General features: G+C 40.3%; 1 protein-coding gene across 4 annotated transcripts; it reads right to left on the reverse strand.

Annotated features, from left to right (window-relative positions):
- Positions 1–42,627: 42,627 nt before the first annotated feature.
- LOC128654440 (uncharacterized) lies at positions 42,628–47,878 on the reverse strand. Of its 4 annotated transcripts, XM_053708349.1 has the most exons (3): positions 47,040–47,878; positions 44,380–44,540; positions 42,628–43,591 (listed from the first exon to the last, which is right to left on the reverse strand). In XM_053708349.1, exons 1-3 carry the CDS (start codon positions 47,869–47,871, stop codon positions 43,574–43,576), a joined length of 1,011 nt encoding a protein of 336 aa, XP_053564324.1. In that variant the 5' UTR covers positions 47,872–47,878; the 3' UTR covers positions 42,628–43,573. The 4 variants fall into 4 exon arrangements, 3 of the variants coding, with proteins under 3 accessions (XP_053564324.1, XP_053564323.1, XP_053564321.1); XR_008401461.1 differs by having other exon boundaries at positions 44,380–47,878; XM_053708348.1 differs by lacking the exon at positions 44,380–44,540.
- Positions 47,879–72,089: the final 24,211 nt, after the last annotated feature.

The following is a 72,089-nucleotide window of genomic DNA, read 5'->3' on the forward strand; positions in this document are numbered from 1 at the left end:
AGAGAGAGAGAGATCAAGAGGGGAGAGAGAGATCAAGAGGGGAGATAAAGGGAGCACAAGAGAGGGAGCAAAAGAGAGGGGGAGAGACAGCAAAAGAGAGGGGGAGGGAGAGCAAAAGAAAGGGGACAGAGAGATCAAAAGAGAGGGGGGAAGAGAAAGAGAGGGGGAGGGGTAGAAAGAGAGAGGGAGAGAGAAAGAGAGAGAGAGAGAGAGAGAGAGAGAGGTGGGAGGAGGAGAGAGAGAGAGAGGGGAGAGAGAGGGGGGGGAGAGAGAGAGGGGAGGGAGAGAGGGGGAGGGAGAGAGAGAGGGGGAGGGAGAGAGGGGAGGGGGAGAGAGAGAGGGGGAGGGAGAGAGGGGAGGGGGAGGGAGAGAGGGGAGGGGGAGGGAGGGAGAGAGAGGGGGAGGGAGAGAGAGAGGGGAGGGGGAGTGAGGGAGAGAGGGGGAGGGAGAGAGAGGGGAGGGGGAGTGAGAGAGAGGGGAGGGGGAGGGAGAGACAGAGGGGGGAGATAGATAGAGAGAGAGAGAGAGAGAGAGAGAGAGAGAGGGAGAGAGAGAGAGAGAGAGAGAGAGAGGGGAGAGAGAAAGGAGAGAGAGGGGGGAGAGAGAGAGAGAGGGGGGGAGAGAGAGAGGGGAGAAAGAGAGAGAGGGGGAGAGAGAGAGAGGGGGAGAGAGAGAGAGGGGAGAGAGCGCAAAAGAGGGGGGGAGAGAGAGAGCGCAAAAGAGGGGGGAGAGAGAGTGCGCAAAAGAGGGTGGGATAGAGAGAGCGCAAAAGAGGGGGGGAGAGAGAGAGCGCAAAAGAGAGGGGGAGAGAGAGCACAAAAGAGAGGGGGGAGAGAGAGTGCAAAAGAGGGGGGGAGAGAGAGTGCAAAAGAGGGAGAAGAGAGAGCGCAAAAGAGAGGGGGGAGAGAGATCTCAAAAGAGAGGGGGAGAGAGAGCGCAAAAGAGAGGGGGGAGAGAGAGCAAAAGAGAGGGGCAGGGAGAGAGCGCAAGGGTTGGGACTGCTGTACCCTGCAAAAAATGGCCCGTGTGAACGGGCTTTAGGACTAGTATAATATAAAAGACAATGAGAATTGGCAAAAAAAAATTAAATGTGAGAAAAAATAATAACTATATATTCTAACTGGAATACCACCCTAAAAGTTATTGTTAAAAAATGAAAAAATAGATATATGAAAAAAACGGATAAAATTAAAAATATGCTAGCAATGTGTATACAATTAACACCAAATGTTCATGCTTGAGACAAATGTCCAATAGGATCCGGTCTGATTTGTGGAATTGCTATGCAATATGGTTTAGTAGTTATACATATAATGAATCTGGCCAGACCATCGGCAAAACATACATGGATACAATGTCCAAATCAGGGCATTTAAAAGACGCCTTTGATGTATCAAAGATTTGAACTGTAACTTTGTTTCTGTGTCAGAAGGAAAGTCAGTTGTCGAACATCAGTGATATATGTAAAATTAACCTCCGTGCTGTCAGCAAACTGAACCACCTCTTGATATTGTATATGCACTGCTCACCTTAAGACCGAGACATATGACTTTTACTCACACCTTATCAGAGCAGCTGTGGTTCATTCTGAACCTCCACTGTAGCCGATTATGTTCACACTGCGGTCAGTGTCTCGCTGGAATTCACGCTCCTTCTTGCGTCTGCTAAAACCAACAGGATCCTGGCAAGGAAAGAAGAGAACGAGCTTGTGAACACCCGCTCTTAGCGTGGGACACGCGCAGGTAAAAATATTAGGTACCTAGATTCTGATTGTTCTTTGCAGAACAAGCAACTTCTTACTTTCTACGCGTTTCACCTGTGTTATTAGGGCTTTCTCTTTGAGAATGATTAAGTATGATTAAGGGTTTTGTATCCGAAAAGTCACTGTTTTATTCCAGTATGTGGAAATAAAGACTTTTTATATTGCAAGGTGCTACCTCTTTGTGGATTTGTGCTTACCTCATTTAAGGTAGAATTTAGTAAGTGGACATCTATAAGGGGAAAGTTTGAGAAGAAAAACATACACTCATATTCAATACCACATATTTAATACTATAGACTGCTTTATATGTTGTGTCTTTTTACCTGTTCATATGTATATTTTTTTTGTTTGTGCGTTTAAAGCAATCAGCGCCTTCCATTTATTGTATTGATATATATATATATATATATATATATATATATATATATACCTGAAGAACAAAGCACTCACTGGTCTTGTCAAGTGTCCAAACTTTATTTATTCTTTAGTGATGTTTCGGGGTTTTCAACCCTTTCATCAGACCAACAATAATAAATCTCACAGCAAACAATTTAAAGAGTAGGACGCCCTACCCACTGACAAAAAAAACACCAAAGGGTTACCATGGTAACACCAAAACAAAAACAAAACATTGTCTGTATTATAATAATCCCTGATTACTGAACAAGAGAATACAACATATATATAAGTGATCAAAGGGATATAAACAAATGTTATACCCTAACAATGCAATACCCGTGGTGATAAAGATAAGAAACATAACAAGGAACTTGGTGTAAATAGTAAAAACCAATCTATGCTACTGTCCAAACTGGAAGTAAATGAGTATGTGATATATCAAATCCAAATGACACCTAAATATTGTAACATAAGGAAGGAGATAACTTTGTGTCTAAAATGTAGCGAAATGTACTTACTGCGGTAAACGCAGGATAATTGGATACCAAGTTACAGGCACATTATGATGCCGGGACTAAGTAGGATGTGTACGCCTCCTTACATCATCATGACGTATGTTGACCTCCCCCTTAATAGGGGATCGCATGCTGACGAATGCATTTGCAAACTATTACTAGGTTCAAAGCACAGTAGATACAATATCAAAGTTTTACACGCAGGGGGTGTATAAAGTCTAGTGAAATGATTGCGCAATGCCACCCGCTGCACATCCATGACCAATCGGCCTCTAGCAGGGAGTGTCAATCATCCCGACCGCTGCTTCTTAACTTCAGTCTCTGGCAAGCCTGAAACATTGGCCATAGAAAGCAGCTTCCGCTTCTTTTTAAATCTACCCCTAAGTGCTTAGTTATAGCTCATCAGGGTGTGAGTACCATCCACTGGAATTAATTATTTTACCTAAATATACTTCACTATTGTGTTTTTTTCCTTATGAGGTTTCCCATAAATGTATTGAAAACTGAGATATTTGAAATATCAGTCCTCTACTGACCTCAGGAACTCATCAAGCCTGTGACTTTATCTATCTATCTATCTATCTATCTATCATCTATCTACAGTATCTATTGATTGATTGATAGATAGATATAGATAAATAGATAGATATCCTATTTCTGCTAATATGTTTATTCACTTATTGGTTTTTGTTATGATGGAGTGCTAAACCTCTACTCAGGTAGTTGAGTTCTTTACTTACTTTTATACTATGGTTTTACATTGAAATATAAGGTTAAAATACTGCACACATGTAAACATACACACATACATATACACCTTCGAGACCTTTCCAGTCCAGCTCCTTGTCATATGCTATAGTCCTTAAATCACTGTTAAAACATTTTTTCCAATAATAAATATTTATTTTATGTTTATTGGATATAAGTGAAATATTTTATTTTAATATATTTTACATGTGGTTTATTATGCATATTGTCAGGCATTAATACATTGGGCTCCATTTATTAAACAGAAGTTAAGAAGTAGCGGTCTTATGACCTTAAAGGTGGCGGATTGAATTCATCCCGATCTGATCGGGATGATTGACAACCTCTAGTAGCGGCCGATTTGCCAGGGCGGCATTGCACAAGCTTTTCTGGTGTACGTACACTGTCTGCATTTAGCGATGTCCAGCGAACATGATTCTGGACATGATTCGCTATAGGGAATTGTGTCTGTTTGACACTCATTAAATCTAGCCCTTTGTGTCAGGTCTCCAAAAGTATAACAACATTTTTCATCGAAATTTTGTGTTGAACTCGAATGCAACATTTAACTCACCACTTTCAATATGACTGCTTAAAGCGCTCCCTGTCATATTCATTAACAGCTGTGTTAAGATTCTCTGGTTAACATTTTTTACCATTCACTTGCAACACAAGGGGGCCTATCTATCAAGCTCCGTATGGCTCGCTAGAAACACCAAAAAAGAAAGACCGCTGCTCCATAACCCTGTCCGTCTGCTCTGATGAGGCGGACAGGAATCGCCAGAATTCAACTTGATTGGGTACGATCGGGTTGATTGACACCCCCTTGCTGGTGGCCCATTGGCCGTGAGTCTGCAGGGGGGCGGCGTTGCACCAGCAGCTCTTGTGAGCTGCTGGTGCAATGCTGAATACGGAGAGCATATTGCTTTCCGCATTCAGCGATGTCTGTCGGACCTGATCCGCACTATTGGATCAGATCCGACAGACATATGATAAATAGGCCTCAAGGTTACGCACTATTTTTTTGCACTGGGTTTGCACAAAGTAGTCCGTGCCCTTTGCTATATATTGCGCTCAACTTTGCAATATGCTATATTTATATTGCACACAAATCTGTTTTTTTAAATTGTGTACACTATTTTCCTCTCTCCCTGGAGGAGGCTGGAGATCAAACATCCTGCATAATTCAGAAGCCTAATTCTGCTATATCTTACATAGTGAGTGATTGACTAGCGCAAGAGATACATTTATATCTGTACCTGATTGACCATAGAGATAAGAAACATACTCAAGTGGTTTAGTGAAGGACAATACAGTGGGCGGACAGGTTCCTTTGCTACCGGCAGCCAGCTACAATTTGTATTTTACAGCTAATGATTTGTAACAAAAAAACGACAAAGATATTGTCTCCTTTATACGCTTAACAGCTTGAACCAATTGGTGTTATTGAGGGTTTTTTTGGGTGACACATCTATACCTAAGCTCACACCAATCAGTTACAAGGGCCACACGCAACACTGTTGTACCTTATCCCTTACTATTTAAAGGTTACATAGGCCCCTTGTGTAACTAAGTGAGCCTTGTGAATTATAGATCACTCACACATCTCTGCAATATTGGACATTCATCCTTAAGGTCCGATCTGGGAATACACTATCATTTTGGATAAAGCTATAAATCTTACCTCATCATGGATTGAGGTTTATCAATGTAAGCACAATGCCATTTGTATATAATAAATGTCATTTTATGTTATACAGTATCACGCTATGTGTGTATTTTTCCCTCCATGTATAACCCCGGGTACCCTTGCCAATCAGTCTTCATATACCTGAGAGGATAAAGATTCTCACCATCATATGAAAGAACATGAGAGAGTCCAGGGTTGCCATTGAATATTAAAGGCTCCTTATAATTGATGGAACAAGAAGTGGACTAAGAATTCCTAAGGACAACACTCTGGGGACTAAAGACATTATCGGCCTCCATTACATATGCAGCGTCGCCCGCAAAATCCTCCGCCACCAGATTTTACATGATTTTGGTATTACATATACGGCATAGCATACAAGTTACGCAAGTATATTTCGCCCGTCGCTCGCAATTATTACTCCCATAGGCTAACATGGGACCGCGTTGTAAATCGGTATCCAATATCCAGTGCAAGGCCTTACGTGGCGAAAATGGAGAAATCTTACTCCATTTTTACCTCGTCATAAAAGGCAGCCGCAGCAGGCCTTGCGCTGAGTATGGGAGCACCGTAACTCCCGAAAATGCCTGCAAAAATAAACTAACACCTAACGCATGCGCAAGGTCTATCTACCTGTCAAACGCAATCCCCCACCGCAATAACTAATAAAGTCTATTAACCCCTAAACCGCCATAGCCCACAATGCAATAAACCTAATCAAGTATTAACCCCTAAGCCGCCATAGCCCACAACGCAATAAACCTAACCCCTAACCTAACCCCCCCTAAATAAACTAAAATTATCTAATTTACAAAATACTAAAGTTACCATTAAATATAAAAAAAATTACACCACTTCTAAAATACAAATAAACTAAGTATAAATTAAAGTGTAAAGTAACGGTTTGGGAAGTGTAGTAGTTACTGAAAGTAAAAACTAGACTGGAGGCGCTGGGTAGTCGCTGAGAGAATTAAGGGAGGAGCTGCTGGAGTAAACCTAAAAGGTGTGTAAGAATTACCCTCTAATATCTACACACAGAATAATGAAATATTTGGAAGAGTGAATAAACTGCACAGCGCCTAAATAATCAGGTGGATAAAAATAATAGTAATAATAAACTGGCACTCCTACAGAGAATTATTGTGCACGATGTATATACTTATAGTTCTATGCAAAACGGTTCCCACCATACATAATCCTTATGTTATATAATAAAAAAACGGATATAAACTGTAGCAACCATTTGAATGCAAGTGGAGGTATACTCCGTATATTACTGTAACTTGGTTAGTGTTAAATACAAAGTAATTGCCGTTCCGTGCTGAAATTATATGAAGAGGCACTCAAGTTGCACTTATGATAATGTATACAATTGTGACAGAAGAGAAGTCCGAGGCAATAGTTGGCAGTACTTAGCACCAAGTAGCATGTAGCATATAGAGCAAGAAATGGTATATTGAACTAAATACTGAGTCTAATCTATGGGTTCAATGTACTGGCACAAAAGGTTTAAAGTGAATAGTACATATGTAGGCAAAACAGTATTACAATATATCACACGATATTCAAAAAAATATAGAAGTTGAAATACTAGATAGTTGAAATATATGTCTGTATTGAAAATGATCAGTTCAAGAAAATTCCTGTGTATATAAATGTAAGCAGCAAGGAGACTCAACGATTCATAGCCTAATTCTGTCTCATAATCTACTTACTTCCAAACCCTCAATCATAAGAGGTAAGGTGTGAGTGATGTGAAGCAGTTAAGGCTGGAAGCGTCTCTCTCAGGTAGATACAAGCCCTCTTGTTCGTTGTAACCGGAAGCTTAGTTTCCTCTGCCCGTCTTAGTCCAGCGGTAGTTATTTCTCTCCTCCTCTCTCCCGTATGTTAATGTAATGGGGACAAGAAAGAACTGCACATAGTGTAATTCCGTAAAAACTGAACCAAATTTATTTAGAGTAAAATAGAGGTACTCACAAGTGTATCCTCAATCAATATGAGGTATCGTAGCAGCAAAATATACGTGTTAAAACAATGTGCCACAGAGACACAGTATTGATACAGTCCGTTTTAAAATTGCCAGGAACAGAGAAATTCAACACCCAAGGAGAATGACGCATTTCAAAGTCTAAAATGACTTCATCAGAGGCGGCAGTTTAATCAAAATTCAGGAGTAGACTGTCCCTTTAAGCAAGAATTACAGAAAATAAAAAAACTAAGATTACAGAAAATTAAAAATAAAATTACAAAATTTTAAATAAATTACACCTAATCCCTATAAAAATAAAAAAGCCCCCCCAAAATAAAAACACCCCCTAATCTAATCAACTACCAGTAGCCCTTAAAAGTACTTTTTGCAGTGCATTGCCCCAAGATAATCAGCTCTTTTACCTGTAAAAAAAAGTACAATACTCCTCCCCCAACATTACAACCCACCACCAACACACCCAAACCTACTCTAAAACCCATCCAATCCCCCTTTAAAAAAACTAACCCCCTTGAAGATCACCCTACCTTGAGCCGTCTTCACCCAGCCAGGCACAAGTGGACCTCCAGAGGGGCAGAAGTCTTCATCCGATTTGGCCAGAAGAGGACATCCAGACCAGCAGAAGTCTTCATCCAGGCAGCATCTTCTATCTTCTTCCATCCGGAGAGGAGCGGGTCCATCTTGAAGACATCCGACGTGGAGCATCCTCTTCCATCCGACGGCGACTGAAGAATGAAGGTTCCTTTAAGTGACGTCATCCAAGATGGCGTCCCTTGAATTCCGATTGGCTGATAGAATCCTATCAGCCAATCGGAACTAAGGTAGGAAAAATCCTATTGGCTGATGCAGTCAGCCAATAGGATTGAAGTTTAATCCTATTGGCTGATTCAATCAGCCAATAGGATTGAGCTTGCATTCTATTGGCTGTTCCAATCAGCCAATAGACCTTGAGATTGTAATATAATTAAACAACTTCAAATATATTTCACTATTTATTTTGCCCACTTTTCATGTAATTTAGTCCTGACAATTATGGCCTTTCTAATTCTCACATCTTGAAATATCAAGGCTAACCCTAATACATATCTTTCCTTAATTTACTTTTGCAGATAATGACTGCAAAACTTTGCACTTTATACTAGTTTTAAACCACCATAATGCCTGTGTATACCCCAGATCGACTACTACTCATCCAAACAAGGCTATTGAAAAACAGATGCAGGTGGGCAATATGACTAAATTAAGCTATAGTGACATTAGTTTATCCAAAAGCATTATTAAGGCACAACCAAACCAAACACTAATATACCTTTGTAAAATTAACTGGCAGTTGTATCTTAGAAGTGATGAATCTATTGTAATGTCTATAACTGGTTTTAGTGGTTACTGATTTGTATGAAAAAGCTGAATGAATATATGCATAAAAACACCTTCCAAACCACAACTTGTGCATATTTATACAGCTTTAAGATTAACCACACCATTTATTTACATGCATTGATAATAGACTGCAATAGCTTTCCAACAATAGACAATAACTTATCCTTATCAAATATAAAATGGACTTAAAGGGACAGTAAACCTTAAAAATAATGTTATATAATTCTGCACATAGTGCAGAATTATATAACATTATTCAAGTGCTATAGTTCTAAAAGCCTTTTTTACCTTTTAATATGTAAAAAATAGGGCGCTTTTACAGACCCGCTCTCTGCTCTCTGCTGAGCGGGTCTGTTATATTTAGTCAGCGCATCGGGCCAGCTGTATAGTCACAGCCCAGCCCGACCGCGCCATAAGACTAAGTGCAACTCGCTCCTGTGACAGGAGCGAGCTGCACTTAGTGCTATGGCGCGGTCGGGCCGGGCTGTGACTATACAGCTGGCCCGATGCGCTGACTAAATATAACAGACCCGCTCAGCAGAGAGCAGAGAGCGGGTCTGTAAAAGCGCCATATTTTTTACATATTAAAAGGTAAAAAAGGCTTTTAGAACTATAGCACTTAAATAATGTTATATAATTCTGCACTATGTGCAGAATTATATAACATTATTTTTAAGGTTTACTGTCCCTTTAAGCTGCAAAAGAGATGTAAATCAGAGCATCTGGAATACAAAGAAAATTATAAAAATGTTAACGTTTTAGTTATCACTGGCAGGATATATATGACCTGCTGCTGATATGGCCTCTTGAGCAGACATCAAAAGCTTGTAAACTCACAGTCTCAGTTAGGCTGCGTGACTCACGCCCTTGCAGATTTTCCAATCACAGCACCCACACTGGATAAGATGACAATACTGACATGTCACTCACATCCAGGCTCATAAGAGGAGTGCCACACTACTCAGCTTGCCAGTGTCACTGACTGTAAGTCTTCAGGGATCAGAGGTGGCTCAACCAAGAAGGAAGACTATTACTTTGTCAGGGGCACAACGGCACCAAAGTTAAGGACTCTAAAAAAAAAGGGGCATTTGTATGTCTGCTTTTTTTAAAAAAAAGGTATTAAAGAACCAGTTGTAATAGAGACAGATGGAGGACAGGAGCGGTCTAGAACATCCTCTCTAGAAGCTGTAGTTTCTACTACTAAGCCGCCGTTCTGCAATATACATCTAAATAAAGAGAGATCAAAACTGCGTGTGTTCTGCAGTATACATTTAAATAAAAGAAACAATCAGTAACACTAAGGGTGTGTTACTACTAGGGGGTGCACAGGACCCTATATGATTACTATGTAAATAGGCTAAGAGAGAAGAGAACAAGAAATTACATGTAATAACTATAATAAAATATACTATACGAAATAATGTAAACAAATAAGAAACAATTCTTATAAATATGGGACTATGAGAAACATAGGATACAACACAAATAATAACAAATACAGTAATAAGAAACTCCTGAAAGGTTCTTATCTGGAAATGCTGTCTTCTTTTGCAATGTTATATAGATGGTAAATGTCCCAATTGGGGTGGGAATAGTCCCACATGATGAATGTGATCAAATACCAGGATGATCAATAATCAGGAACACAGATGATGACTGGAGTCAGCTGCTTTGTCAGGGAAATCAGGATCTAAGAGCAAGTTTTCTCTGTGAAAAAAATCACAAAAAGACAAAGGCGCCTCCTGGTGAAATATAGTTGGTGAAAGAGATTTGTTAGGTTATCAAAAAGGTACTCACAAGTGGAGCAGCACCCAGTTGTGCTAAATCAAACAGACTGGGATCTCACAGTCTCCCAGCTCACTGACACTGCAAGGAAACTGGTTTCTCCAATGTCTTGCCGGACTGACAGAGCTCAGACACTCACAAAGAGGTTTACATTAAACCAAATTCTATTAATAAAATAAAAATCTCAGTGTCTCATGACACTAGATATTAAAAGAACAAGCAAAGCGTTTCTCAGACTGCTGTCTGTTTCATCAGGCTTCGCTGAGAAAAATGGAAAATGAGGCGTTCTGTTTGATAAGATACTGCATTCATCTTGACATCCATTCTGACCAAATTTCCTGTGCCTTTGTAGCTCACACATCCCCAAAACTTTAGCGATCCACCTCCGTGTTTCACAGTAGGAATGGTGTACCTTTCATCATAGGCCTTGTTGACTCCTCTCCAAATGTAGCGTTTATGGTTGTGGCCAAAAAGCTCAATTTTGGTCTCATCACTCCAAATTACTTTGTGCTAGAAGGTTTGAGGCTTGTCTCTGCGCTGTTTGGCGTATTCTAAGCAGGATACTTTGTGGCATTTGCGTAGTAATGGCTTTCTTCTGGCGACTCGACCATGCAGCCCATCTTTCTTCAAGTGCTTCCTTATTGTGCAACTTGAAACAGCCACACCACATGTCCTGTATTTCACCTGAAGTTATTTGTGGGTTTGTCGTTGCATCCCGAACAATTTTCCTGACAGTTGTAGCTGAAATTTTAGTTGGTCTACCAGACCGTGGTTTGGTTTCAACAGAACCCCTCATTTTCCACTTCTTTATTAGAGTTTGAACACTGCTGATTTGCATTCTCAATTCCTTGGATATCTTTTTATATCCCTTTCCTGTTTTATACAGTTCAACTACCTTTTCCCGCAGATCCTTTGACAATTCTTTTACTTTCCCCATGACTCAGAATCCAGAATCGTCAGTGCAGCACTGGATGAAAGATGCAAGGGTCTTTTAGGAGTCCAGAAACTCATTGACCTTTTTTACACACAAACTAATTACAAGAAAACAGATCACATGTGAGGATGGTTACCTTTAATAGCCATTCAAACCACTTTGTGTCAACTTGTGCATGTTATCAGGCCAAAATCACCAGGGTATGTCAACTTTTGATCAGGGTCATTTTGGTAGTTTCTGTTGTCATTATGATTTAAAAAGAGTAAAGACAGTTGATTGATAATAAATGGCTTCAGCCAAACACTAACCATGAGTGAAAGAAAAGTTTTTGTGTTATCATTTATATTCTCTGAAAAATGGCCAAGAAATCATAAATTCTGCCAGGGTATGTAAACTTATGAGCACAACTGGTATACATATATGAGACCCAAGTGCTATTAATATTAATTATTGCACTATAATGTTGTATGTTACATCTGAAACAGTGATGTTAGAATGCACATATTCAAGGTGTAGTAGAGGAATCAATATGTTACAACAGTAAATAGATTTGCACTTAAGGTTATGTTTAAAAAACTATTTAGTTCCAATTCTTACTGAAACTAAACAATGCACTTCAATCTAGTATGTTCTGTTTGCACCATGCATTAGTACATTCCATTATAAGTGTTTTTTCAGAAGGATCTAGTACTGTGAATAGAAATACCCATATTATTCAACATAGTTTGGTATATAAAAGGACTAATCCACCTGTATGTTGTATTGAATATATGAAATATGAAATCCCATATTACAATTATGTTCATTTATGTTTAGTTGTGAGTGTGTAGGCGTATTGTTGGTTTAAGGGTAACACTGTATGTATTGATGATTAAATATTGATGTTTTGTGAGTAAGCAGAAACGTTGACAATTCTGTCTTTTTTAAAAATTGAAGAAATAAAGAATAATTATTTTAAGACCTAAGAGTACCCCTCAGTGACTGATGATATTATATATAGGTATAGATATATATTGTACCAAAATACCATCAGATATACATAGAAATATGTATTTATGAATAAATAGAAAATATTCTTCTATATGCAGAACGTTGGAATATGAAATATTCATATTTTTTTTTTTTTTTTTTTTTAAAAAAAAGCTTTATTGATGCATAAATATAACCATACACAATTCTCATTCCAAAGACAATAATGGTACAAAATTAAACATCGTGATGAGATTTCAAGGATCTCAAGAGCCATATTATCTTCTGAAAAAGTCAATCTGATAAAGCTTATAAGGATTTCTTTTTTTTTAAAAAAACACAGTAACAATATTATGAACAACATAACTTCACAACTTATCTGGAACAACGAGAGTGCATTTTGTAGTAAGTAGTATACAATATACAGTCAGAGCATTACAAGGTTGGTCGGTACTTATTGTCTGATTCTAAATGATGTGTGTTTGGGGTAGTGTTATCTGGGGGTGCTTGAGGCGCGTTTACTGTGTGGATATATGCTTCCCAGAAAAGTATCAAAGCGCAATAAAAGTCTAACCTATTAGTTTTGTGATAATGATATTTCTCCAAAGATAGGAGAGTAGTTACATTCTGTCTCCCGCTTTTTATTGATGGAATCATCTGTTGTTTCCATAGTCGCGGGATCAGTTGCTTGGTGCTACTGAGCATGATGTATAATAATGTGGATTTATACTTACATTTTATCCCTGCTGGACTATTAAACAATAAAATTAAAGGATCAAATGGGAAATTATGTGAGAGAACGTTTTGTATCACCTTGTGAACATCTTGCCAGAAAGGTTGCAGTATGGGGCACTGCCACCAAATGTGGCAGTCTGTTTACAGGCTCTCCAGCATAAAGGATCTATTTGTTTATAAATTTTGGCTAATCTACTTGGGTGAAGATACCATCTTCCTAAGAGTTTCATATTAGTTTATGTAATACTCACTGAGGAAGGTGATTTACCCATCTGTTGGAAAATATTGTTCCCAGTCTCTATCAGTATTTTTATGCCCATTTCTAATTCCCATGTTTTAGTATATGAGGGGGGATTTTTGGAATTTATGTCTGATAAAATCTTATATATTGTTGATAGCGAGCCCTTCGTAGGGTGAGTTGACCAACATGAAAGCTCAAAGGGAGTAAGGCGTCTAATCAGATTAGATTTGTCTCTGTTTTGCATAATGAAATTGGATAGTTGAAGGTATTCGAACCATCTGTGGAAATATGGAATATCCTTATCTGTTAGCGATGCCTTTGTTAAAATGGTCCCTTGGTCTATAACTGAGTAGCACGGCAAACCTGTTGTTATATAATATGGACTATCCGCCCAAATATGTTGGTGTGAGGGAAATTCTGTATTATGAAGTATGGGGGTAAGTGGTGAAGGAATTGTTGAGATGCCATACCGGGTTCTAGTAAAAATATCCCAAGTATTCAGAGTGTCTCTAATTAATGTAGGGACGGGTGTTGGGATGTTTCTGTGTTGTCTGCGTATCCAGCAGATGGCGCCTAGATTTTTGTATTGGCTAAATCGGGCTCTAATTTCACCCACTCCTTATTTTGGGCATTTTTGCTCCAATCTACAATCCTGGTCAGTTGTACTGCTTGTTTATATAAATCCAGACTAGGAACTCCCAGTCCTCCTCTGGGTTTAGCAATTCTAGGCTTTTTATGTGCCCATATGAATGTATTGGTTATTGCTTGTGCCGTGCGTATGTAATGCGTAGGTAATTTAATTGGTACTGTCTGGAATAAATAGAGAAAACGGGGAAGTATACTCATTTTGAAGGCATGTATCCTGCTTAACCAAGAAAGATATTTATTTTGCCAAGCTTTTAAGTCTATTTGGACCATTTTAATGAGATTTTCATTGTTCAGCTTGAATAGTAAGTCGGGAGATTTTGCCAACTGGATCCCCAAGTACTTTATTGAGTTATATCTCTGAGTAAACTGATATTGTGCTTTAATTTGACTATTCAGTTGTTCGGTTAGCCCCACCCCCATGAATTCCGATTTAGAAATATTAATTTTAAAGTTTGAAAGAGAGCTATATGCTTTGATTTCTAGCATAAGCGGCAATATGGACTGCCGCGGAGATGATAATGTAAAAAGAACATCATCAGCATACAATGTTGCCTTATATTGGGTGTCACCTATTTGAATCCCCTGTATTTCTCTGTTATTCCTTACTTTAACTGCCAAAACCTCCATGGCCATTACAAATAATAAGGGAGAGAGAGGGCATCCCTGTCTTGTCCCATTATAGATGGGGAAGGGGTCTGATAAGGAGTCATTTAGTTTGATACAGGCATGTGGTGCGTGATATAAAGCAAACATTTTTCCTATGAGCTTTTCGCCTATACCAAACTTAGCTAAAGTGGATTTTAAGAATAGCCAACCTAGTCTATCGAAAGCCTTTTCGGCATCAATAGCCAGGAAGACTGAGGGGATATAATGAGTTTGAGAATATTCTAATAAATTTATTATCTTAATAGTATTATCTCTCGCCTCCCTATGGGGTATAAAGCCCACCTGATTGAGATGTATAAGCTGTGAAAGGAATCTGTTAAGTCTGGTGGCAATGATTTTTGCATAAAGTTTGATATCCACATTTAGTAATGAAATGGGGCAAAAGTTGGCCGAGTCATCCATTTGCTTTCCAGGTTTTGGAATTACTGAAATGTGGGCTTCCAGCATTGTGGAAGGGAAGGGGTGTTATCGGTCTAATTTGTTAAAAAGTGAACACATATGTGGGAGTAGAATATGTGCAAATTTCTTGTAGTATTGGACCGTAAAGCCATCTGGGCCTGGGCTCTTTCCAGTGGGCATTTGTTTAAGGGCCAGTTGAATTTCTGTTGCCGTTATAGGGGTTTCTAATTCTTCTTTCTGGGAATCAGTTAGCTGGGGCAAATGAGTCTCTGATAAATATTTTTTAATTCTATTTTCTATATCTGTTGGGGGCTTTACCTTACATAGATTATAGAGTCTGGCATAATATGTCTGAAATTTAGAGAGAATTTCTGGCGTGGCATTTACCTTCTCCTTTGTGGGTGTTTTTATTACGTGAATAAAGGATTTTAGTTTTCTTAATTTGAGGGCCCGGGCCAAATATTTCCCTGATCTATTACTTTCAAAATATAATTTTTGCTTGGTTTTAAATGCTAATGTATTGGCTTATTTTAATAATTGGTCATAAACTGTTTTCCTAGCTTTTAACAATTTGTCCAAGATCTGAGAGTCTAGTGGGTTTTGTTTGTGCGCATATTCTAATTTAGATAATACTTCTATTGATTGCTGATAGCATAAACATGCTTTCTTTCTTATATATGCTTGTTGTCTAATTAACTTGCCTATTGTAAAGCACTTATGGGCTTCCCAAACCGTAAAAGAATCCGTTTCAGGGAGGGAGTTAAATTGGAAGTATTCTGGGAGTAATTTTTCAATCCTAATTTTAAAATCAGGAGAATTTAATAAGCTCTCATCTAGCTTCCATATAAAGGCGTTCCTTGGTGCTTAGGGCCACTTGAGTTGTGTGAGTATGGCCGAATGATCTGACCATACAGTGTGCAAGAGCCTAGATGATAACACATAAGATAAAACTTTTTGGTTGGTTAACTGGTAGTTAATCCTGCTATAAGACTGGTGTGGGGAAGAAAAGAAAGTGTAGTCTTTTTGTGTAGGATGTTTAAATCTCCATATGTCAAACAATGTTTGATCTCACATTAATTTCCATAGTTGTTTAACAGTATTCTTAGATATGGAAGGCTTGGGGTTTGTGGTATCTAGATTCGGCTGTATGGGTATATTGAAATCCCCCCCTATATAGAGAGCACCTTTTGTGTGATCCAAAATTTGAGCAAAATACTTTTTAAAGAAGGGGAGCTGTTTTGAGTTTGGGGCATATAAATTGACTAACGTCACCGGGGTGTCGTATAGCAGACCGAACACACACAAAAACCTGCCTTCTTCATCTGTATGTGTTTGTATGTGAGTAAAAGATATATGTCTACTTATAAGAATGCTTACTCCATTCTGTTTGAGATCAAATGAGCTGTGGAAATGTTGTGTGTAGTGCGATCCCAAATATTTGGGTTCTTTAGCCTTTAAAAAATGTGTCTCCTGCAGGAAAAGAATGTCTCCCTTTTTCCTACAGAGGTCTTGAAGGTGAGTTTAGACCCTTAGCATTCTGACTTAACAAAACAATACCTTTATCTGTAGCAGCCATGTTTCCCCAGTATATTTATATCATTACATTGAGACCAACAGCTAATACTCTTTGAAGTGATTTGTGTAACAATGCAATACCCCATACTTTCCTTTAAACCCGTGTTCCAGATATTAAACAATAACAAAATATACAATAAACAAGATTTAAATGAATTATCTATTTTATACCCTAACGGTATGTTTTTTTCCTATTCTTAGTGTCATGTGACGTAAAGAATTAAAGAGGAGGTAATATCTAACTCCTTTGCATGCTTTTGTGTCTAAGTCTGACTATTGCCTAACTGTCTCATAAATTTCACTAAATTTCAAAAAATCTGTTCTGCAGTCTGTCCTTAACATAGTATAGCAAAACTTCAAACAATGCTGCTTTATATCTAAATCTCTAAACTTTTAACAACAACATATAAGTAGCCTTAAGTCCTATTATCCATCTTGAGGCGATGACCTGTACTAATACATTACCCCATCTTTGCCCCTATCACACCAGGCCATTTCACCTACACTTGCCATGTATTTTAGAATATAAATTATAAAGAGTCTACTTATCAGTTCTTTAGACTAGTCTGTGCTCTCCAGTGGAGATTGAGGAATCCTAGCAGGTCTCTGGCCTCCCATCTTGGAAACTACTGTGTGCCATCTTTTAGGGTCCACTTGCGCCGCTTTCTTCTTAGGTTGTTCTTGAAGTTCCTCTATATCCATAATTCTTGGAGGCTCAATTTCCAATGCTGAGCAGAGGTCTCCAATATCTGCTGTGCTTCTACAGGATAATTTCCTATTGCCATGTAATACATAAAGATGAAAGGGAAATCCCCATCTATAAAGAATTTTTTTCTGGCGTAATAGAGATGTAAGAGGTGCCAGCTCTCTTCTCCTCTGTAATGTCCGTTGCAATAAATCCTGAAAGAATTGGAGCACTACTCCTCTAAATTTCACCGGCTGACTTTTAAGGGATAAATTTAAGATTTCTTCTTTTTCATTAAACTCTTTAAACTTCATTATGATGTCCCTTGGGGGTGCTGTGTCAGGTGGTTTCGGCCTGAGCGCCCTATGTGCACTAACCCAGGAAATATCTGTGGTTGGCGTAGTATTCCTCAGGTGTGCAAAAAGAGCTGGTAGATAAACTGGAAAATCTTTGGGGAGTACAGATTCAGGTATGCCGCATATTCTAAGGTTCTTTCTGCGGCTCCGGTTCTAAAGATCTTCTATTTTATTGTATAGTTCAGCCATCATAGTCGTGTGGTGCGTAGTAGAATCATGAACAGTGTTAACTTCATCTTTTAAATGATCTGTAAATTCCTCAAGCGCCTCCACTCTGTTGCCTATAGTGTGAAGATCTTGTTTGATCTCTGCTATTTCTTCCCTTATGTAGGAGCGGATGATGTCTGCTATATCCTGTTTGGATGCCAGTGTAGAAAGAAGTGTGTTTGGTACAGATGTACTCGCTTATGAGTAACTCATATTTTTTTGTAGGGTAGATTCTCTATTCTTTGGTGAAGTGCCTGCTTCTTCTCTCATTCGAGACTTAGAGCCCACAGGGGAAAAAAACTGGTCCACTGAGTTATCTTTATGGCCTGTTTTAAATGTTCTAGTGGATTTTTGAAATCTTATGGTATTCATAGTATGCTTTAGTTCTGTTCTCCACTTTACAGTGCTCACTGCTTAAATCACAGAGGGACCTCAATAGCTTTGATTTATTACAATGTCTTGGCAGTCTTAATACGGTTTATCCCTGCAAATTATCTCATATCATCGAGCTTAGGTATCGCCTTACATAAGTGATAAGCTAGAAATAGCATCTGTATGTGTTTACTATCAACAAATGTCTATAACATTACCATTACTGAATGTAGCTGCAGCCTGTATCTCTAGGCCCTTGATTATTTGTAGGCCTCTCTGCGCAGAACTTTTTTACTTTGCTTGTCTTTCCCTGGCCTCCGATTTTATAGGCTAAAAAATGTGTCCCAGGATTACAAGCTAACAAGATTTACTGGCTTTGCCTATCGATATTTGTCTCAGTCTACTTATGAGCTTTTTATAGCTTCAGCCAGGGTAAATATACTGCACTGTGTAATTAGCTGCTGGCGGCTCAAATATGCCCAGATCTTATGCGCTACTCATCATGCCGTTCTTTCAGGACACTTATTGCAATATGCTACTATAACTGGTTAGCGATATTTTACCTTAATCATAAGGTATTACTATGTTTTCCTCCGTCCGGTTTCCTTAGCCTTCTGTTGCGTTTTGTAGACATATGGATTCCCATGTGTGTCATGCACTGTAAGGCTGGTTCCCGGCAGGCGCTTCCGACAAATATCAAAGTTCAAACCATTCTAACGAAAGTTTTTGGAAGCCTCCAGTCTGTGACTTACCAGTGTACAAGTCTAGTAACCACTGCAGGACAGATAAAAACTTATTAAGGCAATATATTTGGAGCTGATACTCGGAGCCTCAGTGTTATGCAGCCATCTTAGCTGGTTTGCTCACTAGTAGGATTTTATTCCTACTTTTTTTCTCCATGGACTTCTATGGAGTGAAACTCGTTGATATTTGTGACTTAATTTTTAGATTGGAACTTGTGGAACCGTTACCTGTTCACTTTGGAACAATCACTTTTGGATTTGTTAACCCGGGTTACTATTATATCACCACTCATCACTGTTTTATTTCATCAGTTTACAAAGGTTACATCTCCCCTGCGTGCAGAGCGCTAAGTGCAGGATGTTTTGAATGTATCCTTTTGGAGAAAATAACTTTTAAAAAATTCCAGTAATCCTTGCTCTTTAAGTCGGCAATAGGAACAAGCTCTTGGAATCTCGCAGGTGACGTCAGACGCCAAGACACATGCGGCGTATCTGAATCACTGTGTGAAACAAGAAAGAGTCAATTGTTAATAGCTACTGAAGTCAAGGTAACTTGTATCATTTGTGCTTTCCAAGGTAAACCTCAATACATCACGTACCCGAGCAGGCAGAGAATCACTCTATAGCCACGACAAACCAAGTTTGTGGTACCTTTCTTACCAATGTGGTGATAACTATTATTGACTTTGACTTTTTTTTTAAGAAGTATTGGTGCTCCGCCATCTTTAGACTGCTTTAATCCTGTCTATCTTGCCATCCTCTGACATTGTGTTTGAATTGTAATATCTGCCAATTTTTAGTTAGGCTGCTAACCTATTTGATTTTTAGGAAATATTAACTTATTTTGAATAGATTTTAAATATATCTTTGCGGAGACGTCCCCGTAAGCTGCATAGTTTCTAATTATATTTATTTATTACACCTTATATAATTTTTTTAGCCGGACATTAGGATATAATAAATCGGATTTTATTAATTTATATGGTTTATCCCAGTATTTTTTCATTAGTTTTTTTTCACTTATCACGCATATACCAAACATTTTGTTTTTATCACTATTTATTTTATACACACTTCTTAGGTTTGTTGAGTTATCACCATATTTTGGACTTTACACATTAAAAATCAATTCTTTGCACAGTATTCACTTATGAGAACATACATATGTATTATTTATTCATTATGAGAAACTTTTTTTAAACATTAACTACATTAACATTTTTACACATAAAAAATTAACATTGATACCTTCAGCTTTCTTTAGCGCCCTTACTCCCACCCTTTATTTTATATTTATTTTTAAAAGAACGAAGGATCTTTTCCTCTTGTAAGGTGTTTGGTATCTCCCATATCCAGCGCTCTACTATATCCATACATTTTTATTCACTTAAGAGTTATATTCACTTATGCTAGTAATTTATATTATTTTACCAATTGCATTGAACATTGGTTCGAATGATCTTTCTAAGCCCAAAAGTGGCGTTGAATTATTCTAATTTTCCCTCATCATCCAGATCCATTGCAGAACTGTACAAGTACAAAAGTGGCCTTAGTTTTATGGTAAGATATATCACTTCAAAAAATAGTTTTTTTTTGTACCTTTATATGTTGTTTGCAGATATGTCTGTAACTTTGTATTTTTTCTGTTTTCGATATTATCTGTGAGATTATGCTCAGTGGGGCCGATTTAACAATATCTACCGTACATCGATAAATGCAGACAGCACACGCTGTCGGCATTAATCATTGCACAAACATTTTAGTGAAATCCTTGTGCAATGCCGCCCCCTGCAGATTCACAATCGGCCGCTAGCAGGGGGTGTCAATCATCCCGATCGTATCCAGCTGATTGCTGTTCGCCGCCTCAGAGGTGAGTTAAGACGAGTTAAGGAGCAGCCTGAAGGCTCACGCGGAAACAACTGCCTTCGGGTGTTGATAAATTGGCCCCCAAATCTCAAAGTAATCATTACTTGTAACATCTGCCTAAAAACCTCAATATACAACTCTAAAAAAAAATAAAAAATTCTTGACATTTTCTCAATAGCGTGGCACATTAACCAGCAACTTCTAATAAGAGTGCAGAATAACATTTTTTGTGGCCCATTGAAAAGATAGAACACATAATTTTCAAAACTTGCGAAGCTTAGTTTGCAGTAATCTAATCTACACTGATCTCTTAATACGGGCAGGTGCTAAAATCACCACTGTGAGCTTGTGATCGCATGTGTAAACCTTGCACAGTCAATAGCTTTATAAGAAATGGGTAAATTATTGGCACTGTAATCTAGTAAACAATTGCCTAGATTTAGAGTTTTGTCGGTAAAGACCCGCGTAGCTAAGGCTGCTTTTTTTTCCAGCGCACCCTTAAGACAACCTGGTATTTAGAGTTGTCTGAAGGTCTGCGTTAGGCTCCAAAAAGGGAGCGTAGAGCATAATTTACCGCCACTTCAACCCTCAATACCAGAGTTGCTTACGGTAGCGGCTAGCTGGAAAAACGTACTTGTGCATGATTCACCCATAGGAAACAATGAGGCAGTTTGGGCAGAAAAAAAACCTAACACCTGCAAAAAAGCAGCGTTAAGCTCCCAACGCAGCCCCATTGTTTCCTATGGGGAATCAGTTTCTAAGTCTGCACCTAACACCCTAACATGAACCCCGAGTCTAAACACCCCTAACCTTACACTTATTAACCCCTAATCTGCTGCCCCCGGTATCGCTGACACCTGCATTATACTATTAACACCTAATCTGCCGCTCCGTACAACGCCGCAACCTACATTATCCCTATGTACCCCTAATCTGCTGCCCCTAACACCGCCAACACCTATATTATATTTATTAACCCCTAATCTGCCGCCCCCGACATCTCCGACACCTGCATTATATTATTAACCCCTAATCTGTCTCTCCGTTCTCCGCCGCAACCTACATTATACCTATGTACCCCTAATCTGCTGCCCCTAACATTGCCGACACCTACATAATATTTATTAACCCCTAATCTGCCCCCCCAACATCGCCGCTACCTACCTACAATTATTAACCCCTTATCTGCCGACTGGACCTTGCCACCACTATAATAAATGTATTAACCCCTAAACCGCCGCACTCACGCCTCACAAACCCTATAATAAACATTATTAACCCCTAATCTGCCCTCCCTAACATCACCGCCACCTAACTTCATGTATTAACCCCTAATCTGCCGACCGGACCTCGCCGCTACTATAATAAATGTATTAACCCCTAAAGCTAAGTCTAACCCTAACCCTAACACCCCCCTAAGTTAAATATAATTTTAATCTAACGAAATAAATTAAATATTATTAACTAAAGTATTCCTATTTAAAACTAAATACTTACCTGTAAAATAAACCCTAATATAGCTACAATATGACAAATAATTACATTGTAGCTATTTTAGGATTTAGATTTATTTTACAGGCAACTTTGTATTTATTTTAACTAGGTACAATAGCTATTAAATAGTTATATACTATTTAATAGCTACTTAGTTAAAATAATTACAAAGTTACCTGTAAAATAAATCCTAACCTAAGTTACAATTAAACCTAACACTACACTATCAATAAATAAATTAAATAAATTAACTACAAGTATCTACAATTACCTACAATTAAATAAACTAAACTAAATTACAAAAAATAAAAAAAGATTACAAGAATTTTAAGATAATTACACCTACTCTAAGCCCCCTAATAAAATAACAAAGCCCCCCAAAATAAAAAAAATTCCCTACACTAATCTAAATTAAAAAAGTTAACAGCTCTATTACCTTACCAGCCCTTAAAAGGGCTTTTTGCACGGCGTGCCCCAAAAAAATCAGCTCTTTTGCCTGTAAAAAAAACACAATACCACCCCCCAACATTACAACCCACCACTCACATACCCCTACCCTAACCCAAACCCCCCTTAAATAAACCTAACACTACCCCCCTGAAGATCTCCCTACCTTGAGTCGTCTTCACCCAACCGGGCCGAAGTCTTCATCCAATGGACCAGAAGAGGACATCCAGACTGGCAGAAGTCTTCATCCTATCCGGCCAGAAGAGGACATCCGGACCGGCAGACATCTTCATCCAAGCGGCATCTTCTATCTTCATCCATCCGACAAGGAGCGGTTCCATCTTCAAGACTTCCGGTGCGGAACATCCTTCCTGCACGATGACTAGATGATGAATGAAGGTTCCTTAAAGTGATGTTATACAAGATGGCGTCCCTCAAATTCCGATTGGCTGATAGGATTCTATCAGCCAATCGAAATTAAGGTAGGAAAAATCTGATTGGCTGATTGAATCAGCCAATCAGATTCAAGTTCAATTGGATTGGCTGATCCATTCAGCCAATCAGATTGAGCTCGCATTTTATTGGCTGATTGGAACTTTTTTCTGCGGATGGAGTCTTGTCGGTAGAGGCTATATCGCTCACTTCAGCCAAGACTCTAAATACCAGCGTTAGGAAGATCCCATTGAAAAGATAGGATACGCAATTGGCGTAAGGTGATCTGCGGTATGGAAAAGTCGCTGCTTGGAAGTGAGCGTTAGACCCTTTCCTGGCTGACTCTAAAAACCAGCGGGTGGCCAAAAGCAGCGTTAGGAGCCCTTAACGCTGCTTTTGACGGCTAACGCCAAACTCTAAATTTAGGCAATAGGAAATAAGGGGTAATAAATACCTCACTGCTGTCCCTTTAAATATGATAGATACAAAAATAAGGAAAGGGGGAAGGGAGGGACAAGAAGGGGTTAAATAGCACTCATTCCTATTTGAAAGTGGTAATGCTGAGTAATCTCAACTAAGTAGTGTTGGATAGTTAATATATTAAAAATGAATTTATTAACATAAATTAAAACAAGGGATGTTTATGAACATTACATATAAAGATGAAGGTTAAAACTAATCACCCTCTAAGAACCAATATCCAACTACAGAGTGTATATAACAGGAATCACTGCCATTCCTGACCGATAATTGGAAACGTCGGCTTCAGGTGCCAGGGGTAGTCTGAGCTGTGTCCAAAAGCCAAAGTGACTTTGTTAGAAGGAAGAGAACTCTAAAATTACACAAACACGTTTCGGCTGTTACTGTCTGGCCTTTCTCAATGTGGAGTAAAATACTGACAAGCCAAGTGCCACATTTTCACACTCTATATACCCTGTGGGATCATGTGAAAGCCAATGGCATGCTACATTATCTACACACCTCCTTTTGGACCAATCGTGAGAGGTATGTGTTACAGGAGGCAAACGTCATACATACAGACTATGAGCAGGCGGACACACATATATCTGATGGTATTTTGCACAAATATAAATTTATATTGTAGCTATATATATATATATATATATATATATATATATATATATATATATATTTTTTAATTATATAATTATATATATATATAAATGTATATACTTAATTATATATATATATATATATATATATATATATATAAAAAATAACTCATTGTGTAGTTCATTAACAAATCTAGACAGGCCCAGAGGCTTGTTTACCTACAGAAAACCTCTGAATTACATTGTTTTCAATGCAGCAAAGGATTCTGGGTAAGATATGCAAATTAAGTACACAATGACACACCTTTTTACTTCAGTCTGCTTTTCAGCAGGTTCCCTTTACGCCAAAGTATCGCTGTTCACACAGCTTATAAACTTAGCTAGGGTTAGTGCAGTGATTCATAACCATCCCAGGACAGCTGTTTCGTGGTTTTTGCCACTCATCAGCTGGGAGTAGGTTAGCATCACTGCTGGGTGAAGTTGATTCCGGGCAGAAAACAACAACATTTTAAATTAGGGGGAGATAAAAGGTGAGTTTAAAATCCTCCACTACGCACAAAATATAGAAAAAATAACTCATTGTGTAGTTCATTAACAAATCTAGACAGGCCCAGAGGCTTGTTTACCCACAGAAAACCTCTGAATTACATAGTTTTCAATGCAGCAAAGGATTCTGGGTAAGATATGCAAATTAAGTACACAATGACACACCTTTTTACTTCAGTCTGCTTTTCAGCAGGTTCCCTTTACGCCAAAGTATCGCTGTTCACACAGCTTATAAACTTAGCTAGGGTTAGTGCAGTGATTCATAACCATCCCAGGACAGCTGTTTCGTGGTTTTTGCCACTCATCAGCTGGGAGTAGGTTAGAATCACTGCTGGGTGAAGTTGATTCCGGGCAGAAAACAACAACATTTTAAATTAGGGGGAGATAAAAGGTGAGTTTAAAATCCTCCACTACGCACAAAATATAGAAAAAATAACTCATTGTGTAGTTCATTAACAAATCTAGACAGGCCCAGAGGCTTGTTTACCCACAGAAAACCTCTGAATTACATTGTTTTCAATGCAGCAAAGGATTCTGGGTAAGATATGCAAATTAAGTACACAATGACACACCTTTTTACTTCAGTCTGCTTTTCAGCAGGTTCCCTTTACGCCAAAGTATCGCTGTTCACACAGCTTATAAACTTAGCTAGGGTTAGTGCAGTGATTCATAACCATCCCAGGACAGCTGTTTCGTGGTTTTTGCCACTCATCAGCTGGGAGTAGGTTAGAATCACTGCTGGGTGAAGTTGATTCCGGGCAGAAAACAACAACATTTTAAATTAGGGGGAGATAAAAGGTGAGTTTAAAATCCTCCACTACGCACAAAATATAGAAAAAATAACTCGTGTAGTTCATTAACAAATCTAGACATTTAAAATGTTGTTGTTTTCTGCCCGGAATCAACTTCACCCAGCAGTGATTCTAACCTACTCCCAGCTGATGAGTGGCAAAAACCACGAAACAGCTGTCCTGGGATGGTTATGAATCACTGCACTAACCCTAGCTAAGTTTATAAGCTGTGTGAACAGCGATACTTTGGCGTAAAGGGAACCTGCTGAAAAGCAGACTGAAGTAAAAAGGTGTGTCATTGTGTACTTAATTTGCATATCTTACCCAGAATCCTTTGCTGCATTGAAAACAATGTAATTCAGAGGTTTTCTGTGGGTAAACAAGCCTCTGGGTCTGTCTAGATTTGTTAATGAACTACACAATGAGTTATTTTTTCTATATTTTTTGCGTAGTGGAGGATCTTAAACTCACCTTTCTTTTATCTCCCCCTAATTTAAAATGTTGTTGTTTTCTGCCCGGAATCAACTTCACCCAGCAGTGATTCTAACCTACTCCCAGCTGATGAGTGGCAAAAACCACGAAACAGCTGTCCTGGGATGGTTATGAATCACTGCACTAACCCTAGCTAAGTTTATAAGCTGTGTGATCAGCGATACTTTGGCGTAAAGGGAACCTGCTGAAAAGCAGACTGAAGTAAAAAGGTGTGTCATTGTGTACTTAATTTGCATATCTTACCCAGAATCCATTGCTGCATTGAAAACAATGTAATTCAGAGGTTTTCTGTGGGTAAACAAGCCTCTGGGCCTGTCTAGATTTGTTAATGAACTACACAATGAGTTATTTTTTCTATATATATAATATTATGCTATGTGCAGAGCATTGGAATATCAAATATTTACAGTAAATACACAGTATAACATTTAATATAATATGAATATTGCATAAATATGTTTTTTCAAGTTTTCATCTACTTAACTGCAAAGGGCTCCAATGAACAAATATATATGTCTATATATGTATACAAATGTATTTATGTGTTTATATGTGTATATGTCTGTAAATACATACATTTATTCGTACACACACATATAGGCATATATATGTACAATATGTATCTCAATGTTAAATACCTTTGTCTGCCTTTTATTTTTTGGTTCTAACACCTGACACCTTATATTTTTAGTTTTTTTTGGTACAATCTTTTTTTTTTAATAATTTTTTATTAGCTAGTGTTATTAGAGTAACTGTACTGTGTAATGTATTTTTGATGTGTTTTGTGATACTTTTTTATTTTGCTAAACAATTAACCAGAGTTCTGAGGTTAACTTCACTTGCGCTCAAGCAATTGCATTTACTTTCGACTTGTAATACAAGCAGAAAACCCTACGCGTGCAAACACCATTTTTGCTTGCACGTTACTGTTAGCGCTCCACTTGTAATCTAACCTTAGCCCCATAACGACCAGAGTCGTACCCTGTATGATGCTGGTTGTTAAGCCCTTAAGGACCAGCATCAAACCCTGTATGATGCTGCTGTCCATGGCATCTCTCTGCCATGATCTTGCTTAAAGTAGTGACATCAGGCCCGGACTGGCCATAGGGCATACCGGGCATTTGCTCGGTGGGCCGCTGGTCTTCTTAACCCCGCCCACATACCGAGTGCCCAAATTTTTTTATTATAATGTTTTGTGTTCTTGTACTGTTGGTAAAATGGCCGGTAGGACAGAGCATGGCCGTGAGTGAGCAGGCAGGGACCAACACAGACTTGCATATACAGCGTTGGTGAGACTGAGCATCTACTTACTTGCAAGTAAGTTTGTCACAGTCTCACAGTCGCTATATGCACTTGCAAGAGACATGCTGCTGGCTGCTACTGTCTGATGTGGCCGAGGGTGGGAGGAGCAGCTAGGGGCCTGGGCCTCTGAGATCTGTGCTTGGTGGGCTGGCCTGGTTAGGAGGAACCTTAAAAGGTAGAACATGTGATTTTCCAGCTCCCACTCTCCCATCACTTCCTCCCAGTGTAGCAGCACACAGGAGGTAAGAGAGAGGGCGAGGGAGGTAGCCCGCAGCTAGTGACTAGCAGTAGCAGGGGCGTAACTACCGGCTGCTGAAGGGGCAACAAACTTCTGACAGGCTGTGTACAGTTTTGATTTTATTTTATTCTGAGGGTGGGCACCCGTGGGGGGAGCAGCTGTGGCAGCGACTCTGGCTGGAGTGGAGTCATGCTCACTGTTCAGCTCAATGCACATGCTGTGAGTGTGATCCCTAGCTCTAGCTGGAATCCATTAGTATATAAAATCCTAAAAATGAGGGTCTAGTGGGGGCATCATTAATTGCAGGGGGGTTGGGGTGTCATTTTATTGCAGGGGCTTCATATTTTTGTTGGGGGGCATAATTTATTGCATGAAGGCTGGAGGCATAATTTTATTGCTGGGGACATCATTTTATTGCAGGGGGCTGGGGTCATCATTTATTGCAGGAAGCTGGGAGGCATCATTTTATTGCAGAGGGCTGGGGGGCATAATTTTATTGCAGTGGTGCTGGGGGCTTTATTTCTGGGGGCATCATTTATTGCAGTGGGGCTGGGAACATCATTTATTGCAGAGGGGCTCAGGGCATCATTTTATTGCAGGGGAGCTCAGGGCTTCATTGTATTGCTGGAAGCATCATTTTATTGCAGGGGTGCTGGAGGCATCATTTTATTGCAGCAGGGCTGTGGCTTATTGCAGGGGGGGCTGGGGCATCATTTATGGCTGGGGGCATCATTTGATTGCAGGGGGGCTGGAGAAATCATTTATTGCTGGGGTCATCATTTATTGCACAGGGGCATCATTTATGGCTGGGGGCATCATTTATGGCTAGGGGCATCTGCCGACTGGACCTCGTCGCCACTATAATAAATGTATTAACCCCTAAACCGCTGCATTTCCGCCTCACAAACCCTATAATAAACAGTATTAACCCATAATCTGCCCTCCCTAACATCGCCGCCACCTAACTTCAAGTATTAACCCCTAATCTGCCGACCGGACCTCGCCGCTACTATAATAAATGTACTAACGACTAAAGCTAAGTCTAACCCTAACCCTAACACCCCCCTAATTTAAATATAATTTTAATCTAACGTAATAAATTAAATATTATTAACTAAAGTATTCCTATTTAAAACTAAATACTTACCTGTAAAATAAACCCTAATATAGCTACAATATGACAAATAATTACATTGTAGCTATTTTAGGATTTATATTTATTTTACAGGCAACTTTGTATTTATTTTAACTAGGTACAATAGCTATTAAATAGTTATTTACTATTTAATAGCTACCTAGTTAAAATAATTACAAAGTTACCTGTAAAATAAATCCTAACCTAAGTTACAATTAAACCTAACACTACACTATCAATAAATAAATTAAATAAATTAACTACAAGTACCTACAATTACCTACAATTAAATAAACTAAACTAAATTACAAAAAATAAAAAAAGATTACAAGAATTTTAAGCTAATTACACCTAATAATAATTACCCCTAATAAAATAACAAAGCCCACAAAATAAAACAAGTTCCCTACCCTAATCTAAATTAAAAAAGTTAACAGCTCTATTACCTTACCAGCCCTTAAAAGGGCTTTATGCGGGGCGTGCCCCAAAGAAATCAGCTCTTTTGTCTGTAAAAAAAACACAATACCTCCCCCCAACATTACAAACCACCACCCACATACCCCTACCCTAACCCAAACCCCCCTTAAATAAACCTAACACTACTCCCCTGAAGATCTCCCTACCTTGAGTCGTCTTCACCCAACCGGGCCGAAGTCTTCATCCGATGGACCAGAAGAGGACATCCAGACCGGCAGAAGTCTTCATCCTATCCGGCCAGAAGAGGACATCCGGACCGGCAGACATCTTCATCCAAGCGGCATCTTCTATCTTCATCCATATGACGAGAAGCGGCTCCATCTTCAAGACCTCCGGCGCTGAACATCCTTCCTGCACGATGACTAGACGATTAATGAAGGTTCCTTTAAGTGATGTCATCCAAGATGACTTCCCTCGAATTCCGATTGGCTGATAGGATTCTATCAGCCAATCGGAATTAAGGTAGGAAAAATCTGATTGGCTGAATCAGCCAATCAGATTCAAGTACAATTGGATTGGCTGATCCAATCAGCCAATCAGATTGAGCTCGCATTTTATTGGCTGATCGGAACTTTATTCTGCGGATGGAGTCTTGTCGGTAGAGGCTCTACCGCTCACTTCAGCCAAGACTCTAAATACCAGCGTTAGGAAGATCCCATTGAAAATAGGATACGCAATTGGCGTAAGGGGATCTGCGGTATGGAAAAGTTGCGGCTTGGAAGTGAGCGTTAGACCCTTTCCTGGCTGAATCTAAATACCAGCGGGCGGCCAAAAGCAGCGTTAGGAGCCCTTAAAGCTGCTTTTGACGGCTAATGCCAAACTCTAAATTTAGGCGATAGGAAATAAGGGGTAATAAATACCTCACTGCTGTCCCTTTAAATATGATAGATACAAAAATAAGGAAAGGGGGAAGGGAGGGACAAGAAGGGGTTAAATAGCACTCATTCCTATTTGAAAGTGGTAATGCTGAGTAATCTCAACTAAGTAGTGTTGGATAGTTAATATATTAAAAACAAATGTATTAACATAAATTAAAACAAGGGATGTTTATGAACATTACATATAAAGATGAAGGTTAAACCTAATCACCCTCTAAGAACCAATATTCAACTACAGAGTGTATATAACAGGACACACTGCCATTCCTGACCAATAATTGGAAACGTCGGCTTCAGGTGCCAGGGGTAGTCTGAGCTGTGTCCAAAAGCCAAAATGACTCTGTTAGACGGAAGAGAACTCTAAAATTACACAAACACGTTCGGCTGTTACTGTCTGACTTTTCTCAATGTGGAGTAAAATACTGACAAGCCAAGTGCCACATTTTCACACTCTATATACCCTGTGGGATCATGTGAAAGCCAATGGCATGCTACATTATCTACACACCTCCTTTTGGACCAATCGTGAGAGGTATGTGTTACAGGAGGCAAACGTCATACATACAGACTATGAGCAGGCGGACACACATATATCTGATGGTATTTTGCACAAATATAAATTTATACTGTAGCTATATATATATACAGGGAGTGCAGAATTATTAGGCAAATGAGTATTTTGACCACATCATCCTCTTTATGCATGTTGTCTTACTCCAAGCTGTATAGGCTCGAAAGCCTACTACCAATTAAGCATATTAGGTGATGTGCATCTCTGTAATGAGAAGGGGTGTGATCTAATGACATCAACACCCTATATCAGGTGTGCATAATTATTAGGCAACTTCCTTTCCTTTGGCAAAATGGGTCAAAAGAAGGACTTGACACGCTCAGAAAAGTCAAAAATAGTGAGATATCTTGCAGAGGGATGCAGCACTCTTAAAATTCCGAAGCGTGATCATCGAACAATCAAGCGTTTCATTCAAAATAGTCAACAGGGTCGCAAGAAGCGTGTGGAAAAACCAAGGCGCAAAATAACTGCCCATGAACTGAGAAAAGTCAAGCGTGCAGCTGCCAAGATGCCACTTGCCACCAGTTTGGCCATATTTCAGAGCTGCAACATCACTGGAGTGCCCAAAAGCACAAGGTGTGGAATACTCAGAGACATGGCCAAGGTAAGAAAGGCTGAAAGACGACCACCACTGAACAAGACACACAAGCTGAAACGTCAAGACTGGGCCAAGAAATATCTCAAGACTGATTTTTCTAAGGTTTTATGGACTGATGAAATGAGAGTGAGTCTTGATGGGCCAGATGGATGGGCCCGTGGCTGGATTGGTAAAGGGCAGAGAGCTCCAGTCCGACTCAGACGCCAGCAAGGTGGAGGTGGAGTACTGGTTTGGGCTGGTATCATCAAAGATGAGCTTGTGGGGCCTTTTCGGGTTGAGGATGGAGTCAAGCTCAACTCCCAGTCCTACTGCCAGTTTCTGGAAGACACCTTCTTCAAGCAGTGGTACAGGAAGAAGTCTGCATCCTTCAAGAAAAACATGATTTTCATGCAGGACAATGCTCCATCACACGCGTCCAAGTACTCCACAGCGTGGCTGGCAAGAAAGGGTATAAAAGAAGAAAATCTAATGACATGGCCTCCTTGTTCACCTGATCTGAACCCCATTGAGAACCTGTGGTCCATCATCAAATGTGAGATTTACAAGGAGGGAAAACAGTACACCTCTCTGAACAGTGTCTGGGAGGCTGTGGTTGCTGCTGCACGCAATGTTGATGGTGAACAGATCAAAACACTGACAGAATCCATGGATGGCAGGCTTTTGAGTGTCCTTGCAAAGAAAGGTGGCTATATTGGTCACTGATTTGTTTTTGTTTTGTTTTTGAATGTCAGAAATGTATATTTGTGAATGTTGAGATGTTATATTGGTTTCACTGGTAAAAATAAATAATTGAAATGGGTATATATTTGTTTTTTGTTAAGTTGCCTAATAATTATGCACAGTAATAGTCACCTGCACACACAGATATCCCCCTAAAATAGCTATAACTAAAAACAAACTAAAAACTACTTCCAAAACTATTCAGCTTTGATATTAATGAGTTTTTTGGGTTCACTGAGAACATGGTTGTTGTTCAATAATAAAATTAATCCTCAAAAATACAACTTGCCTAATAATTCTGCACTCCCTGTATATATATATATATATATATATATATATATATATATATATATATATATATATATATATATATATATATATATATATATATATATATATATATATAACCAAATATAGTGGTAAGTCCAGCACTTTCTTGGGTACCCCTTCACTGGGTATAGCTTCTAGTAGGTTTACCTTTGCAGTGCACGTTTGCCTTGGAGGCCTGCCATGCTCCCATATACAATTTCTAAAGTAGACAATGGCAACAGCACTTTTCTTTAAAACACTTCTTCTTTATTAAAGTAACATTTTAGGATAAAATACAGCGACGTTTAAAGCCTCTTGGGCCCTTCCTCATCCTATAGATTAAGAACAAACATCTCCCTTATGTACACCTGTGTATAGGGTGTGGCTTAGTTAATTACAGAATCTTACCTGCACTTAGCTCATGTTGGTATCCCAAACTGGTAAGGTTCTGACTAAACTTTTCAACTTTGTTATTCAACTTTGTTATTTTTTAATAAACATTTATTTCTCAACACTTAAATGTATGCTTATGTGGTATGTCATATATGTTTCTTTATAATATATTACAAATAGACACATATCCACACTTTTTATACACAGGAATTTAAAAACAATTATAAAAACAAATGTAGCTCATAATCCTTTTTTAATCCATTTGGATATAGTGTTTTCAGATTTTTTATCCACCATACTTCTTTCTTTTTAAGTAGCAACTCTCTATTGCCTCCTCTCCTTGGTTTAGGAATATGGTCTATGACCTGAAACCTTAACTAACTAACAGTGTGCCCTGCTGTTATAAAATGTGATGAGACAGGTAATGTCATATCCTTGCATCTTATAGAGGACTTGTGTGCACTTATTCTGTCCCTGATGGGGTTAATTGTCTCCCCTACATAGCCCCGCCCACATGGGCATTTCAAGATATATACAACATAATTAGTATCACAGGTGAAGAGGCCATTGATTTCTCTCTTTTTAGTGTCATTAATTTGTAGAACATTCTTACCCTTTATCATTGAGTTACATTGAGCACAATGTAGACAGGGATATGATCCCTTATTTGCAGTTGTCAGATAGTTAACTGGATCTTTTTTATTACTGCCAATATCTGCTTTCACTACAAAATCTCTTATATTTTTAACCCTTTTATATGAACTGATGGGGGGTTGTTGAAATTCCCTAATGGTAGGGTTAGTCCTCTCCAATAGATACCAATGCTTTCTTATTATCTTAGAGATATCTTCACTGTACTGATTATATTCTGAAGTGAAAATCAGCTGATTTTTTATTTTATCTTTTTTAATCCCTGTTCTCTCTTCTTTAACTGTCTGTTCACATTTCTCAATGATATATATAGGATAGCCTCTATTGCAAAATTTCTTGGCCATTTGTTTCATTCTTTTTTCCTGCAATCTTGGTTCTTTTACCTTTCTAGCTGTCCTTAAAAACTGGCTTTTGGGAATTGATTTAAACACTCGCTCAGGATGAAAACTTTCATAATGTAATATTGTGTTACGATCTGTTGATTTACAATAAAGATCAGTAACTAAATTACCAGATTGTTTGTATACCCATGTATCCAGATAACTCACTCTATTTCTAGAATAATTAAGGGTAAATTTAAGGCAGCCTGTGCAGTGATTGCGTTCTTCAACAAACGACTCTAGGGACTCCTCTGTGCCCCTCCATACGCCAAAAATATCATCTATGAAACGTAGCCATACTTTACAGTTTATTAAATAACTGTTATTGATATACACAAATTTCTTTTCATATTGGCTAACAAAAATATTGGCGTATGAAGGGGCCACATTGGAGCCCATAGCAGTTCCCTTCTTTTGTATATAGTATGTATCTTGAAATAAAAAATAATTTAGGTATAGAATGATGTTAAGCATTTCTTCTATGAAAGAACATTGTAAATTCGTATATATTTCAGAGGTTTTTAATGCTTCAAGTACTGCCTGCACCCCTGCCTCATGGGGGATAGCTGTATATAGGCTGACAATATCTAGGGAAAATAAGATATCAGTGTCTTCTATTTTTATCTCTTTAATTTTTCCCAAAAAATCCCCTGTGTCTTTAAGAAAAGACTGTTGGATCTTAGCAATAGGATTCAAAATCTTATCAAGAAAGATAGCAACATTTGAAAATACAGATTCTGTACTCGCCACAATAGGCCTCCCAGGAGGCTCTTTTAAATTTTTATGAATTTTAGGTGTTGTGTAAAACACCGGTGTAATTGGATCTTTTTTTATTAAAAATGTTGCTAAATCTTTGGTGATAACATCTCTAGCCATCTCTAGCATTATTCACAGTTGCAAAAATCTCTTTTTGTATTTCAGGTGGTGGGTCATGATCTAATATTAAATAGATACCATCATCAGATAATTGTGTAAGGATCTCTTGTATATAATATTGCCTATCAAGGACAACTACTGCTCCGCCCTTATCGGCATTTTTAATAGTAATGGCAGTATTGTTTGCTAGATCTTTAAGGGCTTTTCGTTCTGATGGTGTAATATTACTCTCTATTTTTGGTTTATTTTTTGAATACATTTTTTTAATGTCTGTTTGTACTAACTTAATGTATGTCTCCACACTTGAATTGATTGTATTAGGTACAAAATTAGATTTATTTTTAAGACCTAAACTGTGTGTGTCAAATTTCATAGAATTAGCTCCTAAACCTTCTGGATTTGTTTTAATTGCATGCTCTTGTGGGATACTGAAATGAGCTTTTAATCTTAAATTTCTAAAAAACCTATACAGGTCTTTATCTATTGTAAACTCATTATTAAACATCGTGGGGCAAAAAGATAACCCTTTATTTAATACATTTGTCTCATCTTTAGTAAGTTGGTATTTTGATATATTTATTACCAATGTCTCTTGGTTACTGTCCATATTATTTACAGTCTCTATATTGGGACTTAGGGTATGTCATTCAAGATCTTGTACATTACCACCCAGGTTGACATTCTCTGATGGCTCGATTTCTTCTATTTCTTCCGGCCTCTCTGGCCTCTCTGATACGGTCTGTTGCGTAGGCGATTGGACTGCCGGAGGTAGGAGCTGTCGTTGTTTGTGCTTCCTTCCTCCCCGCCTGTATCTGCCTCTGTACTGGACCCTAAAAAAAAAGAAAGAAGTATGGTGGATAAAAAATCTGAAAACACTATATCCAAATGGATTAAACAAGGATTATGATCTACATTTGTTTTTATAATTGTTTTTAAATTCCTGTGTATAAAAAGTGTGGATATGTGTCTATTTGTAATATATTATAAAGAAACATATATGACATACCACATAAGCATACATTTAAGTGTTGAGAAATAAATGTTTATTAAAAAATAACAAAGTTGAATAACAAAGTTGAAAAGTTTAGTCAGAACCTTACCAGTTTGGGATACCAACATGAGCTAAGTGCAGGTAAGATTCTGTAATTAACTAAGCCACACCCTATACACAGGTGTACATAAGGGAGATGTTTGTTCTTAATCTATAGGATGAGGAAGGGCCCAAGAGGCTCGAAACGTCGCTGTACTTTATCCTAAAATGTTACTTTAATAAAGAAGTGTTTTAAAGAAAAGTGCTGTTGCCATTGTCTACTTTGGAAATTGTATATGGGAGCATGGCAGGCCTCCAAGGCAAACGTGCACTGCAAAGGTAAACCTACTAGAAGCTATACCCAGTGAAGGGGTACCCAAGAAAGTGCTGGACTTACCACTATATTTGGTTATATATATATATATATATATATATATATATATATACTTAATTTTATATATATATATATATATATATATATATTTATTTATATATATAAATGTATATACTTAATTACATATAGGTATATATATATATATATATATATATATATATATATATATATATATATACAGGGAGTGCAGAATTATTAGGCAAATGAGTATATTGACCACATCATCCTCTTTATGCATGTTGTCTTACTCCAAGCTGTATAGGCTCGAAAGCCTACTACCAATTAAGCATATTAGGTGATGTGCATCTCTGTAATGAGAAGGGGTGTGGTCTAATGACATCAACACCCTATATCAGGTGTGCATAATTATTAGGCAACTTCCTTTCCTTTGGCAAAATGGGTCAAAAGAAGGACTTGACAGGCTCAGAAAAGTCAAAAATAGTGAGATATCTTGCAGAGGGATGCAGCACTCTTAAAATTGCAAAGCTTCTGAAGCGTGATCATCGAACAATCAAGCGTTTCATTCAAAATAGTCAACAGGGTCGCAAGAAGCGTGTGGAAAAACCAAGGTGCAAAATAACTGCCCATGAACTGAGAAAAGTCAAGCGTGCAGCTGCCAAGATGCCACTTGCCACCAGTTTGGCCATATTTCAGAGCTGCAACATCACTGGAGTGCCCAAAAGCACAAGGTGTGCAATACTCAGAGACATGGCCAAGGTAAGAAAGGCTGAAAGACGACCACCACTGAACAAGACACACAAGCTGAAACGTCAAGACTGGGCCAAGAAATATCTCAAGACTGATTTTTCTAAGGTTTTATGGACTGATGAAATGAGAGTGAGTCTTGATGGGCCAGATGGATGGGCCCGTGGCTGGATTGGTAAAGGGCAGAGAGCTCCAGTCCGACTCAGACGCCAGCAAGGTGGAGGTGGAGTACTGGTTTGGGCTGGTATCATCAAAGATGAGCTTGTGGGGCCTTTTCGGGTTGAGGATGGAGTCAAGCTCAACTCCCAGTCCTACTGCCAGTTTCTGGAAGACACCTTCTTCAAGCAGTAGTACAGGAAGAAGTCTGCATCCTTCAAGAAAAACATGATTTTCATGCAGGACAATGCTCCATCACACGCGTCCAAGTACTCCACAGTGTGGCTGGCAAGAAAGGGTATAAAAGAAGAAAATCTAATGACATGGCCTCCTTGTTCACCTGATCTGAACCCCATTGAGAACCTGTGGTCCATCATCAAATGTGAGATTTACAAGGAGGGAAAACAGTACACCTCTCTGAACAGTGTCTGGGAGGCTGTGGTTGCTGCTGCACGCAATGTTGATGGTGAACAGATCAAAACACTGACAGAATCCATGGATGGCAGGCTTTTGAGTGTCCTTGCAAAGAAAGGTGGCTATATTGGTCACTGATTTGTTTTTGTTTTGTTTTTGAATGTCAGAAATGTATATTTGTGAATGTTGAGATGTTATATTGGTTTCACTGGTAAAAATAAATAATTGAAATGGGTATATATTTGTTTTTTGTTAAGTTGCCTAATAATTATGCACAGTAATAGTCACCTGCACACACAGATATCCCCCTAAAATAGCTATAACTAAAAACAAACTAAAAACTACTTCCAAAACTATTCAGCTTTGATATTAATGAGTTTTTTGGGTTCATTGAGAACATGGTTGTTGTTCAATAATAAAATTAATCCTCAAAAATACAACTTGCCTAATAATTCTGCACTCCCTGTATATATATATATATATATATAATATTATGCTATGTGCAGAGCATTGGAATATCAAATATTTACAGTAAATACACAGTATAACACTTTATATAATATGAATATTGCATAAATATGTTTTTTCAAGTTTTCATCTACTTAACTGCAAAGGGCTCCAATGAACAAATATATATGTCTATATATGTATACAAATGTATTTATGTGTTTATATGTGTATATGTCTGTAAATACATACATTTATTCGTACACACACATATAGGCATATATATGTACAGTATGTATCTCAATATTAAATACCTTTGCCTGCCTTTTATTTTTTGGTTCTAACACCTGACACCTTATATTTTTAGTTTTTTTTGGTACAATCTTTTTTTTTAAATAATTTTTTATTAGCTAGTGTTATTAGAGTAACTGTACTGTGTAATGTATTTTTGATGTGTTTTGTGACACTTTTTTGTTTTGCTAAACAATTAACCAGAGTTCTGAGGTTAACTTCACTTGCGCTCAAGCAATTGCATTTACTTTCGACTTGTAATACAAGCAGAAAACCCTACGCGTGCAAATACCATTTTTGCTTGCACGTTACTGTTAGCGCTCCACTTGTAATCTAACCTTAGCCCCATAACGACCAGCGTCGTACCCTGTATGATGCTGGTTGTTAAGCCCTTAAGGACCAGCATCAAACCCTATATGATGCTGCTGTCCTGGGCATCTTTCTGCCATGATCTTGCTTAAAGTAGTGACATCAGGCCCGAACTGACCATAGGGCATACCGGGCATTTGCTCGGTGGGCCGCTGGTCTTCTTAACCCCGCCCACATACTGAGTGCTCAAAGTTTTTTATTATAATGTTTTGTGTTCTTGTACTGTTAGTAAAATGGCCGGTAGGACAGAGCATGGCCGTGAGTGAGCAGGCAGGGACCAACACAGACTTGCATGTACAGCGTTGGTGAGACTGAGCATCTACTTACTTGCAAGTAAGTTTGTCACAATCTCACAGTCGCTATATGCACTTGCAAGAGACATGCTGCTGGCTGCTACTGTCTGATGTGGCCGAGGGTGGGAGGAGCAGCTAGGGGCCTGGGCCTCTGAGATCTGTGCTTGGTTGGCTGGCCTGGTTGGGAGGAACCTTAAAAGGTAGAACATATGATTTCCCACTCTCCCATCACTTCCTCCCAGTGTAGCAGCACACAGGAGGTAAGAGAGAGGGCGAGGGAGGTAGCCTGCAGCCAGTGACTAGCATTAGCAGGGGCGTAACTACTGGCTGCTGAAGGGGCAACAAACTTCTGACAGGCTGAGTACAGTTTTGATTTTATTTTATTCTGGGGGTGGGCACCCGTGGGGGGGGGGGCAGCTGTGGCAGCGACTCTGGCTGGAGTGGAGACATGCTCACTGCTCAGCTCAATGCACATGCTGTGAGTGTGATCCCTAGCTCTAGCTGGAATCCATTAGTATATAAAATCCTAAAAATGAGGGTCTAGTGGGGCATCATTAATTGCAGGGGGGTTGGGGTGTCATTTTATTGCAGGGGCTTCATATTTTTGTTGGGGGCATAATTTATTGCATGAAGGCTGGAGGCATAATTTTATTGCTGGGGGCATCATTTTATTGCAGGGGGCTGGGGTCATCATTTATTGCAGGGAGCTGGGAGGCATCATTTTATTTCAGGGGGCTGGGGGGCATCATTTTATTGCAGTGGTGCTGGGGGCTTTATTTCTGGGTGCATCATTTATTGCAGTGGGGCTGGGAACATCATTTATTTCAGAGGGGCTCAGGGCATCATTTTATTGCAGGGGAGCTCAGGGCTTCATTGTATTGCTGGGAGCATCATTTTATTGCAGGGGTGCTGGGGACATCATTTTATTGCAGCAGGGATGTGGCTTATTGCAGGGGGGGCTGGGGCATCATTTATGGCTGGGGGCGTCATTTGATTGCAGGGGGGCTGGAGAAATCATTTATTGCTGGGGGCATCATTTATTGCACAGGGGCATCATTTATGGCTAGGGGCATCTGCCGACTGGACCTCGCCGCCACTATAATAAATGTATTAACCCCTAAACCGCCGCACTCCCGCCTCACAAACCCTATAATAAACAGAATTAACCCCTAATCTTCCCTCCCTAACATCGCCGCCACCTAACTTCAAGTATTAACCCCTAATCTGCCGACCTGACCTCGCCGCTACTATAATAAATGTATTAACCCCTAAAGCTAAGTCTAACCCTAACCCTAACACCCCCCTAAGTTAAATATAATTTTAATCTAACGAAATAAATTAAATATTATTAACTAAAGTATTCCTTTTTAAAACTAAATACTTACCTATAAAATAAACCCTAATATAGCTACAATATGACGAATAATTACATTGTAGCTATTTTAGGATTTATATTTATTTTACAGGCAACTTTGTATTTATTTTAACTAGGTACAATAGCTATTAAATTGTTATTTACTATTTAATAGCTACCTAGTTAAAATAATTACAAAGTTACCTGTAAAATAAATCCTAACCTAAGTTACAATTAAACCTAACACTACACTATCAATAAATAAATTAAATAAATTAACTTCAAGTACCTACAATTACCTACAATTAAATAAACTAAATTACAAAAAATAAAAAAAGTTTACAAGAATTTTAAGCTAATTACACCTACTCTAAGCCCCCTAATAAAATAACAAAGCCCACCAAAATAAAAAAATTCCCTACCCTAATCTAAATTAAAAAAGTTAACAGCTCTATTACCTTACCAGACCTTAAAAGGGCTTTATGCGGGGCATGACCCCAAAGAAATCAGCTCTTTTACCTGTAAATAAAAACACAATACCACCCCCCAACATTACAACCCACCACCCACATACCCCTACCCTAACCCAAACCCCCCTTAAATAAACCTAACACTACCCCCCTGAAGATCTCCCTACCTTGAGTCGTCTTCACCCAACCGGGCCGAAGTCTTCATCCGATGGACCAGAAGAGGATATCCAGACCGGCAGAAGTCTTCATCCTAACCGGCCAGAAGAGGACATCCGGACCGGCAGACATCTTCATCCAAGCGTCTTCTTCTATCTTCATCCATCCGACGAGGAGCGGCTCCATCTTCAAGACCTCCGGCGCGGAACATCCTTCCTGCACGATGACTAGACGACGAATGAAGGTTCCTTTAAGTGATGTCATCCAAGATGGCATCCCTCGAATTCCGATTGGCTGATAGGATTCTATCAGCCAATCGGAATTAAGGTAGGAAAAATCTGATTGGCTGATTGAATCAGCCAATCAGATTCAAGTTCAAGTTCAAATCAGATTGAGCTCGCATTTTATTGGCTGATCTGAACTTTTTTCTGCAGATGGAGTCTTGTCGGTAGAGGCTCTACCGCTCACTTCAGCCAAGACTCTAAATACCAGCGTTAGGAAGATCCCATTGAAAAGATAGGATACGCAATTGGCGTAAGGGGATCTGCGGCATGGAAAAGTCGCGGCTTGGAAGTGAGCGTTAGACCCTTTCCTGGCTGACTCTAAATACCAGCGGGTGGCCAAAAGCAGCGTTAGGAGCCCTTAACGCTGCTTTTGACGGCTAATGCCAAACTCTAAATTTAGGCGATAGGAAATAAGGGGTAATAAATACTTCACTGCTGTCCCTTTAAATACGATAGATACAAAAATAAGGAAAGGGGGAAGGGAGGGACAAGAAGGGGTTAAATAGCACTCATTCCTATTTGAAAGTGGTAATGCTGAGTAATCTCAACTAAGTAGTGTTGGATAGTTAATATATTAAAAACGAATTTATTAACATAAATTAAAACAAGGGATGTTTATGAACATTACATATAAAGATGAAGGTTAAAACTAATCACCCTCTAAGAACCAATATCCAACTACAGAGTGTATATAACAGGACACATTGCCATTCCTGACCGATAATTGGAAACGTCGGCTTCAGGTGCCAGGGGTAGTTTGAGCTGTGTCCAAAAGCCAAAGTGACTCTGTTAGAAGGAAGAGAACTCTAAAATTACACAAAAACGTTTCGGCTGTTACTGTCTGGCCTTAAGGGATTAAATGCTTACCGGATCCTTCTTCACAGAGGAGAGGATTTAACATAACTTAATTAAATAACTATGTACATGAGAATGTAGTGCGAAATAACCACAGACAAACTTTTATGGGAAAAATTTTGTGACCGTCACAGGCCATAAAATTTTATTAACCTAACAAACTAGATAGAACTGATAGAACTGAAAATATATATGGCGGCATAGAGATCAGCTACCCAGAACAGCAGGAGATCACCGGCCCAACGGGAACAGCAGCAGAGGGTTCTCTGCCCTAAGGAGATGACGCTGAGGGGTTGCAGAGATCACGTGACCATCCCTCAAAAGGGAGGAAGGAGGGTTACCGTCACGTGCACGTGAGGGCCTACCCTCCTCCCCGGAAGTCTGGCCATCACTCACCCCTAGCGACCTTCTCCTGCGCCACCGGACCGAGGATCTCCCGCCGCCAGGGTGAAAGAAGATCTTCCACCTAGATAAGGATTCCCTGTTACCAAGCCGTGTAAACCGCATAACAGGGAGAGGAGATCCATATCCTACAGTAATGGCTTATTGGGCCTAGGGTGAGTAGCCATAGCCCTGCCATTAAGGTGCCGTCGAAAATACACATCATTAAAACATTACAAAAGGGGAAGGGAGGGAGGGAAAAAACTGCTTCAGCCAGGATCCGGAGAAGAAGAGGAAGTTGCAAGGGAGAACTTGGCTTATCTACTGGTAAGGAGGGGCCTACCCTAAATTGCAACAATGTTGCACCCAGCACCTTCCCTCTCTCTTCTAACCCACTCTCCTACAGCCTTAACCCTTAGACTGCTCCAGGCTTATACTAAGCCCTACACTGCATTAAGGGATTAAATGCTTACCGGATCCTTCTTCACAGAGGAGAGGATTTAACATAACTTAATTAAATAACTATGTACATGAGAATGTAGTGCGAAATAACCACAGACAAACTTTTATGGGAAAAATTTTGTGACCGTCACAGGCCATAAAATTTTATTAACCTAACAAACTAGATAGAACTGATAGAACTGAAAATATATATGGCGGCATAGAGATCAGCTACCCAGAACAGCAGGAGATCACCGGCCCAACGGGAACAGCAGCAGAGGGTTCTCTGCCCTAAGGAGATGACGCTGAGGGGTTGCAGAGATCACGTGACCATCCCTCAAAAGGGAGGAAGGAGGGTTACCGTCACGTGCACGTGAGGGCCTACCCTCCTCCCCGGAAGTCTGGCCATCACTCACCCCTAGCGACCTTCTCCTGCGCAACCGGACCGAGGATCTCCCGCCACAAGGAAGCATTTTAATGGTACCCTTGCCGCCAACCCACAACCCGATTTACAGGAGGGGTAACAGAGCTCTCTGAATGTCCCCTATGAATAAATCCAGCCCCACATCAGAAAGGTGAACTTTATCCCTTCTATATAGCTCGGTTCTATCAGCCGAAATGGCTTCGTGCCGTACCACGAAGCCACCTGACCCAGTGACGGTTTTCGCTACAGACGCATTGATCTTCTTCCTAACCCGGTATGCCGCCGTATGGGCCGACATATGCCTCCAGTGGAGACGGGGTATTATATGGGACCACCCTATCATGACCCCCGGGATGCGTACTCTTAGCCACCCAATGTCTGCCTGCATAACCTTAATCAACTGTAAAACTGGTATGGCCCCCACATCGTTACCCCCTAGGTGAAGAATAATAATGTGAGGCTTCCCCCAGCGTACCAGGGCCTCGGATATGGTTCCTGCTAATTGGGGCAAGCACATCCCCCTATCACCCAACCACCTAACGGATGCCTTGTTGGTAGGGAGACCTAGGGATTGGCCAAATGGGAGGGACGCACAGCGTAGGGAGGCCCAGTGGACAAAGGAGTGGCCCACAATCCAGATTCGCTTCACCCCGGGGGTAGTGCCTGTGGAGACAAACATTTTAGTATCCTGAATTAACATCTAAACATTAAACAATTGGACGGACATAGGTTCTGAAACAATTGGACCGCCAACGCCCAATACGTTTTATGTCCTCGCACGAGGAGCCCGCTTGCGCAGCGTTAGTCGCGGCCCCTATGCGAAAAGAGTGCGGGGCAAGTCTGCTAGCGTCCAGCCCCGCCTGGACTGCCGCCAATTTTAGGACCCTACCGAACTGAAATTTGGAAAGGGATCTGCCGTCCGCATGGACCAGGAATTGCCCCGGGCCAGGCGGCCTTTGAGCCAGGTAAAGATTAACGCAGGTAACCGGGCAGCATGCGCTGTTCACCTGAGGGTGAACGGGGATCCAGGTTCCCTTACCCTCCTGATCTGTCTTTGATCGCGGCAGAAAAAGAAGTAAGGAATCAGGGGCAGCTCTAACATGTTGCAATTGTATACCTGCCCCAGACGCCTGCTTGGAGGGTGCTACTACCTCACTAACTCTAAGAGCGGCGGCAAAGGCCAGATTAAACGCAGTTTTGAAGAGTAGGGCTTCAAAATCTGATCTACAGACCACGTCGAGCGCCAAGAGCAAACGCTCCAGGCGGTCGCGGGTGATGGGTTCGCGCGTGTCTATTTTCCGCTGCTGCGATCTGCCCCAACCCTTGATCACCTGCCTAATAAAAAAGGAATTGGTTGGGTCAGGAATGGCTAATGCCCTATAGAAAAATGAGAGGGCGGCCAATTTGGACTGTATTGCCCCCTGACGGGCCCCAGAGGCATGCAAACTCACCAGCCAATCATGTAAGTTGTCCCTAGACCCCTGAGCAGCGTCGGCTCCCCTGGACGCACAGAAATCGTCCCATTCAGACCACATGCGGGCATAGGCGTGCCAAGTGGATGGTGCTAAGGAGGAGCGGACCAACGGCAGTAAGGCTATCCAGGAAGGACGAGCTGCCAAAGGAAATCAGGACAGCGTAAGCCCACGGCTGCAGCTGTGGGGGCTAACTTGCGAAATGTCGCCCATTCGAATCGTGACAGGGCGTCAGCTACAACATTGTCGACGCCCGGGACATGACGGGCCTGGAACTGGATGTTAAGGTCCAGACAGCGCAACACCAGGTGGCGCAGCAAGGTAATGACCTTTGCTGAGGTGGCTGACAAGTTATTGATCGCAAAGACCACACTGATGTTGTCTGTCCAGAACACAACAGTCCCGTTCGACAACTTCCCACCCCACAGCTCGACCGCCAAGACCACGGGGAATAGCTCCAGGAGAGTCAGGTTTCGAGTAAGGCCCGCCGGGGCCCAGGACTCCGGCCAGGGCTCCGCGCTCCACTCTCCCTGGAAATAGGCCCCGTAACCGTGCGATCCAGCTGCGTCAGTGAAAAGGTGCAGTAACTGGCTAGACATGGGAGGGGTACACCAGACCCGAATCCCGTTAAATCGCGTGAGAAACTGTTCCCAGACTACCAGGTCAGCCAGCAATTCACTCCCTAGGGTTATCTTTGATTTCGGGTTTGACCTACCACTAAGCTGTCTTTCCAGTCTACGGTTAAAAACCCGACCCATGGGGATAACTCTGCAAGCGAAATTAAGCAAACCTAACAGGGATTGTAACTGTTTCAGGGAAATAACTGCATTAGAGACTGCCGCTCTGACCGCCTCAAGCATGCCCTGAACTTTATCAGGTGGCAACCTACAGAGCCGAGCCTGGGTGTCGATTTCGATTCCCAGGAAAACTAAACAGGACGCGGGGCCTTGCGTTTTGTCCTCTGCTAGGGGCACCCCGAAATGTCTCATGACGCTGCGCATGATGTTCATTGTGGATAAACAATCATCGGAGCCTGCTCTCCCTACAATGAGAAAATCGTCCAGGTAGTGTGCTATGGGATCGCTGCCCACTTCTGAAGCTACGACCCAATGAAGGAAACTACTGAACGCCTCAAACAAGGCGCATGACAAAGAGCAGCCCATGGGCAGGCAGCGATCCACGTAGTACACACCTGCAAACTTACAACCCATTAGATGGAAAACTGAGGGGTGGAGTGGAAGAAGCCTAAATGCCGACTCAATGTCTAGTTTCGCCAATAGAGCACCATGACCCGCCCTCCTGACCAGGTCTAGTGCGCTATCAAAGGATTGATAGCGCACCGAGCTGAGTTGGGGGTCAATGGCATCATTGACTGAGCTACCTTTTGGGTACGACAGGTGCTGAATGAGGCGAAACTTCCCTGGCTCTTTCTTGGGAACCACCCCCAACGGGGAAATGACCAAATCAGGTAAAGGTGGGGCAGCAAAGGGGCCCGCCATTCGCCCTAAAGTCACTTCTTTATTAATTTTATCCCTCACCACTTGGGGGTGTTGGTATGCTGAAATAAGGTTCCTATTAAATCTCTTACCCTTGATTTGCCTAAATGTGGGGATATGAAAACCAAATGAAAAACCCTCCCATAACATACGTGCCGCCGCCTGGTCTGGGTAAGCCCACAACCATGGTGCCATGGCATGTACATTAATTGGCGTTTCCGCCTTTCTGGCCCAAGTTTGCTGAAGGGGGCTTATTGGTCTGGTCCCTTCGCTTGATGCAGTCACTGCCAGGGTGTGGACCAGAGCAGTACCTGCAGACATGTCTGAAGGTGCATGCGCTACCCTTTTCGCATTTTTTGTCCTGGAAGGGCCAGCAGGTTCCCCCCCGTTTCCTGCTTCTGGTATTGCGAAAGGACTGCTGCGCTGATTGCTGAGTTGAAGTTGCAGCAGCGGGTGCACCCCCTTTTGGGTCCATTCGCTGCCACAACTGGTTATCAGTAGAGTCAAAAGTCAGGGAAGGATTTCCTGCCATTTTCCTCCTGAACTCAGCATCATATTCCCTCCACACACCTTCACTGTGATTACGCTGAATCCAGTGAATAGTGTCCGTGTATTTTAGGATAGGCAAACTCTGGGAGGGGTACTTTTCGATATAACAGGAGGAAAAAACCCTGAAGCACTGGAGCCACTCATCAAAAGTGTCTGGGCGTTTAAATTTTTTAGGCCCTGTTCCCTCATCGCTCCTCTCTCTCTGCCTATACGCCTCCACCGAAAGGTCAAAGATATTAACATATTTTCCACGGTGGATTCTACTGACCACCTTTTTGCGCAGGTGTCTATGCAATGAGTATATTTTTCCTGGGCTTGCGTCCCCGTAAAGGGCTGCTCGCCTTTCGGAGATGGCCCTGGTAGGGAGAGGTTCAGCTGGCACCTCTGTAGATGGGGTTTGCGGGGCGGTGTTACTGGCGCTGTCCTGCTTAGTATCTGGCTTGACCCCCCTCTTTAAAATTTTCTTAATCATTCTAAACATTTTCTTCTGACCTGCCCCTTGTAAACCCAAGGAAGAGTCAGTCTCAGACCCTGAGTCAGAAGAGGATGAGTCAGAGGAAGAATGGTCATTGTGTGTAAATAAAGCATTCTCACCGTGACTAATGGCAGGAGGTCCCTGACCCATGCTGGAAACGGGCTGGCCTGCTGGCTGGTTTTGGAGGGCGAGTCCTGAAGACCCTTGCTGTGCAGTGGAAGTGGTGGCTGCTGCTCCTGCTGTAATGCTGCTTGGAACTTCTGCATCCGCCCCACTCATGACTGTGGCAGTGTTGGTCCGTGTTTTTGCTGCACTTTGTGATCCAATTGCCCCCTGCAAAAGAGAAAGAATTTGGCGAGCACTTTGCCCAATGGATGTGTCTGGATTATCAGTAGCAAGGGGTGGATGAGCTATATGAAGTGGTGTATGAAATCCCTGACTCACTGACTGTCCATTCGCAGATGTCTGAGCATTCACACCCTGCTGGTCTACAATAGGGTTATGGCATGCCTGGCTTATTGATTGTGCATGGTTTAATGAGTGTGCATGAGCGCCCTGCGTGGCTGCAATGGGGGAGTGGATACCCTGATCAAGGGGTTGTACTCCTTGTATGCCTAACATAATGGGATGTTGTAGCTGGCTTAAAGATTGCACATTCGCATTATGTATGCCAACCAGGGGTGTATTATATCCCTGAGGAGCTGCTTGTACGTTCACACCATTCAAAGCCGCATTCACACCAATGGGGGATGGTAAATGATGAGACGGTAAATGATGCTCAATGTTTTGATTAACATGCATACTTTGAACATTGCCTTGATTCACATGCAGGCTATTATTAGACACAATATCATGCGGCTGAGCGGCCGCTTGCACTAAACCACTATCAGCCCTGTGTGGGTTAATAACATCGGGAGCGGCCTGCTGAACGGCATTTGCGTTATCTCCCATTTGTATAAACTGTAATGGCCTCATTGCCCTTGAAGGGTTAACTCTGCGTGTCCCCCTACCCCTATCACTGGCTATCTGCCTGGTACTACCTCTTATGATGGAGCGACCCCTTTGATGCCCCTGAGGATTAACGTTCAAATGTGCCGTTCGCTTGCGCAGTTTGCTTGCGCTGTTAATGCCCCTCTGACCCCCCACTGATAACCCGCCAACGGCCAAGGACGGCTCTCGGTGCTCACCTGCGAGTGGCGTTGCCCCGGGAGCCGATGTCCTTGTGACCGCGCGGGAATCTGCCAAGCCGGAAGTGCCGATGTCCGCTTCCGGTGACGTCACTAACATGGCGTTGACACCGGAAGTCGGACCCGGACCACGCGGCTGGCGAAGGAGATCGCTAGGCCCCGGGGGGAGCAGCATAGGCCCTGGGATGGCATGGGCCTCGGGTATGGTGCGACCAGGGGCAAGTCCGGGTGTTGAGGGCTGAGGGGCCGTTACAGGGGCCATGTTCCGGCCGGGCTGGGGACCGCGTGTTGCCACGTGTGGTGCCTCAATGAGAGGTGTGAAAGGGCGATGCCTGCTGGGGGTAGTTAAAGCAGGATCCGGATCCTGACTAGAAGGATCAGGAGGGAAAACAGCTGGTGTCACACTGGGCCCTGGGGAGGCTGCAGCCATAGCGGATATTATGTTTTTCAATAGGTCAGAAACTGCTGACATAGCAGCAGGGGGTACAGCACTTAAAAATGAGGCCTGTACACTATCAAGGGGTAAATTAGCCTGCTGGGTCTGCAATGCTTGAGGTCTGGGGGATTCCTGAGCTAACTCAATATCAATAGGTCCCTGCTCTTCCACATTATGAACCTGGGCTGACACAACAGTAGTATATTGAGTTGGGGGAATGATATCTAAATCATCCTCAGAAATAGATTGAGCACTTATCTTTATTTTTTCTTTTGCAGGAGGTTCCTGTTCCGACTGGTAACGTCTGGGAGGCAGAGTCGAACGCCTGGAACGATGCATAGCTGCACTGGTGATGACAGAACTGCTAAGAAAAAACTGCTTCAGCCAGGATCCGGAGAAGAAGAGGAAGTTGCAAGGGAGAACTTGGCTTATCTACTGGTAAGGAGGGGCCTACCCTAAATTGCAACAATGTTGCACCCAGCACCTTCCCTCTCTCTTCTAACCCACTCTCCTACAGCCTTAACCCTTAGACTGCTCCAGGCTTATACTAAGCCCTACACTGCATTTCTCAATGTGGAGTAAAATACTGACAAGCCGAGTGCCGCATTTTCACATTCTATATACCCTGTGGGATCATGTGAAAGCCAATGGCATGCTACATTATCTACACACCTCCTTTTGGACCAATCGTGAGAGGTATGTGTTACAGGAGGCAAACGTCATACATACAGACTATGAGCAGGGGGACACATATATCTGATGGTATTTTGCACAAATATAAATTTATACTGTAGCTATATATATATATATATATATATATATATATATATATATATATATATATATATATTTTTTAATTATATATATATATATATATAAATGTATATACTTAATTATATATAGGTATATATATATATATATATATATATATATAATATTATGTTATGTGCAGAGCATTGGAATATCAAATATTTACAGTAAATACACAGTATAACACTTTATATAATATGAATATTGCATAAATATGTTTTTTCAAGTTTTCATTTACTTAACTGCAAAGGGCTCCAATGAACAAATATATATGTCTATATATGTATACAAATGTATTTATGTGTTTATATGTGTATATGTCTGTAAATACATACATTTATTCGTACACGCACATATAGGCATATATATGTACAATATGTATCTCAATGTTAAATACCTTTGTCTGCCTTTTATTTTTTGGTTCTAACACCTGACACCTTATTTTTTTGTTTTTTTGTACAATCTTTTTTTTAAAATAATTTTTATTAGCTAGTGTTATTAGAGTAACTGTACTGTGTAATGTATTTTTGATGTGTTTTGTGACACTTTTTTGTTTTGCTAAACAATTAACCAGAGTTCTGAGGTTAATTTCACTTGCGCTCAAGCGATTGCATTTACTTTCGACTTGTAATACGAGCAGAAAACCCTATGCGTGCAAATACCATTTTTACTTGCACGTTACTGTTAGCGCTCCACTTGTAATCTAACCTTAGCCCCATAACGTACCCTTTATGATGCTGGTTGTTAAGCCCTTAAGGACCAGCGTCAAACCCTGTATGATGCTGCTGTCCTGGGCATCTCTCTGCCATGATCTTGCTTAAAGTAGTGACATCAGGCCCGGACTGACCATAGGGCATACCGGGTATTTGCTCGGTGGGCCGCTGGTCTTCTTAACCCCGCCCACATACTGAGTGGCAAAAATTTTTTATTATAATGTTTTGTGTTCTTGTACTGTTAGTAAAATGGCCGGTAGGACAGAGCATGGCCGTGAGTGAGCAGGCAGGGACCAACACAGACTTGCATATACAGCGTTGGTGAGACTGAGCATCTACTTACTTGCAAGTAAGTTTGTCACAGTCTCACAGTCGCTATATGCACTTGCAAGAGACATGCTGCTGGCTGCTACTGTCTGATGTGGCCGAGGGTGGGAGGAGCAGCTAGGGGCCTGGGCCTCTGAGATCTGTGCTTGATGGGCTGGCCTGGTTGGGAGGAACCTTAAAAGGTAGAACATGTGATTTCCCAGCTCTCACTCTCCCATCACTTCCTCCCAGTGTAGCAGCGCACAGGAGGTAAGAGAGAGGGCGAGAGAGGTAGTCTGCAGCCAGTGACTAGCAGTAGCAGGGGCGTAACTACCGGCTGGTGAAGGGGCAACAAACTTCTGACAGGCTGTGTACAGTTTTGATTTTATTTTATTCTGGGGGTGGGCACCCGTGGGGGAGGGGCAGCTGTGGCAGCGACTCTGGCTGGAGTGGAGACATGCTCACTGCTCAGCTCAACGCACATGCTGTGAGTGTGATCCCTAGCTCTAGCTGGAATCCATTAGTATATAAAATCCTAAAAATGATGGTTGGGGCATCATTAATTGCAGGGGGGTTGGGGTGTCATTTTATTGCAGGGGCTTCATATTTTTGTTGGGGGGCATCATTTATTGCATGAAGGCTGGAGGCATAATTTTATTGCTGGGGGCATCATTTTATTGCAGGGGGCTGGGGTCATCATTTATTGCAGGGAGCTGGGAGGCGTCATTTTATTGCAGGGGGCTGGGGGGCATCATTTTATTGCAGTGGTGCTGGGGGCTTTATTTCTGGGGGCATCATTTATTGCAGTGGGGCTGGGAACATCATTTATTGCAGAGTGGCTCAGGGCATCATTTTATTGCAGGGGAGCTTAGGGCTTCATTGTATTGCTGGGAGTATAATTTTATTGCAGGGGTGCTGGGGGCATCATTTTATTGCAGCAGGGCTGTGGCTTATTGCAGGGGGGGCTGGGGCATCATTTATGACTGGGGGCGTCATTTGATTGCAGGGGGGCTGGAGAAATCATTTATTGCTGGGGGCATCATTTATTGCACAGGGGCATCATTTATGGCTGGGGGCATCATTTATGGCTAGGGGAATCTTTTTATTGCAGGGGGCTGGGGACATCATTTATGGTTGGGGGCATCATTTTATTTCAGGGGGTCTGGGGGAATCATTTATTGCTGGGGACATCATTTATGGCTGGGGTATAATTTTATTGCATGGGAGGCTGAGGGAATCATTTATGGCTGGGGGCATAATTTATTACAGGTGGGCTGGGGGCATCATTTATGGAAGGGGGCATCATTTTATTGGAGGGGGCTGGGGGCATCATTTTATTGCTGGGAGCATCATTTTTTTGCAGGGGAGCAGGGTGCATCATTTTATTGCGGGGGGCTGGGAGGCATCATTTTATTGCTGGGGCATCATTTTATTGCAGGGGCTGGGGTCATCATTTTTTGCACGGGTCTGGGAGGCATCATTTTATTGCAGGGGGCTGGGGGCATCATTATATTGCAGTGGGGCTGGGGGCTTTATTGCTGGGGGCATCATTTACTGCAGTGGGGCTGGGAAAATCATTTTTTGCAGAGGGGCTCAGGGCATCATTTTATTGCAGGGGAGCTCAGGGCTTCATTGTATTGCTGGGAGCATCATATTGGAATATGTTACCAAACCCTATAGATTTCAATACACTAAGATGTTTATTCATTTATAATTTGCCATATGAGTCTGTATTTACTAAGCTCTTATTGGTTGACTAGACTGTCCTTCAATATTCATAAATGGGCTAACCGTGTCCAAGATGACGCAATGAGCACCGATTGGCCTTTGTGATTGGTTCAAAGTGATATAGAGTAGTGAGGTGCCAATATAGCAAAGATTGCAAAATTTAAATTCTAAAGTGTTACTTTCTGTATTAACTTAGGGCTTGTTTCCATTGAGCCGTTAAAAATGGAGCTGTAATCTACTAAGTTGCCGGCAGCTAAAGGTAATTCACAGCTCCATTTTAGTACCAGGTTTCCATTGAATTATCTAGCGCATTGCGTGCAGTCACCCTTTTCGTATAAATGTAAGTTAGCATTGTGTCAACGCTTCTATCCGATGCCGGAAAATTGGTTACAATGGTAACCTGACCTTACACTATGGGACTCGATCACGTATATGACGCCGCATACAAGTGTGGCGAGTATATTTTACCTGCCGCTCGCTGTTATGATAAAAGCAAACACATTATGCATGAGAAATATCTATCGAAAAAGTAATCAATGTTTTAACCCCTAATCTGCCAACCCCCATATATCGCAAAGTATTTATTAAAGTTATAAACCCCTAAACTGCCATGCCCGCCATCCCCCCACATCGCAACTAACAATAAAATGTATTAACCCCTAAACCGCCATCACCCCACACCGCAACTAGCAATAACATGTATTAACCAGTAAACTGCCATTACATAAAATAAAATCCAAACATTACATAAAAAATAAAACCTAAGATTTCATTTAAATACAAAATCTAAGATTACATAAAACATAATTTTTTTTTTTTTATCCAAAACAAAAATAATTTAAACCTAGTATAATACCCCTATAAAAACAAAAAAGCCACCCCAAAATAAAAACACGCCTTAATCTAAGTCTATACTACCAATAGCCCTTAAAAGGGCCTTTTGTAGGGCATTGACCTGAAGCAATCAGCTCTTTTACAAATTAACCCCTAACAGTAAAAACCCCCACCCACCCCCCCAAAATAAAAAAGACCTAACTCTATAAAAATCTAATCTACCCATTGCCCCTAAAGGGGCATTTGTATGGGCATTGCCCTTAAAAGGGCAATCAGCTCTTTTGCTGCCCATTAAAAATACCCTAATCTAAAAAAAAAAATGTATACACCGTTCCTGAAATACGGACATCCATCTTCATCAAGGCAGCGACAAGTCTTCATCCAGGTGGCGACATCTTCAATCACAGCGTAGATATCTTCTATCTTCTTCCCAGAGGTGAGAAGCGGTCTTCCGATGGATGGAATGGTCATTCAACCATTTGCATGAAGAGGCTCATCTTCATGCGATCGTTGCACACTGAAGCTTGAAAGCAAGGTACCCATTTTGTTCAAATTAACCAATAGAATTTAAGCAGTTCTCATTCTATTGGCTGATTTGAAATTTTCAGCCAATAGGAATGCAAGGTACCCCAATATAAAATGGTTACCTTGCATTCAAGCTTCAGTGTGCGGCGGACAATCACATGAAGAGGAGCCTCCATGTCGGATGACCGTGACGCCGCTCCACATATTAGAAGACCACTTACCACTTCGCTCCTCCGGGAAGAAGATAGATGTCCCCGCACTGGATGAAGATGTCACCACCTGGATAAAGACTTGTCGACTCCTGGATGAAGATGGATTCAGGAATGTTGAGAACATTTTTTGGGGTTAGTGATAGGTTTTTTTGGGGGTTTTTTTGGGGGTTTTTTTTTTTAGATTAGGAGATTTTTAATGGGCAGCAAAAGAGCTGATTGCACATACAAATGTCCCTTTAGGGGCAATGGGTAGATTATATTTTTATAGAGTTAGGTATTTTATATTTTGGGGGGTGGGTGGGGTTTTATACTGTTAGGAGTTAATTTGTATTTATTTTTAGGTAAAAGAGCTGATAGCTTCGGGGCAATGCCCTGCAAAAGGCCCTTCTAAGGACTATTGGTAGTTTAGTCTTAGATTAGGGGGTGTTTTTATTTTGGGGTGACTTTGTTGTTTTTATAGGGGTATTAGATTAGGTTTAAATATATATATATTTTGTTTATTTTTTTTACGTAATCTTAGATTTTTTTTATTTTTTTGTGATCTTGGATTTTTTTTATTTGATGTATTCTTAGGTTTTGTATTTGAATTAAATCTTAGGTTTTATTTTTCTCTTGTATGGTGTATCCAGTCCACGGGTTCATCCATTACTTGTGGGATATTCTCCTTCCCAACAGGAAGTTGCAAGGGGACACCCACAGCAGAGCTGTCTATATAGCTCCTCCCCTAACTGCCACCCCCAGTCATTCTCTTGCAACTCTCGACAAGAAATGAAGTATCAAGAGATATGTGTAGTTTTACCTTCAATCAAGAGTTTGTTATTTTTAAACAGTATCGGCGTTGTACTGTTTTTCTCTCAGGCAGAAATCAGAAGAAGCGGCGACTTGGTCTTCGCTTCATACTTTTTCTAAATTCTACAAATTTGATACTTTTGCTTCCTCGGAGGCTATTTTTGGGAGAAAGGTCTTGCAGGCAGTGGTGCCTTCCGTTTAAGTTCCTGCCTTGTCCCTCCCTTTATCCGTGTCCTAAAGCTTTGGTATTGATATCCCACAAGTAATGGATGAACCCGTGGACTGGATACACCTTACAAGAGAAAACAAAATTTATGCTTACCTGATAAATTTCTTTCTCTTGTGGTGTATCCAGTCCACGGCCCGCCCTGTCACTTTAAGGCAGGTGTTTTTTATTTTTAAACTACAGTCACCACTGCACCCTATAGTTTCTCCTTTTTCTTGCTTGTCTTCAGTTAAATGACTGGGGGTGGCAGTTAGGGGAGGAGCTATATAGACAGCTCTGCTGTGGGTGTCCTCTTGCAACTTCCTGTTGGGAAGGAGAATATCCCACAAGTAATGGATGAACCCGTGGACTGGATAGGTTAGGGACTTAGTGATTAAATTAATACTTTGCGTTGTGGGGGATGGCGGATTAGGGGTTAATAGGTTAAATATGTGCTTTGTGATGTGGGGGGATGGCGGTTTAGTGGTTAATACATTTCATTCTTAGTTGCGATGTGGGGGGATGGCGGTTTAGTGGTTAATACATTTTATTCTTAGTTGCGATGTGGGGGGATGGCGGTTTAATAGTTAATACATTTTATTCTTAGTTGCAATGTGGGGGGATGGCAGTTTACAGATTAAAGGGACATTAAACACTTTGAGATGGTAATATAAAATGATAAATTGTATATAATAAAACAACTCTGTCATATACTTTCATTATTTATTTTGTCCTCTTTGCCTGTAATTCCATTCTGAAATTGTGAGCATTTCAGTTCCTGTTAGAAATGGAAGTGCAGAACACTGTTAAATCCAGCACAACCATTGGCTGCACACTCTAGTGACCTATTTATAACTGACCCTAATTGGCCACAGCAGAGAAGGTAACACAAGTTACAACATGGCAGCTCCCAGTATTTTATAGACACTAAAACTTTACACTTATTTTGTCACTTTTTAAACAACTAATGAAACTTTAAAAAATACATCTATATGTTAGTCATGGACTAATCTTTTCTTTGAATGCATCATTCTATCTAGCATGCATTTAGTGTTTAATGTCCCTTTAATACATTTTATTCTTAGTTGCGATGTGGGGGGGGGGTGGTTTTGAGGTTAATACATTTTACTTTTAGTTGGGATGTAGGGGGATGGCGGTTTAGTGGTTAATACATTTGATTCTTATTTGCAATGTTGGGTATGGTGGTTTAGAGGTTATTACATTTATTATTAGTTGCGACTTAGGGGATGGTGGATACAGGGGTTTTGACGTATCGTGTTTATTTTTGGGAGGCTGGTTAGATTTCAATGGGAACTAGGTCTCAAAAGGCTCCTTTTTCCTCTTTTACACCAAGTTGAGCTGGGTGTAATTTTTCTCAGTGTATCGAAAGACTCCGACAGTCTATTAACGTTTTGTGCTGTCATTGGAAACCTGGTATTATTTATAGATTAGCGGCTTCTGATACTTTCTAAGGGACACAAAAATGTTTTCAGCAGCCGGAGTCCAGTTGCCCGAAATTGAGGTATAATGGGCCATTGGAAGCAGTCGGTGAACAAAATTGCTTCCGACAACACATTTATTGTTTTGCGAGCGCACGCCAACCTAATTATGGCTTAATGGAAATGAGTCCTTAGTCAGTAATATTAGGAATCTAGAAATAAAGCACAAGGAAAGAGGCGCCGTATGTGTGAATCTGTGACGACCAACATCAAAAATAGAACAAGTGCAGGGTACTCACAATGTGGAGCGGCACTCAATTGTGCCTGTGGGTGCGGGGTGGTATTCACAGCAAACCAGCTAGCTGTACAAGGCACTAACAGGATATCCCAAAGTGAGGAGTCTGCAGGTACTTCACCGGGATGTTGGCAAATAGTCCAGTAGTATGGGAATCTGGAGCTAGGTACAAAAGGACAGAAATGCGCACAGACTGTGTGAATCTGTAATCACCCAATTGTTTGTTTAACCCCTTAATGACCGGACCATTTTTCAATTTTCTTACCCTTAATGACAATGGCTATTTTTACATTTCTGTGGTGTTTGTGTTCAGCTGTAATTTTCCTCTTACTCATTTACTGTACCCACACATATTATATACCATTTTTCTCGCCATTAAATGGACTTTCTAAATATACCATTATTTTCATTATATCTTATAATTTACTATAAAAATTTTTATAAAATATGAGGAAAAAATGGAAAAAACACACTTTTTCTAACTTTGACCCCCAAAATCTGTTACACATCTACAACCACTAAAAAACACCCATGCTAAATAGTTTCTAAATTTTGTCCTGAGTTTAGAAATACCAAATGTTTACATGTTCTTTGCTTTTTTTGTAAGTTATAGGGCCATAAATACAAGTAGCACTTCGCTATTTCCAAACCACTTTTTTTTCAAAATTAGCGCTAGTTACATTGGAACACTGATATCTGTAAGGAATACCTGAATATCCATTGACATGTATATATTTTTTTTTAGAAGACATCCCAAAGTATTGATCTAGGCCCATTTTGGTATATTTCATGCCACCGTTTCACCGCCAAATGCGATCAAATTAAAAAAAATGTTCACTTTTTCACACATTTTGTCACAAACTTTAGGTTTCCCACTGAAATTATTTACAAACAGCTTCTGCAATTATGGCACAAATGGTTGTAAATGCTTCTCTGGGATCGCCTTTGTTCAGAAATAGCAGACTTATATGGCTTTGGGGTTGCTTTTTGGTAATTAGAAGGCCGCTAAATGCCTCTGCGCACCACACGTGTTTTATGCCCAGCAGTGCCCAGCAGTGAAGGGGTTAATTAGGGAGCATGTAGGGAGCTTGTAGGGTTAATTTTAGCTTTAGTTTAGTGTAGTAGACAATCTAAGCCAATTTTGGTATATTTCATGCCACCATTTCACCGCCAAATGCGAGCAAATAAAAAAAACCTTTAAATTTTTCACAATTTTAGGTTTCTCACTGAAATTATTTACAAACAGTTTGTGCAATTATGGCACAAATGGTTGTAAAAGCTTCTCTGGGATCCCCTTTGTTCAGAAATAGCAGACATATATGGCTTTGGTGTTGCTTTTTGTTAATTAGAAGGCCGCTAAATGCTGCTGCGCACAACACGTGAATTATGCCCAGCAGTGAAGGAGTTAATTAGGTAGCTTGTAGGGCGCTGGCAGGGTTAATTTTAGCTTTAGTGTAGAGATCAGCCTCCCACCTGACACATCCCACCCCCTGATCCCTCCCAAACAGCTCTCTTCCCTCCCCCACCCCACAATTGTCCCCGCCATCTTAAGTACTGGCAGAAAGTCTGCCAGTACTAAATAAAAGGAGTTTTTTTTATTTTATTTTTTAAAAAAATGTATTCTGCTGTAATGGAGCCCTGCCTTAGCCCCCAACCTCCCTGATCCCCCACCAAACAGCTCTATAACCCTTCCTGCTACTTAATTGCCGCCATCTTGGGTACTGGCAGCTGTCTGCCAGTACCCAATTTGCCCCCAAAAATATTTATAAATTTTGCCCCCAAAAATATTTATAAACTTTTCTGTAGTGTAGCAGCCCCCCCCTCAATACCCCCAACCCCCCCCAGATCCTTTTATATATATATATATTTTTTTTTAATGTTTTGAACTTTTTTTTTTTCATTGGTGTCAGTGGCTAATATGCGCGCGTGCGCCCCACGTGCACGCGCGCGCCCCACGTGCACACGCGTGCGCCTCACGTGCACGCGTGCGCCCCCACTTGCACGCGCGCGCCCCCCATGTGCACACGCGCGCCCGCACGCTGCCGGCTCTTTGCTTCCCCCCGGGAACACTCTGCACCATTGATACCGGTGCAGAGAGGGCCACAGAGTGGCTCTCTCTGCATCGGAGGCTTGTTAAAAGGTATTGCAGGATGCCTCCATATCGAGGCATCACTGCAATACCCTGAGAGCTGCTGGAAGCAAGCAGGATCGCTTCCAGCACTCTCTTAAACAACTGACGTACCAGGTACGTCCATTGTCACTAACTGCTAGTTTTTGCAGGACGTACCTGGTACGTCAGTTGTCATTAAGGGGTTAAGACAAGTACTAGGTACTCACATTCTGTAGCGGCACTCCAATGTGCCAATAGAGGCAGGCTGGTTATCACAGCAAACCAGCTAGCTGTACAGGGCAAATTACAGGATACTCCACAGCAGAGGAATCGACAGGTAGCTCAGATAATAATAGTGAGCAATGAGGATATATGAATAAAAATGAATTTAATAAAAGTAAAAACAATTATAAAATACATATATCACTCATGCAGTATGAGTATATAGCATGCAACGCATTTCTCGGTGTAAACCATTTCATCAGGCATGTATTATTTTCTAAACAGATCCCTTAAATAGGGCTAATCTACCTGTCTCCACCCACACCCATAGAACCCAAACACCAATCACAATGGCCCTTTGTTTAATTGCTAATGAGTTGAAGCACCTGGGCACTTCTCACAGTACATCCTGTTAAAACACAGTAATTAAATCAATAATAGTAATATGAACACACACATCGATGGGCTGCATATATACACCTGTGACAGCACATACTTCTTAATAATTCTTTTAAAACTCCCTATACAAAAACTTTGATCAATAAACTCATTTCTATATGTAATGAAGAATCCTACCTTTCTGCTGTGCTCATCATAGGGCACGACACTGAACTGACACATTCACACATTTACAGCCGAGCAACTCTGCTTACTAATAAATGATTTGCCGCTATGACTTTAGAATCATATGTACTATAATCGCCAGACACTGAGCTAAAAGTAAATCTAAATCACTAACTGTATAGCGTCCAACACATGCCGAAAAAGATGGCTTCTAATAGGTGGAATTGTTTGTTACAAAAAAGCCAATCGGCATCGTCATATCTACACACCCCTCTAATGACGTATTCGTCCTAGTTTATTTGCCGACAATGGTGGTCAATGGGAGGGGAGATACAACCTCAAATGCGCCAATCGGTAAAGCGGTTTATAGACACACATAGATACGTCAAAACCGCTACTTGCAGCGGCGATATCGGATAGGAGCATATAAATGAGAGACTACATACGTAAATTGCCCACGTGACTGAAGTATCATTTCATGAATGAAATTGGTCTCACAACCACGTCATCGGCACTGTCAGACAGAGTAATTATTGACCAATAATAGCTGAATCACGCCGCATCCCCCTCCCACCCAAAATAGAGGCTTGATACCCTAATACTAATAATAATTATTAAAAAACGATTATATAAATGTAGATATACTACCAGGTAACCCATTGACTACAAGAGAGGGGTGTGTAGATATGACGATGCCGATTGTTTTTTTATTTTGGGCGGTTGGATTGGTGGTGGGTTTTACTGTTGGGAGGTCTTTGTATTTTTTTACAGGTAAAAGAGCTGCAAAAGGCCCTTTTAAGGGCTATTGGTAGTTTATTGTAGGCTAGGGGTTGTTTATATTTTGGGGGGGCTTTTTTATTTTATAGGGCTATTAGATTAGGTGTAATTGTTTTTATTTTTGATAATTTAGTTTCTTATTTTTCGTAATTTAGTGTTTGTTATTTTATGTTATTTAGTATTTTTTATTTTTTGTAATTTTATACTTAAATTGTTTTAGTAGTGTTAGATATTTTTAAATTTATAATTTACACCTAGATTTAGAGTTCTGCGTTAGCCTTAAAAAGCAGCATTAAGGGGTCCTAACGCTGCTTTTTAACGCCGCTGGTATTACGAGTTTGGCAGGTACAGGTGTACCGCTCACTTTTCTTCCGCAACTTTTCCATACCGCAAATCCCCTTACATCAATTGCGTATCCTATCTTTTTAATGGGATTTGGCTAACGCTGGTATTACAAGTCTTGGAAGAAGTGAGAGGTACAGCCTCTACCTCCAAGACTTCTACCGCATATAAAAGTCAGTAATTAAGAGTTTTATGGGCTAACGCTGGAACATAAAGCTCTTAACTACAGAGCTACAAAGTACACTAACACCCATAAACTACCTATGAACCCCTAAACCGAGGCCCCCCCACATCGCAAACCTTATAATAAAATTATTTAACCCCTAATCTGCCGACCGGACAACGCCGCCACCTACATTATAGCTATGAACCCCTAATCTGCTGTCCCTAACATCGCTGAAACCTATATTATATTTATTAACCCCTAATCTGCCCCCCCAACGTCACCGCCACCTACCTACACTTATTAATCCCTAATCTGCCGACTGGACATCGCCGCCACTATAAAAAATGTATTAACCCCTAAACCGCCGCACTCCCGCCTCGCAAACACTATAATAAATATTATTAACCCCTAATCTGCCCTCCCTAACATCACCGCCACCTACCTACAATTATTAACCCCGCCCCCAACGCCGCCGCTACTATAATAAAGTTATTAACCCCTAACCCTAAGTCTAGCCCTAACCCTAACACCCACCTAAATTAAATATAATTTAAATAAAACGAACTAAAATTACTATAATTAAATACATTAATCCTAATTAAAACTAAATACTTACCTATAAAATAAACCCTAATATAGCTACAATATAAATAATAATTACATTGTAGCTATTTTAGGATTTATATTTATTTTACAGGCAACTTTGTATTTATTTTAACTAGGTACAATAGCTATTAAATAGTTATTAACTATTTAATAGCTACCTAGTTAAAATAATTACAAAATTACCTGTAAAATAAATCCTAACCTAAGTTACAAATACACCTAACACTACACTATCAATAAATTAATTAAATAAATTAACTACAATTATCTAAACTAAAATACAATAAAATAAAATAAACTATAATACAAAACAAAACAAACACTAAATTAAAAAAAAATAAAAAATATTACAAGAATTTTAATCTAATTACACCTAATCTAAGCCCCTAATAAAATAAAATAAAATAAAAAAAAAAAATTCCCTACCCTAAACTAAATTACAAAGTAATCAGCTCTTTTACCAGCCCTTAAAATGGCTTTTTGCGGGGCATTGCCCCAAAGTAATCAGCTCTTTTACCTGTAAAAAAAAATACAACCCCCCCAACATTACAACCCACCACCCACACACCCCTACTCTAAAACCCACCCGATCCCCCCCTTAAAAAACCTAACACTACCCCATTGAAGATCACCCTACCTTGAGCCGTCTTCAGCCAGCCGGCCACCGATGGGACAGAAGAGGACATCCGGACCGGCAGAAGTCTTCATCCTATCTGGGCAGAAGAGGACATCTTCATCCAGGCGGCATCTTCTATCTTCATCCTTCCGGAGCGGAGCCATCTTCTATCCAGCCGACGCGGAGCCATCCTCTTCTTCCGATGTCCTAACGACGAATGAAGGTTCCTTTAAATGACGTCATCCAAGAGGGCGTCCCTCGAATTCCGATTTGCTGATAGGATTCTATCAGCTAATCGGAATTAAGGTAGGAAAAAAATCAGATTGGTTGATTTAATTTGCCAATCAGATTGAAGTTCAATCCGATTGGCTGATTAAATCAACCAATCAGCCAATCGAAATTCGAGGGACGCCATCTTGGATGATGTCATTTAAAGGAACCTTCATTCTGCGTTAGGATATTGGAAGAAGAGGATGGCTCCGCGTCGGCTGGATAGAAGATGGCTCCGCTCCGCTCCGGAAGGATGAAGATAGAAGATGCCGCCTGGATGAAGATGTCTGCCGGTCCGGATGTCCTCTTCTGCCCGGATAGGATGAAGACTTCTGCTGGTCCGGATGTCCTCTTCTGTCCCATCGGTGGCCGGCTGGCTGAAGACAGCTCAAGGTAGGGTGATCTTCAATGGGGTAGTGTTTTAGGTTTTTTTAAGGGGGGATCGGGTGGGTTTTAGAGTAGGAGTGTGTGGGTGGTGGGTTGTAATGTTGGGGGGGGGATTGTATTTTTTTTTTACAGGTAAAAGAGCTGATTACTTTGGGGCAATGCCCCGTAAAAAGCCTTTTAAGGGCTGGTAAAAGAGCTGATTACTTTGTAATTTAGTTTAGGGTAGGGAATTTTATTATTTTGGGGGGCTTTTTTATTTTATTAGGGGGCTTAGATTAGGTGTAATTAGATTAAAATTCTTGTAATACTTTTTTATTTTTTGTAATTTAGTGTTTGTTTTTATTGTATTATAGTTTAGTTTATTTAATTGTATTTTAGTTTAGATAATTGTAGTTAATTTATTTAATTAATTTATTGATAGCGTAGTGTTAGGTGTATTTGTAATTTAGGTTAGGATTTATTTTACAGGTAATTTTGTGATTATTTTAAAAAGGTAGCTATTAAATAGTTAATAACTATTTAATAGTTATTGTACCTAGTTAAAATAAATACAAAGTTGCCTGTAAAATAAATATAAATCCTAAAATAGCTACAATGTAACTATTAGTTATATTGTAGCTATATTAGGGTTTATTTTATAGGTAAGTATTTAGTTTTAAATAGGATTAATTTATTTAATTATTGTAATTTTAGTTTGTTTTATTTAAATTATATTTAATTTAGGGGGGTGTTAGGGTTAGGGTTAGACTTAGCTTTGGGAGTTAATAACTTTATTATAGTAGCAGCAACGTTGGGGGCGGCGGGTTAGGGGTTAATAATTGTAGGTAGGTGGCGGCAATGTTAGGGAGGGCAGATTAGGGGTTAATAAAATTTATTAGAGTGTTTGCGAGGCGGGAGTGTGGTGGTTTAGGGGTTAATACATTTATTATAGTGGCGGCGATGTCCAGTTGGCAGATTAGGGGTTAATAAAAGTAGGTAGGTGGCGGCGAGGTTGGGGGGGGCAGATTGGGGTTAATAAATATAATATAGGTGTCGGCGATGTTAGGGACAGCAGATTAGGGGTTCATAGCTATAATGTAGGTTGCGGCGGTGTCCGGAGCAGCAGATTAGGGGTTAATAATATAATGTAGGTGTCAGCGATAGCGGGGGCGGCAGATTAGGGGTTAATAATTGTAAGGTTAGGGGTGTTTAGACTCGGGGTTCATGTTAGGGTGTTAGGTGTAGACATAGAAAGTGTTTCCCCATAGGAAACAATGGGGCTGCGTTAGGAGCTGAACGCTGCTTTTTTGCAGGTGTTAGGTTTTTTTTCAGCCAGCTCAGCCCCATTGTTTCCTATGGGGAAATCATACACGAGCACGTTTTTCCAGCTTACCGCTACTGTAAGCAACGCTGGTATAGAGGGTTGAAGTGGAGCTAAATTTGACTCAACGCTCACTTTTCTGAGGCTAACGCAGCCATTCAGAAAACTCGTAATACCAGCATTGTCTTAAGGGTGCACTGGAAAAAAAAGGCTCGTTAGCAACGCACGGCTTTACCGACAAAACTCCAAATCTAGGCGTTAGTTTATTTAATTGGTAGTTATTTTAATTTAAGTATAATAGTTTAGTATAATAATTATGTTAGGTTAATTTTCAGTTTAAACTTAGGTCTATTTAATTTCACAGTTAAGTTTTTATTTATTTTAAAATAGGGATATTGTAATTTTAATACAAAGTTATGGGGTTGTTAGGTTTAAGGGTTAATAGTTTAATTTAGTTTTTTGCGATATGGGGGGCTGGCGGTTTAGGGGTTAATAACTTTTGTTAGTGGCGGCAATGTCGGGGAGCAGCGGAATAGGGGTTAATAGCTTTATTATAGTGGCGGCGATGTTGGGGAGAGCGGCGGAATAGGTGTTAATAGCTTTATTATAGTGGCGGCGGTGTATGGGAGCAAATAGGGGTTATTAACTTTATTATAGTTATTATAGTGGCGGGGATGTGGGCGGGCAGCAGAATATTGGTAAATAAGTTTAATATAGTGTTTGCGATGCAGGAGGACCTTGGTTTAGGGGTTAATAGGTAGTTTATGGGTGTTAGTGTACTTTATAACAGTTTAGTTATGAGTTTTGGGAAACATTTTTGTTGCGCAAAACTCATAACTACTGCTTTCAGATGGTGGAATGGATCGTGTCGGTATAGACTGGAACGCAAGTATTTTAGCCTCACCGCACAACCTGTAATACCGGCGCTATGGAAATCCCATGCAAAAAGGTAATTTTTTTGAATGCGGGATTGATGTTGCATTACAGGCTAAAATGCTTGCAGTATAGTTATACTGACACGACTCGTAAATGCTGCGTTACTGTTCTTACTCAGAAATGGCCATTTTTTCAGCATTAAAACAATAACACACAACTCGTAATCTAGCCGAATAAAAGTTATTAACCTCTAACCGCCATTCCCCCACATTGCAACTAACAATAAAATGTATTAACCTCTAAACTGCCATTCCCCACATCGCAAAGTACATATTTAAACTATTAACCCCTAGTCCGCCATTTACCCACATCGCAAAGTACCTTTTGAAACTATTAACCCCTAGTCTGCCACTTCCCCACATTGTAATTTACCTATTTAAACTATTAACCCCTAATCCGCCACCCCCCACAACACAATCTACCTATTTAAACTATTAACCCCTAATCTGCCATCCCCCACAATGCAAATAACTAATCTAATCAATAAGCTCCCTAACCTAACACCCCCTAAATTACCCCCCATTACATAAAATAAAAAATACTAAGTTACAATTTAAATAAAAAATCCTAAAATTAATTTAAATATAAAATCTAACATTAAATTACAATAATTAAGTCTAAAATTACAGAAAAAAAATTAACCAAATTATCAAAAATAAAAAATGTAAACCTTATCTAATACCCCTATAAAAATAATAATAAAAAAAAAATAATCTAAGACTAAACTACCAACAGCCTGTAAAAGGGCCTTTTGTAGGGCATTGCCCTAAGTGATCAGCTCTTTTACCTAAAAATACAAATTAGCCCCTAACAGTAAACCCCCCAACCCACCAAACTCCCAAAAATAAAAAAACCTAACACTAAAAAAAAAAAAGCTACCCATTGCCCCTAAAGGGGCATTTGTATGGGCAATCAGCTCTTTTGCACCCCATTAAAATAACAAAGTCCTAATCTAAAAAAAAAAAACCACCTAAAAAAAATAAATAAAACCTAATCTAACCCCCAAATAGGTGCTCACCGTTCCTAAAGTCCGGTGGAGAAGGTCTTCTTCCAAGCAGTGAAGGTCTTCTAACAGGCGGCGACATCTTCATCCACCACGGGGACCTCTTCTATCTGCATCCAGGGCGAAGGTGACCATTGCAAGGAGTCGGTGAACAAAATTGCTTCCGACAACATATTTATCCTTTTGCGAGCACACGCGAACCTAATTACAGCTCAATGGAAACTAGTTCTTAATCGGTAATATTAGGAATCTGCTGGTGTGTCGAATAAGCTCACACAATTCAATAGTTTTAGTGTGTGTATAACAAAGAAACTAGAGTGACTGAAAAATATAATGAAAAAATTTGAAAATAGGTATGGAATCACATATCCGAAAGGTTGTCTTTACTCATATATCAGAGAGCAAGAAAGTTAAAGTGCAACCTGCATAGTAAATAAATGTGGTTATAGAAATCCTACCAGTTTTTTCCTGTGCACTCCCTCTCCCCCTGCCTTTCTTCCTGATACTTAGAAAGAAAAAAATAACAGGACTCAGTAGAAAAGTGCAAGGAAAGTACCTTACTTATGAAGCTGAAATCTCCAGGAAACTGTTCTGTGTCGATATGAGATTATCACCATCCAGCCGTAGGCCAATCCGTATACCAAACGGACCGAGAAATTACTCGGTATGCTGCATCAGCTGATGGCCCGGCGTGGGCTCCTTCACATACTGAAACTGTATCCGGATGATGTGAGTCTATGACGTCACGTATGACACTCTGCGGGGGGAGTGGCAAAGCGCTACCTGGTTACTACTTTAGAGATGACAGGATCCAGATAAAGGAAACAGGGCAGCAGCAGCTACCACATCTCTGGAGATACCAATCTTTTCAGATCTTATATATGTTTCTTAAAATGTTTTATCGATGACCTGCTGCTCATATGGTCAGGTCCTGCTGAACTTGTCAATTAATTTGTAGAATGGCTAAATACTAATGATATAGGTTTAAGTTTTAAGTTTGAACACAATCCAACAAACATAAGCTTTCTAGATTTATGTCTCGTGGGAGGTGAGGATGGTAAAATACATACTAAGGTATTCCGTAAACCTATCTCGGGTAACACGTTGCTGCATGCAGACAGCTGTCTTCCCAAAAGTATTTCTTATGCTGTGGCCAAAGGTCAGTTCTCTCGATTGAAGGGATTCAGACTATCTGCGTGAGGCAAATGACCTGGAACAGAGATTAAAGGAATGCAAATATAATAACAGTCATATTAAGAACGGAAGGATTAAAATCCAAAAGATACCAAGAGAGAAACTCCTTAAGAATAAGATCGTTAAAGATAAGAGATCTTTAAAGGAGTACACTTTGTGACTACTTACAGTGCTCAATTTTCCAAAATATGGAGTATTGTGAAAAAACATTTCTCACTACTAGCAGCGGATGATCAACTTAGAAACACTGTTCAACAAGGCATAAGATGCACTTACAAAAAATGTTGCACACTGGGTAGCATTCTTTCTCCCACCCAATTAAAACAACCTAACAGACCAGAGAATTCATGGTTTTCACACACAGGTATGTTCCGATGTGGTCATCGGAAATGTAAACCCTGTAACTTTGTTCAGGTCTCTAACACTTTTTCATCGGCCATCACAGGCAGAACATACGCTATTTCATCATGTCTCAATTGTACTCACACACATGTGATATACCTTATCACTTGATCAAGTGTAATATTCAATATCTAGGTCTCACCTCCAGGGATATTAACAGATGCATGAGAGAACATATCTACACCATTGGTAAGTGTAAACTAACTACACCCCTGGTACAGCATTTTGCTACTTTTCATTATAGCATATTGAACACTTTCTGGTGGCTTGCCATCGAAAAGGTCGAAGTACCCAAAAGAAGGGGTGACCTAGACAGTCTCTTAGCCAAACGCGAGGTGTTCTGGATTTTTCATCTGAAAACCAGAATACCTCAAGGTCTCAACTCCAAATATGACATGATTAATTTCTGGGAGTAATATCAACTGTATATTCGAAATGTCTATTTTCCAATTTGTTGTATTATTGAACTTATGTATATCAACTGCTTATTTGAAATTTTCATTTTCCATTTGTTGTACTTGGGATGTTGTGTATGGGGTATATCTCTCCATTAATGTATATATTAACCCTAGCATGTCACTCATATTATCTCTCTCTCCCTCTCTCTCTCTCTGTCTCTCTCTCTCTCTTTCTCTCTCTCTCTTTCTCTCTCTCTCTATATATATATATTATGGGTATCTATCCTGGCAATCTTTTGCAGTATTCTATGTGCTAAGTCTCTCACTTTGGTCACATTTGGCTTTATGTGCATATATGGATAGACCCAGTACTCATCAAATAGAAGCTTTCTTTGATGGCTTAGTGTCTCTGTGATGTCTATGTATCCACATATAGCCACTTATTAAAGGGACACTCAATCAAATTTAAACTTTCATTATTCAGATAGAGCATACCATTTTAAACAACTTTCCAATTTACTTCTATTAGCAAAATGTGCACAGTCTTTTTATATTTAAACTTTTTGAGTCACCAGCTCCTACTGAGCATGTGCAAGAATAAGTGTGTATGCATTTGTGAATGGCTGATGGCTGTCACATGGTACGTGTATGCATTTGTGATTGGCTGATGGCTGTCACATGGTACAACGGGAGTGGAAAAAGACATAACTTTTAAAATTGTCAGAAAAAAAATCTACTACTCATTTGAAGTTCAGACTAAGTGCTATTGCATTTTCTTGTTATCTTGCATTTGTTGATTATGCAAATCTACTGTGTTGACTGGTCCTTTAACCAAATTACCTAAGAAATTCAGAAATATATTTCTGCTTTTTGGTAAGAGTGTTTCTATATTTTTATGCTGTTTTCAAATTTATATATACTGTATATGCCTTTTATGTCAGCTGTGTGCATGAATCATTAAATTCTTACTGTATCCCATGCATTTCCATTTATTGGTTATATGTGGGTCTATGTGGACTCATTAAGCACTGATTTAATTGAAGCCCTTTCATTGGCACAAGCGCTTTTATTTGGCTTCATCTACATCTACATAAGGCTACATATACCAGTTTACTCCCTTGGCAAACATGTTTATGCTTATCTCATCGTAATGTTCACATATGCTTTGTGTATTATTCTTTCTTTATACAGAGTGACATGTATTTATATATGTTTTTGATAACGGTATATGCCCAGTACTGGATTTATATTTATCTGGCCGTTTTTGCACTTTGTCTGTATCATTCAATATAGTTATGTATAGATGTCAGTATTCCTCACATACAGTGCTTATAATTATTACAGGTATGATAGCCTGTTATGGTGCAAACCCATGATTCAGTATATTTAGTTTTATTATAAGAAAAGAAAAAAAGACTTCAATCTGTTAGAAAGCATTCAAAATGACAGGGAAAACAGCACTCTTTACATTTATATAAAGCTCATTTTAATTTTAACACAGTTCAATTTTCAGAACTGAAACAAACTAGGCAAATACAAGTATAGTAAAAAATATATATATATATATACATATACAAAGTATCCAAAAACTCACTCGCTAGTCATTGAACATACATAGGCCTAGATTTGGAGTTCGGCGGTAGCCGTCAAAACCAGCGTTAGAGGCTCCTAACGCTGGTTTTGGCCGCCCGCTGGTATTTGGAGTCAGTGATTAAAGGGTCTAACGCTCACTTTACAGCCGCGACTTTTCCATACCGCAGATCCCCCTACGCCATTTGCGTAGCCTATATTTTCAATGGGATCTTTCTAACGCTGGTATTAGAGTCGTTTCTGAAGTGAGCGTTAGAGCTCTAACGACAAGATTCCAGCCGCCTGAAAATAGCAGGAGTTAAGAGCTTTCTGGCTAACGCTGGTTTATAAAGCTCTTAACTACTGTACCCTAAAGTACACTAACACCCATAAACTACCTATGTACCCCTAAACCGAGGCCCCCCCACATCGCCGACACTCGATAAAATTTTTTAACCCCTAATCTGCCGACCGCCACCTACGTTATATTTATGTACCCCTAACCCCGCCGACCCCTGTATTATATTTATTCACCCCTAACCTGCCCCCCACAACGTCGCCGCCAGCTACTTACAATAATTAACCCCTAATCTTCCGACCGCAAATCGCCGCCACCTACGTTATCCCTATGTACCCCTAATCTGCTGCCCCTAACATCGCCGACCCCTATATTATATTTATTAACCCCTAATCTGCCCCCTCAACGTCGCCGACACCTGCCTACACTTATTAACCCCTAATCTGCCGAGCGGACCTGAGCGCTACTATAATAAATGTATTAACCCCTAATCCGCCTCACTAACCCTATCATAAATAGTATTAACCCCTAATCTGCCCTCCCTAACATCGCCGACACCTACCTTCAATTATTAACCCCTAAACTTCCGATCGGAGCTCACCGCTATTCTAATAAATGGATTAACCCCTAAAGCTAAGTCTAACCCTAACACTAACACCCCCCTAAGTTAAATATAATTTTTATCTAACGAAATAAATTAACTCTTATTAAATAACTTATTCCTATTTAAAGCTAAATACTTACCTGTAAAATAAATCCTAATATAGCTACAATATAAATTATAATTATATTATAGCTATTTTAGGATTAATATTTATTTTACAGGCAACTTTGTAATTATTTTAACCAGGTACAATAGCTATTAAATAGTTAAGAACTATTTAATAGTTACCTAGTTAAAATAATAACAAATTTACCTGTAAAATAAATCCTAACCTAAGTTATAATTAAACCTAACACTACCCTATCAATAAAATAATTAAATAAACTACCTACAATTACCTACAATTAACCTAACACTACACTATCAATAAATTAATTAAACACAATTGCTACAAATAAATACAATTAAATAAACTAGCTAAAGTACAAAAAATAAAAAAGAACTAAGTTACAGAAAATAAAAAAATATTTACAAACATAAGAAAAATATTACAACAATTTTAAACTAATTACACCTACTCTAAGCCCCCTAATAAAATAACAAAGCCCCCCAAAATAAAAAATTCCCTACCCTATTCTAAATTAAAAAAGTTACAAGCTCTTTTACCTTACCAGCCCTGAACAGGGCCCTTTGCGGGGCATGCCCCAAGAATTTCAGCTCTTTTGCCTGTAAAAAAACCCATACAATACCCCCCCCCAACATTACAACCCACCACCCACATACCCCTAATCTAACCCAAACCCCCCTTAAATAAACCTAACACTAAGCCCCTGAAGATCTTCCTACCTTGTCTTCACCATCCAGGTATCACCGATCCGTCCTGGCTCCAAGATCTTCATCCAACCCAAGCGGGGGTTGGCGATCCATAATCCGGTGCTCCAAAGTCTTCCTCCTATCCGGCAAGAAGAGGACATCCGGACCGGCAAACATCTTCTCCAAGCGGCATCTTCGATCTTCTTCCATCCGGTGCGGAGCGGGTCCATCTTGAAGCAGGCGACGCGGATCCATCCTCTTCTTCCGATGTCTCCCGACTAATGACGGTTCCTTTAAGGGACGTCATCCAAGATGGCGTCCCTCGAATTCCGATTGGCTGATAGGATTCTATCAGCCAATCGGAATTAAGGTAGGAATTTTCTGATTGGCTGATGGAATCAGCCAATCAGAATCAAGTTCAATCCGATTGGCTGATCCAATCAGCCAATCAGATTGAGCTCGCATTCTATTGGCTGTTCCGATCAGCCAATAGAATGCGAGCTCAATCTGATTGGCTGATGGGATCGGCCAATCGGATTGAACTTGATTCTGATTGGCTGATTCCATCAGCCAATCAGAAAATTCCTACCTTAATTCCGATTGGCTGATAGAATCCTATCAGCCAATCGGAATTCGAGGGACGCCATCTTGGATGACGTCCCTTAAAGGAACCGTCATTAGTCGGGAGACATCGGAAGAAGAGGATGGATCCGCGTCGCCTGCTTCAAGATGGACCCGCTCCGCACCGGATGGAAGAAGATCGAAGATGCCGCTTGGAGAAGATGTTTGCCGGTCCGGATGTCCTCTTCTTGCCGGATAGGAGGAAGACTTTGGAGCACCGGATTATGGATCGCCAACCCCCGCTTGGGTTGGATGAAGATGTTGGAGCCAGGACGGATCGGTGATACCTGGATGGTGAAGACAAGGTAGGAAGATCTTCAGGGGATTAGTGTTAGGTTTATTTAAGGGGGGTTTGGGTTAGATTAGGGGTATGTGGGTGGTGGGTTGTAATGTTGGGGGGGCGTATTGTATGTGTTTTTTTTACAGGCAAAAGAGCTGAAATTCTTGGGGCATGCCCCGCAAAGGGCCCTGTTCAGGGCTGGTAAGGTAAAA

The sequence above is a fragment of the Bombina bombina genome, chromosome 3, assembly GCF_027579735.1.
Source record: "Bombina bombina isolate aBomBom1 chromosome 3, aBomBom1.pri, whole genome shotgun sequence".
NCBI classification, from domain to species: Eukaryota; Metazoa; Chordata; class Amphibia; order Anura; family Bombinatoridae; genus Bombina; species Bombina bombina.

Coding starts and splice junctions, on each gene's coding strand:
- LOC128654440 (XM_053708346.1), bottom strand. CDS start 47,871: ATGGGAGATAACGCAAATGCCGTTCAGCAGGCCGCTCCCGATGTTATT. Junction 44,541..47,039: donor ACCTCCTGCCATTAGTCACG/GTGAGAATGCTT, acceptor TTCCTTTGGCAG/CTCGTCCTTCCTGGATAGCC.